This window comes from Numenius arquata, chromosome 24 (assembly GCF_964106895.1).
Source record: "Numenius arquata chromosome 24, bNumArq3.hap1.1, whole genome shotgun sequence".
NCBI classification, from domain to species: domain Eukaryota; kingdom Metazoa; phylum Chordata; class Aves; order Charadriiformes; family Scolopacidae; genus Numenius; species Numenius arquata.
This window is the reverse complement of record NC_133599.1, coordinates 3,425,404-3,486,351: the sequence shown is the minus strand read 5'-3', so window position 1 is coordinate 3,486,351 and position 60,948 is coordinate 3,425,404. Positions and strand designations below refer to the sequence as shown.

The 60,948-nt window shown below is 53.9% G+C and overlaps 3 protein-coding genes across 4 annotated transcripts; 1 reads left to right on the top strand and 2 right to left on the bottom strand.

The window, feature by feature from the left end:
* Window positions 1-1,228: 1,228 nt before the first annotated feature.
* Window positions 1,229-4,551, bottom strand: LOC141475261 (acidic mammalian chitinase-like). The gene is made up of 11 exons (XM_074163528.1): window positions 4,527-4,551; window positions 4,354-4,383; window positions 3,675-3,876; window positions 3,316-3,372; window positions 3,045-3,210; window positions 2,790-2,914; window positions 2,202-2,310; window positions 1,925-2,110; window positions 1,649-1,768; window positions 1,406-1,547; window positions 1,229-1,245 (listed from the first exon to the last, which is right to left on the bottom strand). The coding sequence occupies exons 1-11, from the start codon at window positions 4,549-4,551 to the stop codon at window positions 1,229-1,231; spliced, it is 1,179 nt and encodes a 392-aa protein (XP_074019629.1).
* Window positions 4,552-19,508: 14,957 nt separating this feature from the next.
* BTG2 (BTG anti-proliferation factor 2) lies at window positions 19,509-33,825 on the top strand. 2 transcript variants are annotated; one of them, XM_074163329.1, is made up of 3 exons: window positions 19,509-19,527; window positions 29,457-29,585; window positions 30,545-33,819. In XM_074163329.1, the coding sequence occupies exons 1-3, from the start codon at window positions 19,509-19,511 to the stop codon at window positions 30,883-30,885; spliced, it is 489 nt and encodes a 162-aa protein (XP_074019430.1). In that variant the 3' UTR covers window positions 30,886-33,819. The 2 variants fall into 2 exon arrangements, with proteins under 2 accessions (XP_074019430.1, XP_074019429.1); XM_074163328.1 differs by lacking the exon at window positions 19,509-19,527 and having other exon boundaries at window positions 29,368-29,585; window positions 30,545-33,825.
* An 11,190-nt stretch (window positions 33,826-45,015) lies between these two features.
* On the bottom strand, window positions 45,016-49,299 carry FMOD (fibromodulin). The gene is made up of 2 exons (XM_074163423.1): window positions 48,295-49,299; window positions 45,016-46,025 (listed from the first exon to the last, which is right to left on the bottom strand). The coding sequence occupies exons 1-2, from the start codon at window positions 49,283-49,285 to the stop codon at window positions 45,874-45,876; spliced, it is 1,143 nt and encodes a 380-aa protein (XP_074019524.1). The 5' UTR covers window positions 49,286-49,299; the 3' UTR covers window positions 45,016-45,873.
* Between the last annotated feature and the right edge of the window lie 11,649 nt (window positions 49,300-60,948).

Below are 60,948 nucleotides of genomic sequence, written 5' to 3'. Positions count from 1 at the left end.
TATGAAAAAATGATTCATGACCAATGAAGCTGAGAAAAAATTCTCTCTAGAAATTCTTGCAAAACTGTGGCTCTGCTTCCTTGAAACTGGCTTTTCTTACCTGGGAATCCAGTGAGAAACACTGAGCTGCTGTTGCTGCTGTCGCAAAGCCTTTCTTGCCCTGTGATTTCTTTTGCAGGGAGTAGCTGCTTCCCCGTTGCTTGAAAGCAGAAGCTTCTTCCTGACTGTTTAAGACACCCTTTACATCAGGGGAAGGGCAGAAGTGCCTGAGCAGCAGCAGAGGTCACTCCCACTCATTTCTCTTCTCTAAGCAGATGCTTTTTAAAGGAACCTGTGTTGGAAGAGGAGGAAGAACAATTTTGTGATTCCACCCTTAGGCTGCCACAATGGGGCATGAGTGTTCCTGGTGCTCAGACCGTGGAGAAGACTTTTGAGGCTCTAGGACACATCAGGAGTCTGCCTGTGAATTGGGATGTTCCCAGCAGAACCATTCCCGCAGGAGGGAGTAATTGATGCCTCATGGCCAGAGCACCAGGGCTGTGGGTGCTTTGCAGACTGGTCCCTTTGGAAGGTGCCTTTTCCAGGAGGCGAGTGCTTTTCCCTGGACAAATGCACAGGCCTTGCATGAGGGCTCTGTGGGGAGGGGGTGTCCTGGTTGTGCCCCTGTGACCCTTCTCCGTGTGCTCTTTCATGACACAGCCAGATCTACTCTGTCTCCTCCTTCTGCCCTTTTCCCCTCTCACTGTCTGCCCCGCTGGTACATCAGGAAAGCTCTGGAAATGCCAGTTGATGGCTGTTTAAAATGCAACTTGTGGATTCAGGCTCTTCCCTGAGCATAAGAGTGACTATCACAGGAGACTCGTGGAGCATCAAAATATTAAGAGTGAGATGAATCGAAACAACAAGGATTGTTGCTTTTGCAGAACACTTTATTTAATCATTATTATTAGATGCCATAAGATCAGAGGGGTCTCTTTGCTGTAAAAGGATTGGTATCTTCATGGCCAGTTGTAGCATGAGTGCTGGTATTACAGATAAGATGGTCACGGCAATTCTGGAACAGGTTTTGATGTTCAAACATTGGTAAAAGCGGCTCTGGTTGGCTGAGTCTGGATGGCTTACCAGCACAGAAACCACTCCCACCGCAGTGACTTCATTTGTCACTCCAGCTCGTGCTCATACTCCCACTTCCATGTTTAGGAGCTACAGGGACTTGGGGACTGGATGATTACTTGGCCTTGCAGCCTGAAATGAAAGTGGAAAGAGGTTATCTTTTGGGAAGGGATTATATTAATAATGGACTCTTGTCCTTACCCTCCATGCCTGGTTCCACAGCATCACAAGCACACCGGCTTTTTATAACTGATGCTAGAAGCACAACCGCCATGTTACTCAAGCTACTCACCGCTGCTTTGCAGACCAAGACCGTTCTTCAGGGTGGAGATCAGGGGATATTTTCCCTGCTTGCAGAAAGTGCCAGTGAAGTCATCCAGATCGATGGTCCAAACCATGGCACCTCCAAAATTGTTCTTCTTCAGCCAGTCAACCTGTTCAGTGCCAGGGGAGAGATCCCAATTAGTCCAGGGAACTGCTGCTGCAGAAGGCCTCCTGCCTTGTTACTGGCACAGCCACACATGCCCCCCCATACCTTGATGTTGAAGCTCTTGATGTTGTCATAGCCAACCCATTCGCTGCCTTTGTAGGCGTAGGGCACGTCCTGGGCAGCATCCCAAGCCTGGGTGGCTCCAGAGTCCAGGAAGGTGCAGATCTAGGAAGAAACGGGGAGCGAGGGAGAAGTTATCAAGTGTCCTACGGAAGAGGGCAGTTGGCACGTTCCACGGGTGTATGGGTTAAAAATGCCCTGCTGGGTAGTTTGAAGGGTGTTTGTGTTCTTGGCGGCCTAGATGTGTAGGAGCACACATACCTCGTAGTAAGCCAACAGTCCGGCTTCCTTTGTGTAAGGTCCAGCTGGCCCAGGTCCAGTTGTTGGTGCCCCAATAGCAGTGTTAGATGGGTTTTGGAGGTTGAAGTTACGTCCGTAGGTTGGGAATCCAACAAGGAGCTTCTTAGCTGGAGCACCATTGTTCTTCCAATAGTTCATAGCATACTCCTGTAAAAAAAACCAGCACAGTGCAAGCGTATGCAAGGATTTGTAGGCAGGAATATGACTTCTCCGGCAGAGGCTCCCAAAATATACTTACAACACTGAGTTGGCTGTGACTGCCATCGTACAGAGGGCTGTTCTCCCCGGTGTGGCCATCCCAAGCGGTGTGGAAGTCGTAAGTCATCACGTGGATGTAGTCCAGGTACCTGTAGAGAACATTGCACACATCTATCTCCTGGCCTGCTCAGTCATCTAGACGCGAAGGTTCCTGTAGTGCTGGCCGTTTACCCCACCACATCGCTGGCCATGTCCCCACTTTCTGCAAATCTGGGTTCTTCAAGACCATTTTTGAGCTGGCCTTGAAGTGCTGGAGCCAGTTCTCTCCTCCGCTAAAGGGAGGCAGAGGTCAAGGCAGAGCAGGAATTGCGCTGGACTTCTGGGAACCCAAAGATGATCCCTGATGGCATTAAGTGGCTGGAGCCAGCCTGTTGTTACACTTCCCTTCCCCAAGTGTCCCTTTTCCCCTCAAACAAGTACCACCCCTGTAACGTTCTTGCCTATGCAAGGAGTAGGGAGCCACGTGCAATGAGGTTGGTTTCTGACAGATAGTGGCAGAGTTTCCCTCAACCATTTGAAGGAAGACCATAGAAGTCACAGAAAGGAGACCTGGGGGTTTGCTACTCACTTTCCAAGCTCGGGAATCTCATAGCCAGCCTGAATGGTGGAAATGCCTGCAGCAACAGCAGCGGTGACCAGGAGACGGGGCTTGTTGACCTGTCTGGCTTCCTGCTCAAAGGCTGCCACCATTTCCTGAGGGATGCCAAGAAACGGGTCTCACCGTGGACTCTCTGGCCTGGCCTGAGGTTTTTCATCTGTCCAGGGCTCTGGCCAGAGCTGTGCAGGGCAGAGGGCTTGATGAAAGCCTTTTGTTTCAACCTACCTTAACGAGGACGGCAAAGAGAGCCTTGTCCTGGGCTGGGCTGCCCCTGGAGCCAGGGTATTCCCAGTCAAGGTCCAGCCCATCAAATTGATGCTGGCGCAGGAATTTGATGACGGAATTGATGAAGGTCTGGCGGTTTGCGGGCGTGGAAACCATTGTGGTGAACCTATGGAAGCAGAGTATGACAGAGTTGGGGTTTGGCCGGTGCCTCTTCCCGATTCTCCCTTCCTTTCCAGGGTGCCATGATGGGAAGGAGATGGTTTGAACTCACTTGGCTGTCCCGAAATTCCATCCTCCAATCGCCAGGAGGGTCTTCAGATTTCCGTTCCTGCAAAAAGAGGGACAGGAACATGTTGTATGGCAAGTAAGTATCTGGTGTAGCTGCCGTTGTAGGCTGTGATCTCTTGCTGTGACACCCAAAGACCAAGTCTGGAGCGCAATCAGCCAATGTCACCATCCTCCAAGGACGGTGCTGGCAGCTTGTCCTCCCCTGCCCTGCCCTCCCCATCGCTCTCTGCCTCTTCTCCTCGGGATCCCTCAGCTGTGGATGGTGCTGCCGTTGTGCAGAGAAGAGATGCTGGGAGGACCTGAGAGGGAGAACCAGTGATGCCCTTTGCTCTCGGTACGTACCGGTTCTTCAAGCCGTTGAAGGATTTGTAAAGGGTCTCGTCGTTCCATTCGTAAGTGGTGATCTCGTTGTTGTTCATCCCAGCAAAGGCGTAGATCAGGTGGTCGCACAGGCAGGGGTCGATGTCATCTGGCATGAATTTTCCCAGGCCAGGCCTATACTGGGCCCAGTTGGTGAAGTAACATGACAGCACGTAGGCAGTGCCTGCAGAGAAAGAGAGGGAGTGGGGTAGATTTGGACTGCGTTTCAGAGGTGTTTCTAACGTGGGGCAGAGTATGCTACTAGATCTGCTGAGAAGGGATTGGGCAGCGTTTCCCCGCAGGGCAAGGAGTTTGGAGACAGTGAAGTAGGGTTGGTTATCATTGTGGGCAGTGGCTCTCCAAGGATCATAATGGATTTCTGTCCTTCCTGCTGTGTTTCAGTAGAGGAGTGTGTCTAGGAGGCTCCTGCACCCTCAAACTGATGAATGAGGGTGGTTCCGAGTGCTGGGTCTCTTCCCCAAGGGGAATCTTTCTCCTTTGCTGCCACGTAAGGAAGAAGAGAGGCAGAGGGATCTCTGGTGAGGTGCCTGGAAGGTGGAAGGCTCTTTGCGTGTTTGCTGTGCTGCCTGTTGGAGCTGCCTGTGGATGCTGACTCTGAAAAGGGCTTGACAGGGTTGTTGTTGGGGTAGAAAGCACATACCTATCTGGGCGTTCAGCAGCAGGACCAGACCTATAAAGAGAAAAGTCAAAGAACAAAGGTCTAAGTGTTTGTACTGAGAAAGAACCGGACTGAACCCAATAGAACTTTAAAGAGTGAAAGAGCACAAATACTTGTCGTGAAGGCAGAGAAGTAAGTTTTGAAGCAGGACTTACCGGTAAGCAGGGTGAGCTTGGCCATCTTGGACCAGAACTGCTCTGGTGCAGACCGTCTCCCACTTTTATATGCTCCTCTCACTTCCTGCCAGTCTTGCATCAACAAAGTTGGACAAACATTATGGAAGTTGGTAAAGATCAGTATCACGGAAAAGTGATACCAGTACAATGGGCCTTAATGCTCCAGCTGGAGACATCACCGTTATCAGGCTGTGCCGTGTTGTGGTGCTGCAAGAGCAGTGGAAGAACAAGATTAGATGGATTTCCATCTTACAAATGTTATTTACAGCGACGGGCTTTGTGTCAACAGCGGTGATTACGCAGGGAGAGGTGGGAGAAGTGTTCACCTTGCGCTGTCATTGTCTCTGCCCGGAGGTGGCAGGCGCTGCCAGACCCAAGGTGGGTACAAGGGTTCTGTCTCCTTGGCTGGGGCAGTCAGCGCGGCAGGGCTGAGGAGGGCTTGGGCTCACAGCACATCCTGGTGTCCCATCAGTAAAGGAAACCAAGTCAGCTTCTGCCTTGTCGTTGTCCCACTTGGCAAGGTCATTTTCTTCAGGCAGAAGCTTTATTGCTCGGAGGCGAAGCTCTACGAGAGAGAGCCCAGGGACAGTGCATCATGCAGGTGTCATTTCCTCTCGCGCTTCTTCCCTCCTCTTTTTGCTCAGCTTTTTCCCAAAGTGAGAGCCCTTGATGTTACCCAGCGATCCTGCCTTGCCTTGGCTTTCGGCGAAGCACCCCAGGGAGAAATGACATGAATGTCTTGTTCTATATGGGCTTGTCAGGGGCTGTTGTTTGGAAAAGCTTTTTTTTAAAAATCCATGTGTCTGTTTTAGCTTAAATGTCTCGCTTTAATGCTTACAGGTTGCTATATCTTTATTCTAAGCGTATCTGAATGGGATTTTTTAAAAGGCAGTAAAAGATGTTTTTATCTCAAAATATTCTCTCTCCATCTTTGTGTCACCTTCAGTCCGGGTGGAAGCTCCAACCAATGTTGGCTTTCTGTGTTGGCCGAGATCTGTGGTTTCTTTGCTTTTGCACACCAGGCACTGCCAGGGCTGGTGCAAATGGTGGAGTAAGAGCCTACAGGGACACGGCCAGTTGCTTAATTCCTGCTAAGATGATGTCAAGGTGAATTTCCAGTCGGTCACCCAGACTTGGTTGAAAGGGTGCCTGGAAAAGGAGCCTCAAAGTTGCCCATATCAGGTGCTGGCACTGAATTCGTTGACCTGCAGGTTAAAATGCATTTGACCGACCCTTCATGTTTTGTGCACACACTGGATGAGATACGGCAGATAATGAAAGGGACAGCCATCCTCAAGGAGTATTTTTCCACTGTGTTTCTTGGTCGATAAAGTAACCCAGTACAAACTCAATGGGACTAGATGTGGAAAATCCCACCCTGAGCGAGCTCTGGAGCCTGGCCAGTCTGTTATCTGTAGAGGTATGTTTGGGTGTGAAAAGGAAAGCATTTGGGGAAGGGGCAAGGACGCTTATTTGTCTGCGTGTGGTGGTAACCAATGTCAATTGGTCAAATCCTGAGTTTTGGTAAAGTGTAAAGGTCAACGCAATGGTGGCGCGTGTATTGGAGAGCCCTGTGCTCACCCGTATCTGGATGCAGAGGTCCGGGTATCGCTCTCCTGGTACCGTGAGATTGGAGCTGGCGGCCGCTACGGGCATTTGTGCTGGTGGCAGCGTCACGACAGGCAAGGTTCCTGTTAGCGATGCAGAGACATGTATTGGGTAGATGGGCCCTTGGCTGAGTAGAAGTGTATGAAAGGTCTGGGTCTGGGTTTCCAGTGAAGGGAGGCTGCTTTCTATCCCTTTGCAATGCAAGGATGCTGTTGAGCTCACAGAAATGCCTTTGTGGTGGGAGCTATGTGTGTTTTGGGCTGCTGATCTGATGTTCCTCACTGCAGGCAGACCATGTCCTACCACCACAGAGACAATCTGTTACCAGTATGTTTTTTCTTGATGTGGAGTGGTGTTCTTGGAGATTCCTTGGGAATTTTCCTATGGGGATTTACCCCAGATACGTCCTCGTATACGTCTATATGTAGATCCTGTGTTGCCAGAGCTCATATAATCAATCAATCATGGTCATTACTTTTCTAGCTCTGGAGGGGAGCTTTTTCTAGCTCCTTGTTTTATCATATATTTTCACAAATTGTTAGTATGAACAATAGAAAGGTATTCAGAATTGTGGAATGTCCGTTGAAGCTACTTTGCTGGAAGTTTCTTAGGAGGAAAAGTGTAATGTTTGGAGGGAAGACAGAGGTAAGCTCCTTCTACCAGCTTGCTAAATTTTTTCTTAATTTCTTGGGACAGTTCATGTCATCCTATCTTTAAGTCCTCTTTAGTGGGCTGGAAAAAAACAGCTTGCATGAAGGAAATCACAGTGATCAACTTTTTAGTGTGAAGCACTTTAAGGTGACACTTTAAGGTGTTAAGTATGATCTGGCACTATGGTAAAATGTGACAAACTCTTTCTTTCAGGCCTCTGCTCTGCTCTTGGCTGGGTAGTGCTTTCTGATATGCTCCAAGAGATCTCTATATGAACCTCATTTCCTTTTGCGCTAGAAGGGTTTAATCTCTGAGAAATTAGCATGCTCTCTCTCACTGAGTTTATAGTACAGCCTTGTCTGATACTAGCACCATTAGTTTTCAGCTTTTTCATTTTTATCAACTAGCCTCATAAAAAATGCTCTCTCCCAAGGAATCATCTAATTCCATTAATTAAATGAAGGAATAAATTAAGTTGAAGGACAAAGTTTCCCTGCACATGGCAGCTTCTTGATTTGCGATTAAGTGCACCTTCAAAGCACTGCAGGTGGCAAAATAAAAGCAAAATAAAAGTATTAGTATGTAGTATTAGTACATACATACATTAGTATTTTCTTAGGAAAGCATCTTCCTCCTGCTTTACAAGAATTTTGTAGTCAGTAGCAATTAAAATATCCAACAGTAGGTGTCAATGTTGCTTGCTCTTCCCAACCGTGTCTCTGGAGTGCTTTTCTAGCAGTCTTCTGGTAACACTTCAGGAAGAAATGTGCTTGCAGGCCAGAAAGTTTAATGTTTAACTCACCTGCTTATATCTCTAACAAAGAATTTAGGCTCACTTTCTCTGTTTTCTGCCTTTCCTTACCAGCATAGTCAGTATTTATTGCAGGGGAAAATGGGCTGGAGTAGTCAGTTTAAAAATAGAAACTTAATTTCCCTGGGTCCATGTTATATGTGTGCAGTCTCTGCAATACGCCTAGTTTTATTCAGGGGGCTTTGGGTGAAATTTGGCCTAAATTGTGGGTGGCCTTGGTATATGTCCCTTATTAATCTGCTAGAAAAGGAGATTTTGAACCATCTCTGATGTATTTATGTTTTCCAAATCTTTCCTTTCTGTTGGGCAATTTTTTGCTGTAGAGCAAACCCTGGTTTTCACACTGGAAAGACATGAGACAAAGCAGTCACTCCAGATTATTCACTCCAGTGATAAATGGTACCTCCTGACAGCAGTTCAGCTGGTTCTCCTAACAACTGCCTGGTTTTGCTCAGAGCTCTATATACTTGATAAGCATTTTATCATGAAGATCAGAGCCATCTTATCTACTCCTTCCTGGCAAACTACATCTAAATGCAGCCATCTCCATCCTGGACGTGGTAAGCAGCTTCAGACTCCTACCCAATGCTTGATCCTTTTGGAGTTCAGCTCATGCTCCAGGGCCTGTAAAAAAGAATGTTCTTCTGATGCCAGCACATGTCAATGGCCTATACCACAGCCCTGCCCAAACTGGGCTGTGTCAAATATCAAACCTCTGGGAGCAGTGAAAAAGCAAGCAGAACAAAATCAACAACCCCTTTGTACATAAATGCCTGCAGCAAAAAGTAACCCTTTATTTGCACTTTGCTAAAAGGGAGCGAGCTTTTGCGCCACTATCAGGACAGCATGACTCAATGGTGGCTTATTTCTTACAAGGTCTGAGCTTTTACCTCGCCGTCTTGGCAAAAGTTTACCTGCTTGACTTGGCTTAAAATCTAAAGGAGGAATCAATGAATCACCAACTGCTACTTTCAGTTGTGTTGCTTCCAATGCCCAGTCTGGGAGGTGTTAGGAGATAACCTGTTCTCCTCCTCTTCCTTTGGTTTCTGCTTTAGATAGAGAATGGTGGAGTTTCTTCCTTTCAAAAGCGGGGTGAGAGGTATCAGGGGTCTGGTCATCCTGGACCTAAGGGAATGACTGGGAACACGTTTATCTTCAGCTTTAATGCTCTGCATATCCTGAGGTTGGAGTTGAGCTGGAGGCAGGGGAAGGAATAGACTCTGCAAGCTGAAACTTGATTAGAGATACATGCGCATGTTTAAGGAGACCTGTCTGGGTCTACTGTCAGGAGCTTTGGTGATATTGCTGTTCTCTCAGTGGCTTAACAGTTTTTAATAGCTGAGCTTTATTTGGGGGCTGCTGACCTTCTTGGAAAACTGTCCCACTCTCTTCAGGAGTCTGACAGAGAATTAAGAAAATACGGCCACAGTGTCAGTGGCCAAACGTGAAAATCTGGGTCCCCGTCCAGCTGGGTATGTATACACTGGCTTAAGTTACTGCCACTATAATCCGATGCCTGTAAATGGAGTCCTGAAAAAGGATCCCTCCTACCTCCAAGTCATGTAACCCATGGACGTGTCCTTCACTGAGCAGCACACAGAGCTGACGGTGGCTGGTGTAACAGTATCTGTGCAAGGAGGAGGTAACTGGAACGCTTATGGGTCTGGCATCTGCTCGGCTGCCTGACTGAGAGCTTTGAGAGTGATTTGGGAGCTTTCCTGTTCCAAATCTCCTTCTGTTCTTCTAAACAGATCATTTGGTAGAGCTGAAAGACTCTTATTGCTGCTGCCATGAGAACCATCCTGTGGGAAGCCCGGGCTGAAGAGCCAGCACCGCTACCTGCAGCGTAACATGGTCTATCCAGGAGCACATGATGTGCAGGAAATGCCCGGCATCTGTTCTCGTTCAGATTCACGGCAAGAAATTAGGAGCTTTAAAGCTCCTCCTCAGATTCCCCCCTCCAAAAGATAACGACACCATGTAGGTCTCAGGCAGGGACTTGGTGCAGACAGGAGTTCAGGGCACTTTGCCTGTCAATGACAGCCAGGAGGGACTCCTATCTCTTTGATTCTTAGGACACTGGTTCATTTGTTTAAAGGTCTCTCTCTTTAAGCCTGCTTTCCCCAGTGCTAACTCCTTGTTACAAGGGCTGTATCTGTTCTGCTTCACGCCATCATCCTCTGGCATTTGATTTCCCTTCTCTCCTCAGCTCATTGAGTGGAACTAAAGAATTGCTGATTTTCAGATACCAACCATTCCCTGCCTCCCGGGGGAAATTCTTGCCTTCTGCATGTACATTCCCAGAAATATCATCTCTGACTCACTCTGATTACGAAATGCTGCAGCCATTTCCCCAGCTACTTCTACAGAGTGTCATCGTTTATTAACCTTTTGTCCCCAGGTATATTTTATAAGGACTTAGAAGAGTTCTTTTCATGAGGAATTTGATGCGGTACTGCAATTGCTGGTTGCATATTCTTTCCTTACAGCGCATCTTTCATCTTTCCTTACTCTCTCTTGGCACTAAACTGCTATAATTAGGTGCTGTAAACAGATCTCAAGCTTCTCTGATGTTGTGAAACACTCAAACTTGATTTCTGACCAGCCTGTTCCTCAAATAAACCTTGACTCTGCACTGCAGGCATCCCACTAACATTCCCTGGTGATCAGGATTGAGGCAACGCGTTCACCAGCTCTCGATGGCGGTGGTGACTCCTGGTGAACAGGGTGCTCACTGTGCCTAGGAACGGGCTGCAGATCCTCCCACCTCTCCTTGTATCCAAGCGTTAGTCCCCAGAATTATTTCCTGGTCTGTCAGCAAGCGAGAACAGGCCTTCGAAAGGGGGCATGTGTGCATAGGATGCAGATTCACAAATTGCTCGCTGTGTGCAGGTGGGCAAAGCGTACTGCAAAAAAGGTTATATATACATGAATGAACATGCACACGGGTGTTATTTTAGCCAAGGAAATACCGCATGAAGAGTGCTTTGTCTCAGCTGCTCTGGATTTATTCTTTCCTTTCTCTATTTTTATGCACCTTATGTCATATGCATTTTTTTTTATAGTCTGATCTTTTAAAAATTGGATTTATTAAAGCATATAAGCTTCCAAAATCCACTTAAGATTGATAATGCATATTAGACCCTAAACTGTTATCATCTATTATTTAATATTGGCACCGAGCATGCAGATCTTGAACTTCTCACAGTCAGGATTCAAAGTGGCAGGTTCAATCAGGCTGCTCCTTGTAACGCGACCTGTTTTCCCCGTCCACCTCACCCGGACAATCCCCATTATCTGCAAGGAAAGAACCAGATGCCCTGGATTGTGAGCTGGGACTAGCTGAGAGTATTGGCTGCTAATCCATCACTGAACGCTGCAGCCATCACCACCAGGGCCCTGATGTACGGCCATCGTCTTGCATTTGCATCCAGCCTTCGTGAGGTCTCGTCGTTACCAGTAATTTACAGCAGGGCTACAGGAACTTCCTTTTGGACTTGTCCTTTTTCCTCTGAACCCTTCAGAGGAGGTTTTGCCCCCACAACAGCATCCCAGCTCATCTAATTACTTACTAAGCTCTTTTTCTGGTTAGCCGACATCTGCCCATTTCCAATTAATCCTTGTTCACAAGCTCAATAACCTGAGCCATCTGTATAGGTAAGAGAGATAAGCTTCCCATTAAACATTTACAGCACATAACAAGAGAGTATTGAAGCAACTGTTGCTGAGACAACCCAGGCGGGTGTCTGACCCTGTGCCTCTAACTGCCACCCTACAATCCAATGAGAAAAATATACGGGTCTAAAAATGTACGTATGTGGCCTGTCACACACCCCCAAAAGGGTACGTGCTCCTCTCGCTTATATCCATGAACGTTCTCCCTACGATAGCATCTCCCTACGTTCTCCCTACGATAGCATCTCCCTACGAAAGCATAAAGGCTTTTAAAATAATTAAGTAGCATTTTGGGCCCAAGAAGTTCTAGCAACTAAATAGCCTTTAAATAAAACATTCACTCCTTAAGCAGCGGCTCTAGATGCCCTTTAACCTCAAATGCTTAAAATAGCCCAGGAGTCAGTCTGACCCCCTGTTCAGCTTTCCTGAACAGGGTGAAACGTGTCCTTAATTCGAGCAGAGACATTATCTTTGTCCTCATGCTTCACCAGTTACTGTCCTTGTTTTAAAAGAACTGTTCTGTTTCAAAATCTTGCTAGGGTGGGGTTTTATCTCGCAGAACGCCTCCATCCGTTCCTTTTTCCTCTCCAAGGTTTCCATCTCTGGGGCAGCCCAGAGAAAAAGAGCCTTTCCCAGTATATCCCATTCCTTCAACAGCGATTAATGCCAACGGGGGGGCAAAGTCTTGCCTAAGGACCTTTATGAAAACGAAGGAGTCTCAGGAATGAAGCCAGGGCATTGACAACTTCTCAAGTGTATCTCAAGCTCCGGCGTGAGGGTTGGCAGATAATTGCTTTTTAAGGGTGTAAAGAGTTTATGGGGTCACAAAAGGGGAGACGGTGACTCCGCTGCTGCCCCAGGGCCGAGGCAAAGGATGAGGCACCGGAGCAGGAAGCTTCTAGACTGGGAGTGAACTCCTCCAAGGCGCGGGGGGACCAGAGGGACCTCGGGGGACCAGGGAGACCTCGGTGGTACAAGCAGAGTGCTGGCCCCTTGCCGGTAATTCCCCCGCGGAGCCACGGGGGGGCGCCACCGGCCCCGCCACCGGCCCCGCCGCCCCGGGTACCCCCCGCCGTGCGGCCCCGCAATCGGATCCGCGCCTTGCGAACCGATCCGTGCTGCCAGCTGGCCTGGCGCAAAATCGAGGGCAGGCGACATGCAGGGCAGGGACATCCAGGGCACAAACATCGAGGGTGCACATATAGAGGGCATGAACATCCCGGGCACGAACATCGAGGGTGCACACACATCGAGGGCATGAACATCCAGGGCACAAACATCGAGGGTGCACACACATCGAGGGCACGAACATCGAGGGTGTGCACACATCGAGGGCACAAACATCCAGGGCACGAACACTGAGGGTGTGCACATTGAGGGCACACACATCGAGGGCACAAACATGCAGGGCACGAACATCGAGGGTGCACACATCGAGGGCACGAACATCCAGGGCATGAACATCGAGGGTGCACACACATCGAGGGCACAAACATCGAGGGTGTGCACACATCGAGGGTGCACAAACATCCAGGGCACGAACATCGAGGGTGCACACACATCGAGGGCACGAACATCCAGGGCACAAACATCGAGGGTGCACACACATCCAGGGCACAAACATCCAGAGCACGAACATCGAGGGTGCACACACATCGAGGGCACAAACATCGAGGGTGTGCACACATCGAGGGCACGAACATCCAGGGCACAAACATGAAGGTTGTGCACACATCGAGGGCACAAACATCCAGGGCACAAACACTGAGGGTGTGCATACTGAGGGTACACACATCGAGGGCACGAACATCGAGGGCACGAACATCCAGGGCACGAACACAGAGTGTGCACACATCAAGGGTGCACACATCAAGGATGTGAACATCAAGGGTGCACACACATCAAGGGTGTACACACATCAAGGGTGCACACACATCGAGGGTGCACACACATCGAGGGTGCACACACATCGAGGGTACACATGCATTGAGGGTATTCACATTGTGGTCTTCAGCCCCTCCGCACCGGCAGCATGGGTACCTCCATGCTGGCTGGCAAGTTGCTGCTCCTTGCATACTCAGTTTGGAGCTATTTGGGAGGGAGAGATGATCAGGTCTCCACCTCCACATGGGGTCTGAGATGCTGGCAGCCCCCTTGAAAGAGCACTTCATTCTGTTAGCTAGTGGCTACAGCAGGCTCCTGTCCCCAGTGCAGACCAGTCAAGATCTTCTTTCCCTCCGATGGTGTAGGCCATCAGCCTGGTTATCTCACCACTCAGAGCTTCGATTGCAAGGGAATGTGGCTGACCCTTGCTGGGCGATGCTGCCCGCTTTGTGCAGGTGCTCTGCTCTTTGGAGTGTGCTGCTGAGAAGCAGAGACCTGGGGCTGCTGTCAGCAAGTCATGGGAGAATCTCTGTGTGTCCTGGGGACAGGAGACTGGGTGCTTCGTCAGGTTACATTGCTTCCAGCTTCGTAGGCTCTCGACTTTTGTTGACGACGTAGGAGTTGTACTTTAGTCCAGGAACTGCAACACCTAGAGCCTGCTGTCTGCCCGCCCGTATCTAAAGACAGCCTGAATTTCACAAGCCCCAGTCTGCGCCGGCTGGTGTCACTCAGAGCAGATTCAGCAAATAATTCTGAATATTGCAGACATGAGAGAAACCCCAGGTAGACCGAGGACTGTGGCTAACTTGAAAGCGGTAAAAGTGAAATTCATCAAAGAAGCTACCAATTACTGACTTCACTCAGGGACACGCTGCAGGGAAGGAAGCACTGGGTTTCTAGCGTGTGAATGCATTTCTGCTCAGCGCTTGCACGCTGGCTGGCCTGCTCAGTGAGGCGTGGGAGTGGGGAAACTGGAATAAGGGCATTGTATCCGAGATTGATTTTGTGTTCCTATCTTTCGGTGTGGGGACTCTCTTGGGGCTGATCTAGGGCAGAGAGAGCCTTGAAAGGCTGCCAGGTTTGTTTTCAGGGGGTGGAGGAGGAAGTAGAAGTAGAAGCATCTGTGTAATAGTCTCTTGGAACAGCAATCATTGATCAGACACGGCGAAGGGGGGGTGTGAAGGGGCTTCCCTTCAGTTTGCTGACTCTTTATTTTACCCGCAGGGAAATGAACACACCCTTGTCCCATCTGTAACTGGGACACGGCCACCCCTCTGCGCAGAGCCGAGCTGCTTTCCATGCCTCTTTTCCTCTCCTTCCTCCCTCACAGGCTCGACACAGTCATCCTTCCAAACATCCAGGCACCCTCAACGCGCTTCTCACCGGGAGCCCTTTGTTGTCATGCCAATCTCTATAAAAACTTGGAAAATCTGCCGGTGCCCACCACAATACCACAACCCCTGGCACTCCTGGCAGCGACACAGCAGGCTCCGGAGGCTGGTACCGTGCTTTTGTTAGCAGGGGAAGCAGCCTGTGGGCTTTCCTTCTTTGGAAGCGTGGCTCTGCTCCACATCCCCGCTCAGCTCTGCCCTCCGTGCGGAGGTTTTAACCGTGCTGTGTGGCTGTCTCCTACGTCACATGTTTTTAAGAAGCTCTTGCCAGCTTCCTGCTGAGGAGCTGATCCTGCTGACGTCTGCAGAGCGGGGCCACGTCAGACACGGCCGGGAAGGGAAATACAGTCCTTTTTTGGGTGCAGACTAGAGCAAAGTCTATTGGCCCCAGCAGAGAAGAGGGCTGAGATTCAGGAACAGCTGGGCTCTGTCAGTAATTTAGCACTAAGAGCTTAAACAATACCCAGGATAAACACACTCCAGGACTGGCAGACCTCCCTCTTTTTCTCAGCTCGGCACAATATTTTCCTTTCTCTTTTAAAAATTTCACTGCTGATAATTAATTTGAGTGGAATGCTGTTCCAGAGTTATATTTAGAATTTCTTCTTCTCCAACGGCACTCCCCCATTCCAACCTCTCTGATGCAGCTGTATCGCTCTGCTTTTTGAAACGGAAACCATCATTTGCCTTCCACGAAACTTAGCAGTTTCATATCCCAAGGCAGCACCTGAACTGGGGCACTTTTGGAGGTTCAGAAAGGCTGTGTTTGTGAAAAAAGAGAACTAGGGGAGCAAAGTAGAATCACTCCGTACCTCCAGCTTCAGTCCGGGGGCTTTCAAGTGCCTGGAAAAGGGGGGGATAAAACAGCCCTGGATCAGAGCATGCTTGAAGTGGCATGTTATTCAGAGTAGGTTATATATATGCACACATATTTGGAAATTTGGACACTTTACAAGTCTTTAAGATAGGCTTAAGTCAAATCCCCACCTGACTGCTTCTCAGCTCCTGGGAAAACCCCAAGCCAGACGCAGAATCCATGGCAGGGCACTTTTCCCCAGCACACGTCCTACCTGCCTGGCAAGGCTTCGCCTTCTCTGCCTTCCCTGCAGCTCTGCTGTGGCTCTACGCTGCAAAGTTCCTCTTTTCATGTGGGCGGTTGTGAGATAAGATAGCTCTGTTCTATGCCTACGTGGCGTGGTTTTTAAAAAAAAAAATAAATCAGGCTACCAGGGTTACAGAGCTGTGAGGAGGAGCTCATTACTCTGAGAACAGCTTTCTACCCTTGCATAAACTGCCCCAAATGAAGGACAATTCCAGCGCTGCCATTGTGGGATGCGCTGCTCAGCTGGAAAGTCCCTGTCCCCCCCCTTCCCCAGCCCGGCCTGACCCCCAGGGCCTCCCAGGGCTCTGGTTTAAGGAGTGTTTTGGCCATAAGTGAGGGTCACACCCAGGGCTCTAATCTTATCGAGCAGCGGTGGAAACCTGCTCAGCAGGGTCATAGAGCAAGAGAGATGCAAAGTGGGTCCATGGGGAACACTGCTGGTTTTCTCACGTTGGTCAAGACGTGGTCAGAAGCTCTTCTATCTCATGTGTGATGCCTTTCTTTGCATAGTTAAAGCTGCATAAAGTGTAATTAGGCAGCCCCATATAATTAAGACAATTATGTAAGGTAAGCACCCCACAGAGTAATTGTGGCCAATTTTTAGCATACCCAGGGGCACTTACAGGGCCCAAGGTGGCCCTTCAAATGATTTACCTGCTCACATGTCTCTAAAGCACTCATCTTAGGTGTGTCTCAGGTGACATCTTTGAAGTGGACATTATTGTTCTGCTTCTGTTGAGAAAGAGCTGCCTGAAGATGATGTACTCTTTTTTATTTTTTCCTGCTGAAAAAAAAAAAAAAAAAGGAGTTTCATATCTTGTTTCTGTTCTGAAGCAGATTGAAACTGAGACGCTGGATGTGAGCGACCCAGATTCAGATGTGACCCACCAGAAGAAGGGCTTGACTTCCAGAGCTGTCACCCCACAGGGGGAGCGTGGGTTGCTCTAGGCAGAGGCTTGCTTGCTGGCTCGCTTCCTCTCTTGCTTTTTGATGAGAAATTCCAGCCTGGTTCTGAGAATCCTTCCCAACAAAATGGTGCTGACGTGAAAAAAAAAAAAACTTCCTTGAAGGGTTTTGCTTGTAGTGGAAGGATATGTCAGTTCTCCTGCAAACACCATGAGATTCCTCCGTTAGATCCTGTTCTTTTGAGACAAAAGGCAGCTCTCTGCTTTCTTCTACCTTTTTACTGGGATCCTGAAAGCCATTCTGTCCCTCCCCTGCCTGAAGATTGACCTCTGCTTAAGCAGCAAAATGCCTGAGGCAAGCCATATCCTAATCTGTCTCAGCTCTAAATCTGGAGTCACTCCGTCCTCTTCCAGAGAAATACAAGCCAGTATCTGGCTATGATAACCGAACGTCAGCACTGATCCTGATACAGAAGGCAGAGAGTCACCTGAGCGCTGGGAAGGACAGTGTTAAGATCCAGAGGCTGTAGGAAGTGGTAAATTGGAAAAAAATGCCTCATTGCCCACCCCCACTAAGCAGGAAGAGCCCTTCTTGCTGTGTGCTGGCTGTGCTTGGAGGAGGGGGCGCCTTGAGCACAAAGGATCTTGTCTTGGGAGTCAGCAGAGCTGCCCACAGGGCACCAGTTTGCCGGTTGGGTGGACCAGTTCCTCCTCTAGCTTTGCCAGCAGCACCTATGTGTACACCTGGGATGTTTTCTAATGCGTATGGTCCAGTTTTCGCAGAGCTCGGGCCTTCCCTTTCTGAAAATGAAGCTGAGAGAGCTCCGTGAACCAGCCCTGGGACACAGCGGGGTGCGAGGAAAAGCTGAATATCGCCCTGTGGTGCGACAAAAACCCCCTCCCTCTGGCTCACCGGGCCTAGTGTGCTGTTGTGCTCGTGTCCTTCCAAGGGAGCTACAGGAAAATCAGTGAATTTAATGATTTTGGTAGCTTCTAAGACATCTAAAATCCCAGTGGGTCTTCTACCCTCTCCCTGCCCCAAAACACACTCAACGTTCAAAATTGAAATTTGATTTTATTCTTTATTCTTTTTCTTTGCTTCTTTTAGCTGACATAGGTGTTTCAGACTGATGGATCTACAGAGCCAGTTTGTGTTTTCAATTTTCCTCTTAGCAATAACCTTTTCTTAAATTAAAAGCTCACCCCTCGCAGGAGGGAAAGAAAAGCTTCAAACATGAGAAAACTTGTGATGAGATCTCGAGCGCTGGCAACTTTGAGCTGGAATTTCTAATGGTGGAACAGAACAGTTTTGAGCACAATGCGGCCTTGCTAGAAAGAGGGAAAACAACCATTTATGGCACACAAATGTGTACAATTGCCACGCAAGGGCCCTCCTGGGCTCTGGAGCAGGCAGGGTGAAGGGTGCACGAGTTATTATTAGCTGCTTTGTGTGGTAAAGAGGCCCTTCAGTTGCCCGGTCTCTGCAAAAGCTGCTTCACTCAGGAGTACTCTTGAGAATGAGGGAGTGGAAGGCAGGAATTTGAGACCCTTTTAAGGTCTGTTTACTCTTCCAGCCTCCGCAGATTTCAAGGGCATGTATGTGAGGCAAATCTGAAATGGTTATCATGGTGAGAGCTGCAGGCACAGGAGGGAGCGGAGATCCCTGGAGCCCTGTCAGCCAGTAGAGTAATGGCTCACATGGGAATATTTTCTTGCTCCACTGGGCCATTTCCATCCCGAGTGTCCGTGATCTGGGTTGAGAATGGCCCCTCCACGGGGACAATAAGAAAACAGTCCTGGACCTTGTGTTTTCATATGGCTTGTTGCTACAGGGAAACTGGCAGGTGATTTTCCCCTTGCTTCCCCTTCCCTCCCTTTCCTTCCCCTCTTGCGCAGTGTTTTCTGTGGGGAGACCTTCACGCATTCATACTCTTTCTAGCAGAGGGTTGCCTCACAGCTACGTTCCCAGCTCCTTCCACTCATCAGAAATGCACCTTTTCAGGTTCATAAGTCTCCAGGTGCTTTTATAAAGGGAAGTGAGCCTACGGGTGCATCAGGAAACTGAGAAAAAGTGAGTTGCTTTTGCAAATATAGAACAGGCAGGTGCCAGCAGCGGGATCAACCCCATTGTGTTTGTGCAGCTGCTTTTCAGGCCAGCTGGGAGGAACGCGACCCTAAGCACACGCAGCAGAGCTGGACAGTAAGGGATTCCAGCCTGGTTGTGATGGGTAGCAGGAATGTAGTTGGCTTTTGGACTCTGTGAGCCTCCAAGAGTCTGCATCAGAGTGGAAAACCTTGATAGATATCCCCAGAGTCCCATGCTGGAGGTCGCAGAAGCATGCGAGCTATAACTCTTGTTTTACACTGCCATAACATCTCCGATGCTGAGATCCGGACTTCCCAAATGCTGGTGATCTCAGACAATGTTCCGGGCAGCTCTTTAATGAATATTAACTTTTAAATCTTGGGTTACCCAAGAAGATTTCATATCCAGACCTGAGTGTGGTCTGGGTGAGCAGACAGCTAGGATTCAGGCAGAAGACCCCAGCCTCTGCGTGGCTCTGACACAGCAGAGGGGGCTCATCTGGTACCAGCGCAGCTGGGGATGCTGCCAACAAAAGATGTATGACCTGATGCTTAGGAGTCTGAGTTTTGGGGGGCCATCTCAGTTCAATTCCTGGCTCCATCACAAACCGCTGGCCTTCCCCGGGCCTGCCATTCTGCTTTCCCGTGACACAGTTTACCTTCTGGGGAAATAGGGGAGAAGGGAAGAAGTAGCACCCTACTTTGTGGGCTAATTTTAAGGATAGCTAAATTAAAGACTCTTCAGTCTTGGAGGCCTTGGGGTATCCTGTGGAGGTGGGGATGAGTTGCTGAGTTGAGGGGACCACAGTGCCCAGCAGGATGGTGCTGGCTGTGCAGGGAAGCAGCAGGATGCATCCTGCTCTAACAGAGGGGCTCCAGTCCTTCCCTGGCACCTTTGTCCCCTTCCCTGGCCCGTGCCGATGTTTCGGCTGCTGGCAGATTGATTGTGCTTTCCCAGCTGTGAGGAAGGTTTCCTGACGGAATTCCCGTGTATAGCTCACTCAGCACGGCCCCAGCCAAGGCTCAGTACAGGAAGGGGAAAGTGGGTTATTGTTATTGTTTTTCCAAACCTCCTTTTGTTTTCTAAGGAATGTGGCTGCAAAGCCCTGGCTGCCAAAGCCTCTCTTGAGAGTCCTTCTCAGAGGGTAGGTCTTCCTCAGGGCTGCTGTGCCCAACGGGGGAATTACAGCAGCAAGTGAGCTGCACGTTGTTTGTTTTACGACCAAGTAGGTATTCCCCTTGTGACACAGCTCACCCCCCTCTCCATCCTCCCACACACTGTGGCTGTCAACGATCTTCAGTCTTTCCTTTTCCTCTGTCACCTCGTGGGGAACGGTGTCCGTGTGCTGGATTTCCAGTCGTCGTTCTTGGCATGTCTCAACCACTCTCTTTGTTTTTTGGTGCCTGCTGAAATTCCAGAGGTGCTGAGAGGTCCCAGACGGCTTCACTGACCTTCCCATGGGAGGCAGGGACATAGCTGTCTGGGGTGGGAGTGGGACCATCCCTACCATTACTGGTGGGTGGGGTGGGGCAGGGCTGGGCTGGGGTATAAATGGGCTCCCAAAAGCATTAATTATAGTGTGAGCTGATGATGAGGACAATCACTCCGAGGAGCTCTGGGGAACACTGGTCAGCAGGGGTGGACTGAACCAGCCTGGTGGCTGGTCTCTCAAGATGATCTACACTCTAGCAGAGTCCTTGGGGTCAGGTCTTTGGCCATCACATCCCTGGCACACCTCAGGGCAGCCTCTTGGAGACCGTTTCCAGGATACTGAAGTTATGTTTAGCTTAAGCAGGTTTAAATGTGCTGGTTTCATTCCAAACCTTGGAATGAAGCTACATGAAGCGCCTGGGTTTTCGTAAAGCGAGACCAAAGTCCCAAGCAGAAATTGAGCAATAGATCAAGGCCTTGGACAGGCACCAAGATCTGACCTGAAAATGGCTCAGGAATCCAGCCCCCACCTCCTCTCCTCAAATGTGCACAGATAAAATCATGACTCTCTTAATTCTTCTAAATACGAGTGGAAAAATGCCCCCAGAGACTCTGCTGAAGCTGCTAAAATGCAGAAATACGAAGAGAGAGCTTTTGTGCTGCTTCTGTTCTGCTCTAACCTGAAATTTGGGATCCAAACCCAGATGAACTCTGTGTGCAATCCAAAGCCATGCCCAAACCCAGATTTTTGAGTAAATGACCCCTACTTTAATAACTAACCAACTCCCTCCCTCCTTCCCTCCCTGGTTGCACACACCCCAGCCGTGCAGGGTGAGTTCCAGCTCTGAAGCCAGATACCTCTTCAGCTCCAGCCCCCCTGACTTTCTTGACTAACAGAACTTTCTGTGGGACTTCTGCAAGAGGCAGAGCGCAGAAAACCACATCTGCTTCCTCTGCTGGAGTCTGCCAGACAGCAAGCGCAGGCGTGAATGCCGATACGGAGTCTGTCTTTGCTCTGATGCTCAAGGGGCCTTTGGTGTCAGCTCCGGAGGAACTGTGTTCTGGTTCAGGAGAGGGTGCTGGGCGCATGTGAAACTGCGGAGAGCGAGGAGGTTTGCAAAGCACCGGAGGGTGAATGAGTGTGATACACCCTGTGCCTGCCTCCCCCTGCCCAGGTGCAGCACCCCACCGAAAAACAATTAGCCGACTTTGCCAGGGAGGGCCAGGAATCCTTGGGAACAGCCTAGAGCAGTCCTGCAGAGTCCACCTGAGACCCAGGAGGTATCTCTCCAAGCAGAGATCAGCATGCCTCTTGGGAAAGGGCACCACCCAGATCTAAGCTCTCATAGGGTGTTGCCCTGCTTTATCTGGCCCGTCTTTGTGCACTAATTGATGTTTGCAGGGGTTGGGAGGTTTGCTGGGCTCTGGGAAGCAATGGCTTCTTTCATATTTGTGGGTGTAGCCTGAGAAGAACCCCAAGGACCTTCTCCCAGTGTCCCTTCTCTCCCACACTGGAGCCTGGACCATCCACACGCTGCAGCTCTCGCTGGCTCCAAGACTAAAGTCCCCCCATGGATTTGCAGTCTGGGCATATAGAGGGCACAGGGAGAGGGATGGATTGGGCAGAGCTTTGTCCGTAGAGCAACTATGGATTATGCCTGACATAATCCGTGCTGGGGAGTTGAGCCGGGGACCAAGAAGAGGACTGGTAGGGAGGGAGAGAAGGGCAAGCCGGGTCCATATGGCCAGGTCCATAGTCTACGATGGAAATGAGATTCTGGAGTTAGCTTTAACCAAGTCAGCTTGCCATAAACAAGACTGACTGTTCTGTAAGCGTTTTGGCCTACTCCAAATCTGGAAGTCCTAGAGCTCCTTGTCTTCTCTTTTGTTAAGCAGCACCTGCCACACTAAGGCTTTGAAGTCTCTATGGGACTTGAGCTCTTCAGCCTTGTGGGAAAACAGAATTTCCCCAAAAGATGCAATTTTCTGTTTGACCCTACGTCCTATAAAACACCCAAGCGAAGGATGCTGTGGGGGTAGTTCAGGTCTCTGGTGCTGTAATAGAAAATTGCTTTAATCTGTAACCGTCTCCTGCTCTTCTCCTCTAAAGTGTGGTCAAATCAACTGCTCTTCACAGGCCCTCAAAAAACCACATTTAAGCCCAGCAGAGATCCCCAGTCAGCACCGAGATATCAGGTGGCTCTGAACAGGGTCAGGAAATTCACTTACCAGCTGCTACAGCAACAGTGCCTTTGGTGCTCTTGCCCTTATTTTTGTGCCGATGATTGGGGTTGCTATGGCGCCGCAACACACGTTACCCTGCATTAATGCTTTATAAGCAATAAACTCAGATTTCGGCAATGTGCTGCTTTGGCAGCTCGTCACAGCGTTGCTCCCTGCCTGAGCTGGAGTTTGGCAGACAAGTCACATTCTCACCACCTAAAAAATCCTGTCTGGTGGTTTCAGCCAGAGGGTTGTTTTGTTTTTTTTTTAACTTCTCATTTCTAAGAAAAGAAGAATCCCTTTTTCGTAGCATGGCTGCATGTCAGCGAAGTGTGAAATCCCTATATATAACCCTCCAGCCTCCCTTAGAAGGAAAGGTGTGAGATGGACCCAAGGAGGGAGGTTTGCCTGAAAAGCACTGGCTGAGGGGGAAGGAATTCTGGCCACCTACCCTGCCAGGCTGCAGCACCAGCGCAGCTCATGGGAAGGGCCCAGTTTCTTGCCTCTGCTTCGTCGCTTGGAACAAGACACGGCACCTCTTGGGCTCAGTTTCCTGCTGTGCTGGATGTCTGTCTCTCCCACGTTAGACCAGAACCACTCAGCTCATGTGGTTGTTCATGTGTGTCGTTGTGGTGCTGAGGAGGATTTGGCCCCCGGTGTCCTGTGTTATCAGTGGGTTCGTCACCAGGGTTAGTGGTGAGTTTACCTGTTCCCAGTTGTGGGGAGGGAAATCATGTTTTGACCGGAGCCATGATTTATTTGGGGACTTTCTAGAGGGGGAAAGAGCAGAGCTTAGGTAGGCAGACACACCCCAGGGTGCTGCGATAGGGCAGAATTGCCAAGGGGCAATTAACCTCTGTGCCCATCTGTGTCTCACACGTGCTGTTGGCATTGTGCTGGAGGCGAGGACTGGGAGAAGTTGTCATCTCCAAGGGCTGGTGAAGGGCAGAAGGGCTGGAGCGGGACAAGGGGCTTGTCCAGGGGCACATCTTACTGCAGTGCCTTGCTCCTGGAGTCCTACTGCTCCTTGCTCCATTTCTGAGACAGAGAGAGGGCTCTGGACTCTTTTTATCTCCTAAACTAAACAAGCCTGTTCCAGGCTTTACAGCTGACAATTTTCTCTGGACCCGCCTGTGCAAACACCTCCATCCCCACACTGCTCTGGGTCTGCTGCCTTGGGGAGTGCTCCTCTGGACTTTTTCTATTGTCCCCTTTCTACCCTCTCAAGCTCTGTTCGACAGGAACAGAGATAGGCATCCTGCAGAGAGGATGTGGAAAAAAAACAACAATAACCAAATACAGAGAACAGGAAACCATCTCTGAAATCAGCGTGAGGTCATCTACAGACCTTCCCCAACAGCTTCATGAGGAACTGTAGTCTGAGGCTTCGTCTCTGGCCGATAAAATATTGAGCCTTGAACAAATACCTTCTCCCAAAAGACGCTGTCAACATGGGTTCAGCAAGAAGCTACCAAGGCCAAGGAGAAAACCCCAGAGTGCACTCAAGGCAGCTGGAGCCAGCGAGTGCTCAGCACCATTGGAAAACTAGGTCCAAAGTCCTAAGGAGTTTGAAGAAAAAGCAGTTCTCTCTGCTTGCGGCTCCCTTGAGTACAGCAATGTTTGCTTCCTAAAATACTTCTGAACAGATGTGACATTCGCAGTGGGTCAGGCAGGTTGTTTTCCATGAGGAAACATGGCATGCAGGAAGGAAAGTGGAGCAGAGGGAGGCTGTTCTGCGAAAGACATCTCCTAGGAACTACGTGATCCCTCGCTGAAGTCCTGGGCTTGGGCTACAAAAGCCACCGTGTACAAATGCTGCAGGGAAGAGCATCCAGCTCTCGGTCCATGTACAAATCCATCCAGAAGCAGAGGGGAATATTTAAAGGTTCCTGATAATCTACAAATGAAACTGCCCGGACATGCCCAATATGTGTCCTGACATGTCCTGTCCACAAATCCCAAGGCACTGGAGCTGTCGTGGGGGGTCAGGTTGCTGGTGACACAGATGGAACAAAGGAACGAGCTGACAAAAGAGAGTCAGGCACCAAAAATAGGTGGTGAGATGCTTAGCAAAGCCCAGCGCCATGGAGTCATGCGGGATGATGAGCTTCTAGGAGCTTGGCCTGCCTAAGAAGATGCTACATGCTTGTCCTGACTGTGGTCCAGTCTGCCAGGAATCGCTACGTGCTGTAAAACATGGCCTGATCTAGCAGCTAACAGGTTAAAAAGGCTTTGTTTTCTGTCCATGGTCTCCCTCTCCTCCCCCCCCCAGTCGCATTTCACACGGTTCAGTCACAGTCTTATTTCACAACTTGTGTGTTTTGAAAGGACTTATTAGCTCTAAGTGTAGGCTGGGCTTAAGGCTCTTGCTTTATTGTTTATCCTGCCTGCTAGGCCTGTTTCTGGGGTCAGACCCGGGTTACCAATTACAGCTGTGATTAAACATACTGGCCCAACTTACCCCTGGGCTTTTTTCCCCTTAAATTCCCAGTGATTGTGCTTAACTGGTGTTAGCAACCAGGTGGCTTCTGGCACTGCCGGTCACAAATGTCTGTGCCTTCTCCGGCAGAGCCAGACAATGAGATTTGAACCGGGCCAATACATCTATTATTTTTACAGTTCAGAACTGTTCCCGGAGACTTTTTTTTTAATTTTTTTTTTTTTTTCTTGAGGTAACAAAGGCTTCCCAATCTACAGAGATAACCTTCAAAATCCTTCTCAAATGCTAGGGTAATTGGGAGGGACCCACCCGGGAGAAGTGACAGCCAATTTAGCAATCCGTGGGACACGTCTAATGGGGAGGATTTGAATGTTAATTCCGTGTAACTATTTTACTGCTGATAACAGGGGGTGCGGATTCACACTGGGGCTGGTTGACTGGCGGCTGGCTCTAATGGTATTCGAGGACAGCCTGAGATTGGTTTTTGTGTCTCACGCCTTACGAACTTCAGCCCAGCAGACTAAAAAAAGGTGTCCTCACCCCCCCAAAAAACCCAGCATAGCGTGGGAACAGTTGCCTTTTAGGTGTACATAAAACACCCCGAGTTGCTGACTCTTGAAAAGCGTAACTCTGTGTGAGCAGCTGGGTCTGTCCATGCCGAGTTTTAACCCTTGATTGAAAGCCAAATGTTCCCCTTTTATTGTAAAAACTTCCAGCTCAACTGGTTTTCAACCTCATTTGGATAAACAGGGCCACAGTGTTTGAAAGCCTATCTGAACTTCAAATTCCTGTCAAACCAGTTACAAATCTAGTCTGGCCAATTGCTATGGAGAGGTTTATTGTTTTTTGTTCTTTTTTTTTTTTTTTTTAATTGAAATCTAAATGCTCTCAGCCATTTCCAGCTAAACACAGGGCGGAAACTAATCTAGCCAGAACGGCATTAAAAACAGCTCTAACTTCTCTTTTTAAAATGAATTTTATTTTCTAATTGTTTGTTTACTCTGTAACTCCTCAAAGCAATTTGAAAGCATGTATTAAGTCTTATGCCCTGTCTTTAAGACTGCAGCCGTCTTGTAACAGGGCCAGAAATTATGGGCACATAACCCGCTTAGAGGTCCTTGAGCTCCACAGGAAATCTCTTATTGGAAGGGCTTAACGAAGACAATCTGATTTGGGAGCCCAGGGCCTGTGTCAGACTATCTGAACAACCCTAAGCTGAGCGAAGGGAGCCTTTAGAGTCGCGATGATTAAGAATAAATGGAGGATCTGAATTTGGAGAATGGTGCCACCACTTACTTCATCCACTTGCGGAGCAGGGGGGACCAGGGGAACCTGCTTGCCAAGGTTAGATCATCAGCAGCACTTACCGAACACTGTTAGCCCTAATGGCAAATAAACCCCAGCTTGCTATTAGTGCTATTCTTGGCAGCCTGGAGGACAGAGAACCTCTTGCTACAATGATTGTCCAGTGACTCAGGACTGGATGATACCTTTTTAATGTGATCCTTTTTGTTGGATGGGGGAAACAAGCCCTTTTCCCTCCTCTCGGCTTGTCCGGTTCGATGGCAAACTCTGCTCTGGCCTCCTGTGCCTTACTACAGTAGAAAAATGAGGGTTTATTTTTGCTTTGCCTTTTACTGATATATTTGTAACAAAGGTGTATCTCCTACCAGGATGCTTCCCTAATTTTCTGCTGACGATGACTGTACCCACGCGTGGTGAGCGTGTCTGCGGGCTGACAATACAGGTGTGTTTAAAGTAATGGAGCCGTGCGTGGACAGGCTCGCGCCGGGTGTTTATGCAGCCTCTTCCAGGGGCCTCTGGCTGCTGCTACAGTATAAATAACACCCCCCCACACACCGTTGGGCTGCGTTGGGGGTTTCACAGGCACCCGTGTGCTCTTTCATGTGTGTTGCTGTCTTAAAAAAAAAAAAATAAAAAAAAAGGCCTTAGACTTTAATCCTTGGGTTTATTTCGAAGCTTACAAAGGCAAATCTGGTTTATAGCAAGAGATTTGCTTGATTCCTTGTGCTCTGCGGATATGAATGGAGGAGCAGATGGAGCGGGGAGGGGAGGACTCGGGGACCCCTTGGCTCTATCTTCTTGCTTGCTTGACCCTATTTCTGTGCCTGCTGCCCAAAGCGCTTTCTTTTAAGCTGTGCGGAATACGAAACAGGGTCAGTGCAGACCTCTGCTCGGGCAGGATGTTACGTCCACCCCTTCCTATGACTTTCAAAGCTATTTTCTTCCTCTTTGCTCTGGCTTTTTGGTTACACGTTGCTACGTAGCCGTTGCCTCCAGCTTCAGAAGGTGTGAAATCCCATGCGCAGCGTGTGTGCGTAGGAATGACAGAGGGGCAAATTAAGCGAGCTGCAGGCTCTGGAAGCAAAAGGCCTCCAAAAATCCCATTACACCCTTGAGTCATGGGGAACAATTGGACTTTTGAGCCCTGTTGAATAAAGAGGGGCTGGTAACCCTCCCCCCGACCTCCCGCACGAAATCCCCTCTGTTGAAGGGGACAGGCGGGATGGTGCTCTCGCTACCCCTTGCCAAGAGCAGCACCCAAGTGGGCCAAGACCCTGAGCGGTTTGATAAAGAGCGGTGAGAAGGCGGATCGGGGCTGGCAGGCTGCGTGCCGGCAGACGCACGCTCCTCCTTATCGGGGAGCGCCGCGGCGAAAGCGCTGTGCCAGCATGGGGAGCGGCTCTGTGGGAACCGACGGTGGCTCAGCCTCTGCGGGGCTGCTCCCGGGGCAGAGGCAAACCCAGATGATCTAATTCCCTGCCTCGGTTTTCTCCAGCTGCACCCACTGCTTGTGGAGATGCCAAATGAGGCCCCGGCCATAAGAGGAGAACGCCTTTTCGCTGGGGATCGCATCAGAGCTGTGGCTTCTGATCCTCCCCCGGTGCACGCCGAGGGAGGCATCTGGGGCCGCGAGACAATGGCTCGAAACAATCCCGCTTCTCTGCCAGGGAATATTCATTCAGAAATCCCATCCTGTTTTGATACTAACTCTCTCATGGTTGATCAAAGCGAAGGCAAGAAAAGAGCTTGGCCTCCTACTGTTGCTTTCGCTTCGGGCCAGTTTCAGCAGAAGCTGGGCGAGTGCCTTTATCCTGGCCAGTGTGGCTGCCAGCTGGGCCAGCTGGTGCAGCTCCCCGTTTTGTAGTGGCTTTAAGGTGCCGTCTGCGTCTCACTAAGCATCAGGGCCCTGCACCGCTTCCTCCGGTTCTCCTCTCCCCTCCTGCTGGGCCGGACGGAGGCAACCGAGGACGCTTGGTTCTGCTCCATGCTTGCCTTGGCTTGTTCTCCCTGCTCCGTGATCCGACACGTCCCCTGCACTGAGGCCACCTCCTCCTGCATCCCGCTTTTCCTCCAGCCTGGCTTTTGGCTGGAGGGAGGCACCGGGTCCTGGGGTGTCTGCCCTCGCTCCTCACCTCAAACCCTCCTCAGGCAGTGACACGAAAGTGGTTATTGTCACGTCCCCCCTCATCTCCCTCACTTGTCTATGACAGTGCAGGTGATGGCAAGTTCTCCCTGCATGCCCTAGGGATCTCTGGAAAGGATCTGGCCTTCTCCAGGGAACACGGAGTCTTGGGGAAGGCTATCTGGTGATGGAAACCTGCCGGGGAGGGGAGACCCCGTGTGCAGGGGGCCAGAGCCCATCTAGTTGTGAAGCCGAGAGGGAAGGAAGGGCCAGACGCCGGGGATGGGTCACTGCTGCAGTCAGCGCTGGGTGACTGGTCGGTGTCATTCCAGGTCAGCAGAAACGCTGCTCCGACGATGCCCATCCAGCAACCGGAGCCCGTGCAGAAGCGCAGAGGACCCCAGGGCCCGACGGCTGTCGGGGACACCCTTCCCCTCGCACCAGCTCCCGTCGGTGGCACCGCTCCTTCAGTCCCTGGCGTTTCAGTAAGTGACTTGCATCACGTTCGTTAGTGGAAGTGGCCCGTGGACTCACCCGCTGGTGGGGAGGGTTGGGAACCTGATCTCGGGGTTCTCTGCAGCGGCCGGGGAGGCTGGGTTGGGGGGGACAGGGGGACCGGGCCACCCTCCCGCACGCCACCAGCATCCTGGTGACCCGGGATCAGCCGGGGGGCCCCCGATATCGGCTTCCCCGGGGCGGCAAAGGAACCGATCCAGGATCTGGGAAGGGAGTTTCCACCGCTCAGGACGGCCCGGGGAGCCCTTACCCTGCCCCCCCCGCCCCCCGACCGCCACCTTCCGTGGGTCACCTCGAGCTGCCAGGGTCCCCCGACACCCGGAGCCCACGGGTGCCGCAGCCCCGGGGGGGTCTGCCGTGGAGCGGAGGGGTGCGGAGAGATGGGGTGAGCCGACCCCGACCCCCGACCCCCGCCTCCGCCTCCGCCGCCTCCTCCTCCTCCTCCTCCTCCTCCTCCTCCGCCTCCCGGGTCAGCCCCAAAAATAGCCCTCCGGTAACTGCCCCCCCCCGCCGCCATTGTCATCACGGCGGCGACGTCACTCCTTCCACTGCGCTGAGGTCAGGCGCTATTAGCATACCGCGCCCTCTCGACCAATGGGAACCGCCGCACCGATGACGCCTCCCCGGGCTGCCCTATTTAAGGGCGGCGCGGGGCCGGCGGCGCAGACCCAGCCGTTGCCGTAGCCCAGCGCGGACCATCCGCCGCCGCCGCCCGGGAGCCCACTATGAGCCAGCGCCAGAGCCAGCGCCGCGGCGGCCCGCGGGCAGACATGGTGCCCGAGATCGCCGCCGCCGTGGGCTTCGTCTCCAGCTTGTTGCGGACGCGGGGCTGCGTCAGCGAGCAGCAGCTGCAGGTCTTCAGCGGGGCGCTGCGGGAGGCGCTCGCAGGTGAGGCGCGGATCCTCCGGGCCGGGGAAGAGATTGGCTTTGCCGGGAGGAAGGTCCGCACTGGTGTCCGTGCTCTTCCTCTCCCACTCAGGGCCGGGCGCCCGCTGGTGTCCCTTCCTGGTGCCCCCCTGTGTTGATTCCGGGACCGGGGTCCCTCCTTGGGTGCCCATCTGTGTCCTTCCCTGACACCCAGCTGTGTCCTCCCTGATGCCGGATACCTATTTGTGCCCACCCCTGTTCCTGTGGGGTCCTGGACAAACGGTAGCCTCAGCCCTGAAGGCGAGCACGTCCCCTGTCCAGTTTGCTGAGGGTTTTGTACAGCTTCCCCCTGCATTCTCCCGGCAGCGGCCCATCTGCTTAAAGCCCTCCTTGCTGGGGCTTGATAGGAAGAATCCGCAGCTGCTCTGTGTGCCCTGTCCCCTGGCAAGCAGGGCTCAGCCCTGACTCAGTGGGGCTGGGCACTCCCCTCCCCACAAGTATGACTGGGGCTGCACTGACTGGGTGGTTCAAGGGTCTCCTCCCAGCCGAACACAGCCTTGTGTTATCAGCCCTAAGAAGGGGTGGTTTGTTTGCCGCTGTGCTGAGATAAGGGGTGGCGACATGCCCCTGAACTTAGAGAACGACCTGGATGTTACTCCCTGGCTGTGGTGCTTTGTTGTTGGTGATACGGTATCTACCCTGGCCACCCCAGCGGTTGGGGTGAGAAGGTGTTGGGGTCCTGTCACTGCAGCCCCCGTGGCACCATCCCGCCTGGTGTTTCTAGGACCTGAAGAGCTGTGCTCCTGCGCCTTGGAGCAAGCAGCGGTTGAATAATTGAGCGCTCGGCTCTGGAGCCTCCATCTGATGGAGGCAGCCTAAGGAGGACTGGGTTTCCTCCGCTTGCAGCGAGGTCTGGGACCCCCCTCGGGACTGCAGCAGGACGCCTGCTCACCGCTCTTCCCTTTTCGCTTCCCTTGCAGAGCACTACAAACATCACTGGTTTCCCGAGAAACCGTTCAAAGGCTCTGGGTATCGCTGCATCCGGATCAATCACAAAATGGACCCCATTATCAGCAAGGCAGCTAGCCAGATCGGACTCAGCCTACCCCAGCTCTACCAGCTCCTGCCCAGCGAGCTCACGCTCTGGGTGGACCCCTATGAGGTCTCGTACCGCATCGGTGAGGATGGCTCCATCTGTGTCTTATACGAAGCGACTGCAACGAAACCCGTGAGCTCCTATGGGATGCTTACCTGTAAGAACCAGATGATGTTAGGTCGCACCAGTCCTTCCAAAAACTACATCATGACTGTCTCCAGCTAAATACTCCTCTTATCCTTACACTGCCAAGACACAGGCTACTGTATACCTCACCTGAGGATCTATTTTTAAGATGAAGAGCTATTTATATTTTTTAAAAAAATCCAAGAAAATCCAAAATTAAAATACTGAGCGCTGCTTTGAACAGAAGCAGTGTTCTAGGTGCCTTTTTTAAAGCTGTTGCAAGCTTATGAGTTTTTATTATGAAGCCGATATCTACCTAATTAACGTTGGATGGCAATTTTGGGCTGGCTTGCTCACTTGGAATGGAGGAAGGGGAGGAGGTGGGGGGGGAAAAAGCCAGGCTGGGAAGTGTGGCTTGGTGGTGGGAGATGTCTGTGTCACCTTATTGCTGTCCTGGTACCCAGCAGTATTGCTGTATTGTAATATTGTTGGAGAAGGGACAGAGTTGGTATCTTTCCTCCACTAACTTCTGCACTCCCCAGCTGGTCTGATCTCTCTGGGGCCTGGATATAGTGTTTGGGGGAACCTTGCCTCAGGGCTGGGTGATGCTGGGGACCCTGGGATGCCTCTCTTTTGCTCTCACACATCTCCTCTGGACCCACTTAACTCCGTGAGTGTTGCAGCTCTGCTCTGCTCCACTCCCAGCACAAAGTGAGGGGGAGCAGGACCTGTTTCCAGCTCCTCCATCTTTCCTGCCTGAAAAAGGGCCACGTGGATATTGGTGTCCTGTGAAGTGGAGCAAGGCAGAGCTGCACTGGGGGGTCAGGCCGTGCAGAGAAGGTCTCCAAGATGGATATTGCAGCTACTGTGGTGGCACTGGAGTACTGGTTGTTCCTGGTGCTCCCCAGTACCTGGCTATCACCCACCACTTCCTGCATGCTGAGGAGGGTACTCCAGACCCCGAAACCAGCACTGAACAGCTGTGAATTACAAAGCCTTTCTGCTATGTGTGACTTAAGACATCAGCCCATGACCTGCTCGTGTGCGGCCTCTCTGTGCTCTCAAGAGTGGAGTCTGGCCTCTTATTGCTTGTAAAAGTTGCCTAATCCGATGCTGACGACTTGCCGTGTCACTTCTCCGGAAGAGCTGAAGCAACTCGCCTTACGCCCTAGAGGTTGGTGTGAGAACCCTGTTTGCCCTGTCTTTTAATCAGAGAAGTATTGGGGGGCTCTTCCCCCCCCGCCCCCATGTGTGGGATGCTCAGATACTTCAGTGTCCTTACACAGCTTTTAAAGTCACAGCACTTCTCCCCTTTCTTCCTCTGGGGGCTCAGCACATGGCTGTCCCTGGCAGCTGTCTCCACTGATACCTTGGTGAGGGGCATCGTTTGGTTTTCATCTCTTGGTACAACTCTTTTGCACAATGAATGCCTGCTCCTCTGCTCTGTCTGTTCAAGCAAAACTCCTCTTGCAGTCCCACTGGTACTTGTGTTCAGGGAGACTTTGCCCGAGTGTTGTTCAGGATTTGGCCCTTAAACTGCTCTGGGGATCTACAGATGGGGTGGGAGTTCAGAGTGCTGCCCCAGGAGCTTTACCTACCTGTTGGGAATGAGCAGGATTCAGGATGTTGTATGTTCATTGCCTTTTTACTAACCAGCTGGTGCTCCTTCAGTGATCCTGGGAGAAGTGATTGAAAAAGCAGGGCATTGGCATAGTTGTTGGTAATGAAACTTTCCCAGATTTGTCTCTCAGCACATTTTTTTTTTTTTTTTTACCTTCCTGTTTTCTGACCTGGCAGCTGACTGGTGTAACCAGAGTTGTTCTTGCCCAGCCTTTGAATCAAGTTCTCAGACATTTGTGCAATATATTTCCAAATCTTGGGTGCCCTGGGAGAGGAAGGAAGCCTCCCAGTTGCCACAGTTCTTAGCTTGTTTTTTTTAATATATTAAAAAAAAAAATTAAATTGCGGCTCCCCAACTCTTACTTCTGATGCAGAAAAGTAAGTTTGGATTTTTGTAAACTTCAAATCATGAATTTCAGAACTGGGAAAGCAGCCTCAATTCTCAGATACTTTTAAAAATGTCGAGGGGTGAGTTATTTGTCCTTGAACGGTAATAGCAGACTGGCTCTGGGGTTGCATCACTTCCCTCTGTATCACTTGGATTTCTCGTGTCAGCAAAACAGAAGCTGAAATGAAGCACTGGGGCTTTTCCCTTGGTGAACTTGTGCAATAGGTGACCTCACCAAGAGGGGAGTGCTTGGGAACTTCCAAAAAGCAAATTCCCTTTTCCAGGAAAAGGGATCTTGGTGGTTTTTTTTTTTTTTGAAGTCCTCACTTAACCTGCTTATGTGGAACTGCATCCAGCAAAGCAAACGCTGCTCCTCCTGGACTCCTTGGCTGGATGTGGAGTTTCCTGAAGGCTGGTACTTCCTTGGGTTGTAATTTGTCATGATCAAAGCAGTCTTAAGATTTAACCCCCTCCTTTTACTCTCGTCCCTCCCTCTTACCAGAAAAGTTTTTCAGGAACAACAGCCCACACCAAAGGAATACACTAGAATTGCTCTTAACATGCCCCCACTTCCAGAACCAAAATAGCCAAGTCTCATTCTTTTTGTCCCTGGTGTGGAGGAGTCTGATGTTAAAGGTGTCTGTGTTTTGTTTTGTTTTTTTAGCTTCAAAACCAACCGAGCTTGGGTATAATCCATTTCTCTCTTGTAGCTGGTTTCATGTAAAAGCTGTGAATTAGTGTGATCTGTTGCCTTCTGCCTACAAGCCTGATACTCGACTGCAGAGCTGGATGGTGTGTATTTTAAGACAGTGTATTTGAGGGGTTTCCTGTCATTTATTTTTTTTTAACGAGCTGGACTGTTGAACGGGACCTGCTTTTTGTATTTGGTGAAAATGGTAGAAAGTTTGCAAGCTACACTTGGAGGAGGGAGTGGATGGTTACTAATTGTATAGTAGTGTTTTTATATACAGAATGTACAGATCCTTTGACAGACGTACGCTTTTGTTACTTTAATAAAAATGTAGCAGTATAAATGAGCCTTGTTTTCTTGCTGGGAACTTTTGTGTGCTCACAAAGAGGGTGAGGGTTGGGATTGCAGCCGAAATCCCACACTGGGAATGCTGTGGGTTTGGTTAAAATGTGAGTGACTGTTAATATCCAGCTGTGTCAAGGAGGAGGGTTAGAAAAAAAGCTGCTTAGTCAACATGCTGACTCCAAACCTGACCCTCTAAACCTGAGGAATTAAGGCTGGGAATTGCTCTGGTGAGTAATGCTGGGCTGTGGGTGTTCCTGCCCTCTCCTTCCCTGTGCTGGGCTCTGGCCAGGGCAGTGGGGATTTATTCAAGTGCAGGGTTGTAGAAACCCTGTGTCCTGCCAGGGCATGAAGGTGTTACGTAGTTGGCTGCTGGATCTTTAACCCAGCCCTAGGAAGGGCATAAATGAAGTCTTGGGAAAAAGTGAGCTCTGATCCCAGCCGGGCACAGGGGCAGTTCCCGGCTCAGCCTCTCTGCCTCCACTGCCCTCCTGGGGGTGACGGAGCCAGTGGAGGAGGAAAGGTGAGAGATCATGGGATCGAAATGTTGAGGATGCTCTGGGCCTGTCACGATACAGGCAGCTGGGGCTGATTCACTGGAGATCCTGTTGTGGCCATCAAGAGGCTGGGGGCTGCAGTGGAGAGCTGGAGCCCTGTTCCCTGGCATGAGGGTGTCCAGCTCATGTTGAACCCCCACCTGTGCTCACCTTCCAGCTGACCCGATTTAAGGAGCTTCGCTAAATCGGCTGGTTTCAGTCCAAGACTCCATTTTTATGGAGTTCAGGAGGGCTTGAGTTGCAACCAGGGTCCTTGTGACCCACCCTGACCTGCTCCCTGGCCCGGTGCCCTCCTGGAGGGGTGATGCCAAGGAAGGGGGGAACACAGCCCTGGTCCCAGGGATGAAGCTCCTTCCTCCCATCCTGCTTTTATCATAACATGCCACCTTGGAAAGGAAAACAATTTGTGGGCTGATTTTGGGGCCATGTCAAAGCCGCTCCCTTTTGAACTCATCCCTTCATTAGTTTAAACACACCCAAATTGCTGCTGGTGGTGAAACAGGGCTGTTGGGGAGGAATGGGTGTCCCATTCCCAACTGGATGTTGCTGATTAGCTCCAGAGTCATCCGTGTTCAAAGGCTGGGTGAAGTCAGATGATGGTGGCCTTCCTCCCTCTGGCTTGTCTGGACCAGTGTGCCCTGGTCCGTGGCCCATTTTCAGGCTGGTGTAGTCCATGCCATGGCCAGTTTGGTGTAGTCCTGCGTGCCGTGGCCTGTGACTGGCATTTGGGCCAGCAGACAGAGCCAAGATCATCTGAAATTGTGCCTGCCCCATCCCTGGAGGGGTTCAAGGCCAGGTTGGATGGGACTTTGAGCAACCTGGTCTGGTGGGAGGTGTCCCTGCCCAGGGCAGGGGGTGGGACTGGTTGGGCTTTAAGGTCCCTTCCAACCCAAACTGTTCCATGGTTATCAGATGTTGCCCAGGAAAGCTGGGGAGGGACTCTGGATCAGGGAGGGGAGCTGTAGGATGAGGGGGAAGGGTTTGACACTGAAAGAGGGGAGATTGAGCTGAGATGTGGGGAAGAACTTCTTTGCTGTGAGGGTGGTGAGAGCCTGGCCCAGGTTGCCCAGAGAAGCTGTGGCTGCCCCATCCCTGGAGGGGTTCAAGGCCAGGTTGGAGGGGGCTTGGAGCAACCTGGTCTGGTGGGAGGTGTCCCTGCCCAGGGCAGGGGGTGGAACTGGTTGGGCTTTAAGGTCCCTTCCAACCCAAACCATTCTGTGACTCTAAAATTTGAGCTGTTCGCAGCCCAGATAAAAATACAGCTCTTGCGCCACGGGGTGTTTAGTGAGGAGTCAACGCCCCCCGCGCCGCAACCAGATCCCCCCCCGGCCTCTTCGCAGGTGACTCACGTTCTATTTTTATTTTGCTTGTCATTTTTCCTTCTGGTAGGATCGTGATACCTGCTGTACCAGCTGGGTTAGCTGGAGGCTGCGCCTTTATCTGTCCCCCCTTCAAAGCCCAGCCTCAGCTCTCGGTGCGTTTTCTCACCGCAGGCTTTGGAGCAGCTCTGAAAAAGACTGAAAGGAACCAAAACCGCACTCATCCGCTGCTGCCCCTTGACATGGGGACTCCTCTTTCCGCCCAGCCTTTTGCTGGGTTTCTGTTGGGGTGTTTTATTTGGGTTTTGGGGTGGTTTATTATTGGGAGGGGGATGGGGAAGTGCCCAATTCACGGGGCCTGGGTCAAACGCCCTCCCCTGTAATCAGAAGTCTTTGCCTTTGACGTGTCCTCAGCCCTTTTTTCCCCGTCAGACCCGCCTGCTCCTGGCATACCGCAGGAGAGAGGAGCTCCGCCAGCGCAGTGGGGCCAGGACAAACCCAGAGAGTGTCCCTCTATGTGTGTGACACCCACCGGGAAATTAATTACCCCCTGTAAAACCCCTGCAGTGGGGAGGAAGGGCAGCGTGGGTGATGCTGGCTCTCGGGAAAACGCTCCCCTCCTGTCCCAGCAGTCTGGAAGGGCTTTTAATACCTATTTAGAGTAAAAAAAGTGGATGGGCTTAAATGCCCTGTCCCCTGCATGTGGTCACAGCGCTGTCAGTCCTTCCTCGCGGGAGATGGGGCAGTTTTGGGGCTGATCTGTTGGGGAAACACAGATTGTGCAAAACCCAAATCAGCCGCGAGGAGCGTCCTGACCCAGGACAAGGTCCCCTGGGTCCCTGAGGATGTTTTCCTTGATTCACGGCAAAAATATTTGCTTGATTTTTATTTTATTTTTTTTTTATTTTTTTTTTGGTGTATGTGTTGGTGTGCTCCTCTTTCCTGGGGGTCCCTTTAGCAGAAATTGGGCGTTTTCTCAAAGTTACCAGCAAAGCAACGTGAGTGTTCGGGATGCGAAACTGCTGCTGGTGGGGGTTATTTCAGCCCTTCCCACACAAGCCAGATCTCACATCCCACCTCCCACCCCGTCCTGGTATTCCCATCCCTGCCTCAAAGCGCTTTTACCCCTGCCCACCCCGAAGCTGGGGAGAGAGCTGGGCCCCTCCGAAAGGCGGCAAACGGGGCAGGTTGCTCAGGAGGGGGAGAAAGGTGGCCGGGGACGGTAGCGATGTGGCAGCCGAGCCTCTGGGCTCTCCCTTGTTTTGTCTCTGCAGCTGGAGGAGGGACAGAAGCGAAACCGGGCGCCGCTGAGCCTCCTCCCTGCACCAGCGCGGCCTCTGCCAGGTGCTTCCTGCCCTCTTTAGTTGCCGACGGGGCCATGGGAAGCCAACTGGCTATTTCGGCTCGGCCGAGGCCAATCAGGCACCCGCCTGGGTGCAGCCGCGCTGGTCTGTATCTGGGGAGACGCAGCCGGCAGCGCCCAGCCCCAGCCCTGGGAAAAAGGGGAGGCGCGGGCCCCAGGGCGCTCCGTCGCCTGCGGTTCTCCGGAGCCCGGGATGATCTTTCCCAGGATCCGCCGGAGCGGTAGAAGCTCCGCCATCACGTGGCCCGGCAACAGGGAGATGGTTTGGATGGGTTGGTGCCTTGCCAAGCCCGTGGCGCTTCGGGGTGCAGCCCTCCCGGCAGGCTCCGGCATCGCCGCTGCCGGCACCGGCAATCTCTGGCATCGCCCCAGTTTGCACCAGCGAACTCCAGCTTTGCCAGTGTTTGCTGCCGTGGTGGAATCATGGAATTGCCTAGGTCGGAAGGGTCCTTTCAAATCATTGAGTCCAATCATCAACCTAATGCTGACAAAAGCCGTCACCCCACCGTATCGCTGAGCACAACATCTACCCGTCTTTTAAATAGCTCCAGGGGTGGTGACTCCACCACTTCCCTGGGCAGCCTGTGGAGCCCCCCCAAAAGCTCTGCCTCCGGCTCCGCACCCCCAGGGCTGATCCCAGCCCTTCCCTGAGCCCCCCATGGCATGGGCAGGCATTGGGTCCGGGGTCTGGGTCGACACAGGGGCTCCTGCTGGTTTCTATCCCTTGATTCCTGGCTGCGGACCGTGCTCCCCGCCTGCCCTTCCTCCTGGTAGACCTTCCTCTCCCTCCTCTTCCCTCCTCCGTCTCTCTGGTCCCGCTTTGCATCTGAACAGCGGCCACAGCCGGACCTTGAGCTCTCCAAACCCATGGACCCATCTCGGGTCAGCACATCCATCCACCCCCGAGCACCCCAATAGCCTCGGGCGGCCCCCCGCCCTGCCCCAAACCGGCGGGGAGGGGAAGGCACCGCTCTGCCTTTCCAATCCTTGCTAAAAACTGAACCGCCCGGTGGAAAAAAAAAAAACAACCCAAAACCAACAACCAAACAACTCTTCCTTCCTCCAAAAAGGTCACGGGCAGATGCGAGCGCGTGTGCTGCAGCCGCCGCACGCCCACTCGCCGCCCCCCCGCCGTGGGGCGCAGCAACCGTCTGGGCTTGCTGTGCTTGGAGGGGCTCCAGCAGCAGATGGGGCAGGCTGCGGCGCTGCTTAATGCTAACTTGAAATGGAAAAAAATGACACACACACACACACACACACACACAACCCCCCCCTTCCCCAAAGAACCGCAAAACCTGCCGGCAGGCTCAGCCCCAGCCCCGGCTCCGCTCCCTGCCCGCTCGCGTCCTCCCCTGCCAGCCTTCGGGCAGGAGGGCACAGGGAGTGGGTCCTGCGCACACCTCTGGTTTATTAAAAATTATAGGGAAATTAGAAATTCCAGGGAATTAGAAATCACAGGGAATTAGAGGGGAAGGGGGTCCCCAAAGGGGAGCGGGGTTCTCCTCCCAGTGCCCCGAAAGTGGGCACGTCCCGTGGTCCTGGGACAGGTCATCCCCCCATCGAGGTGAGCAGGGACAAAAGTGGGGTCCGGAGAGAGACAGGCAACCCTACAGTGGGTCCCCACGTCTCCCCGCTCCTGGGTTGTCCCCAAGGGGCTCAGGGGTCCTGGGGGGCTGACTCACCCCAGCCACCCCCCCTGCTGCCCTGCCTGGGTGAGGGGCTACGAGGCTGGGACAGATGGGGAGGGGGAGAGGAGCTGCTTTTAGCTGCTTTTTTGTTTTCCACCGAGTATCCCATGGGGAGACCCATCCCCATCCTCATCCCAATCCCTGTCCCCGTCCCCATCCCGGCCCCCTCCCCAGCGGCTGCTCCCCTGTGCGGGGGCCAGCTCCAACGCTCCCATTTACAACCTATTTGGGGGATAAAAGGGGCTTGTTGGCGGCAGCAGCAACTGGTGTGCGGGGGACAACTGTTGCCATCTGTCTGGTGGGGCGGTGGGGGGGCCACGGCGGGGCCAGGGCCGAGCCGGGGCCGGGGTTTTGTTTCTCCTTTCATGCACCACTAAACTTTGCACCTTTTGTTTTCCCAGAGAAGGGCTGGGAGCCGGGGAGAAAAGAGGCCTCTGCGCCTCACGGGTCAGGGCAGAGCCCGCTCAGCTCGCCGGGGGGGGTGGTGGTTTGCATACGATTCTTATTAAATATTATAATAGTAATTATTGTTATTTGAGGAGTGTGTTGGGCAACCCGGTGCTGAACCCCCACCGTCCTCCCCCCCCCCCCCCGCCGTGCTGCCCCCGCGCCGCACCCTGCGAGCTCGCCGGGCAGAGCGAGGTGCCCCGACATGTCCCATCCTGCAGCCAGGAGTCACGGCTGCTGATGCCAGTGGGGAGCGTCCCTGGGGCACCCGAGGCTGTGTAGCGCCCTGCCGTCCCCAAGGGACGCTGTGTCTCTGCCACTAAGGGATGGTCTGTCCCCCCTGTCCCCAAGGGATGCTGTGCCCTCATCTCCAAGGGATGCCGTGCTCCCATCTCCAAGGGATGCCATGCCGTTGTCCCAAAGGGATGCCGTGCTCCCATCTCCAAGGGATGCCGTGCTCCCATCTCTAAGGGATGCTGTGCCCCCGTCCCCAAGGGATGCTGTGCCCCTGTTCCCCAAGGAATGCTGTGCCCCTGTTCCCCAAGGGATGCCATGCCCCCATCTCCAAGGGATGCCATACCCTTGTCCCAAAGGGATGCTGTGTTCCCATTTCCAAGGGATGCCGTGGCCCCATCCCCAAGGGACACCATGCCCCTTGTCCCCAGGTGATGCTGTGCCCCCCATTGCTGACAGACCCCATGCCCTGGCAGTGGGAGCGAGGGGAGGGCAGGGCGCAGGCAGCCGGGATGGTGGGAGCAGCCAGAGGCTGCATTCGCTGCCCTGGGGCGGTTTGTGCTTCCTCGTGGAGCGGTGTCTGTGTCTGGGATGGGAGCACGGAGCCCGGGCAGGTTCCAGCCGGGCGTGTGAGTCTCACCAGCTGCCTGAGTTGGTTCAGGGCTTTGAGCCACTCGCTTTGCTCATCATCCGCTTTCCACCGAGGCACATCTCTGGGCCCAGCCTGGAGCTGGGACGAGCTCTGCGTGACTGGGGGAGTGTGTTTCCCAGCTCTGGGGAGTGCTGGAGCAGGGTTTGTGGGGTTCCCCCTTCTGCCATGTCTCCATACCGGTGGCACTGCCCCAGGGGCGTCTTGTAGGCCACGTCTGAGCTTTGCCCATGGCTGTTACTGCTACAGAGCAGCCCTGGCCAGCCTCACGTCCCAGCCGGCAGTAACAAGGCAGAAGGAGAAGGATTTAAGGGTGATGCTGGGGTCTGCGCCCCAGGACCCGCCAGCTTTTGTTGGGATGTGTTAGGGTATCCTTTGGGGGGCTGGTACTTGCCCCATGCCCTCTGCAAGGTCCACTCGTGGGGAAGGAGCAGCTCTCGGTGTCGCTGCTGGGGGGATGCAACACCCGTGTGAACGCAACACCCGTGTGAATGCAACACCCGCTCCTTTGGGGAACCGCTGGGAAATGTGTTACTGGGAACCGGCTGGAGGCAACAATATCCCTAAGCCCTGCGCGTCATGGCGTTCCCAGCTGCCAGACGAAGGGCGAGACCCATTTTCCCTCTGACAATGCCCTTTTACCAGGGAGTTTATTTCTATTATAGCACCGGATAAAACAGCAAAGGGGAAGGACGGGGCTGGAGCGGAGCAGCTGCCCTTGCTGACTGGTTCTCTGCTTTGTTGTGAGTTAAAAGGCTGGATTCGGGGCTGAGACACCGGCCGTGGTGCTCCCTTAAAGCGCGAGGGCTCGTCGTCCCCCCCCTTCCTGCCCCCCATGGCGGGGGGACCCTGCAGAGGCACCGCCTGGGATCTGCCCCAGCAAATTCCCCTCGGGGCGCTCAGCGAAGATTGTGGCACTGTTTTGGGGTGCAGCCCTGCTTAGCCTAGGGGCGCAAAGCCGGGGGGGGGGGGACGGACTCTGCCAAGCTCCGCCAGCGTGCAGGGGGCTGAGCTTTCCTTTTTCTTCCTTTTCCCATTTACTTTGGTGATGGGGTTCAGCTCCAGCCCCAAGGTCGTGCTCCTGCATCCTGGTTGTGGTGTCAGAGCAATGCACCCCCTCTTAGCACTGACCCCCCAGCACTGACCTGCTGGGGCAGGAGGGGGGAGAAAAGTGATGCTGAGCCTGTGGTCCCCCAAACCCAGACCCCCTGACAGCGAGCCAGCCGACCCAGAAAGCCCCCATGGCCGTGCCAGCCCCCCAGCAGCTTTAGGGCTGGCAGCAGCCGCTGCTGGGGAGGGCTGGGGGCCGTGGTGGGGCAGGGGTGCGGGGGCCACGCTGCCTTTTGAAGCAGAGACAAAGCCTGTCTTGATATTTACAGCACGTGCAGGGGGAGCGCGGGGCGTGCGGGGCTGCGGGACAGATGGCGAGTGAAACAAAAGGGGAGGCAAGAATGGGAGCTGAACAGATTGGGAATTCCTGCCTGTCCCTCTCCCCGGTGCCCAAACGCTGCTGGGGAGCGGGACCGCCTTTCCCCAGTGGTCCCCCCAGAGTGGTCAGTCCCTTTGGGGGAGTAGGGGACCAGAGCCCCACCAGCTGCTCTAGCTCCTGAGCCCCAAAATCCCGAGCCCCAAAATCCCAGCTCTATTTTACTCCTGATGTGGAGCTGCACGAGTAGGACACCTCCCCAGTCCTGTTCCTCCAAGCCTCAGTCTTCTCCTCTGCAAAATGGGACCCCAGCTCGTCCCCGATGGATGCCAGGGAGGCCGGGGGTCCTGGCCATCTCCACCGACGATGTGCCGGGCTCCTCCCCGGCGTCTTTTCCTGCTGCCTCCGCAGTTTTCTTATCTCTTCCCAGCAACGTGGCAGCTGCCACGGGCCGGATCCAAGCAGCTTATTAATAATCAACTTTTATTGCTCGTCACATCGTCAGCACGTCTGCAGATGGCCAGGCGTGGCGGTGGCAGCCCTGACTCGGTCACCGATCCTTTTGTCCTCGCTACTCCTCCTCCTCCACTCAGCAAAGGTTTTAGGTTAAGTCTGGGAAGAATTGAGCAAAGGGAAGCGCCGATGGACGTGACGCCGGGTTACACTTCCCCGGACCGTGACTCACGCCGGCTCTGCCGACGCTCACACGCCGAATTCGAAGCGCAGGGACGGTGCCGTGCCCCAGAGATCACGTCCCTCGACTCAGGGAGGTGGCTCTGACCCCCCCCTAATGGAGGGGTCAAACCCATCACCCGCTGCCTCACTGCTTTCTTGTGTACTTCTCCACAGGAAAATATTTTGAGGGACTGTTTTTAAAGGCAAATCCTGCACTTCCTGAGGAAATATGCTCCAAAAGGGATGTTTGCAAACGGCCTGCGAAGTGTTTGAGCTGATGGAAGCTGCCAAGGGGGGGAAAAAAAAACATGGAGGGGAAGAGGCTGGAAAGAAGCAGAGATGGAATTTGGAGGTTTTCAGGGGTGCTCTGGAGAAATCCTGCCTGTCCCCATGGGGCACCCCATGGGAGCTGCTGGATTTTAGGCTCTCGTGCAGGGACAGCCCCGAGGTGGGCACCCATGTCCAGCGCCGGTGGCCTGAGCCCCCCTGCGGACATGAGGGGGTGATGGGGGACAGTGGGAGACTGGCAGGAGCAGCAGGGTGTCTGTGGCATCCAAGGAGAGTCCTTGGGAGGAGCCCACAGTCCAAACGTCGCTTTGGGGGGGCTGCAGCTGCCGGTAACTCCTGCAGCAGCCCCACAAAGCCTCTGGGCACCCCTCCAAGGGGGCTGGGGAGCTATTTTTCGGTTGGTTTGGTGGTTTCCCCCTCCTTTACGCTTCTCTGTGGATCCAGACAAAGCCCTGCACTCCCCCCTCCTCCTCCTCCTTCCCGGTGGGATACAGGCTGCTGGGGCCCCCCGGACCCCACACCTCCTCCCAGCAACAGGAGAAGGAGGAGGAAAGGGATGAGGAGGGGGGCCAAGCCCCCATCCCTGCTATCCCCACCACAACAACAAGGCGGTGATTGGGTGCCTGTGGGCTCATCCAGGACCAATGGGGGCTCCCCCCTTTTTTGGGGGAGGGGGAGAAGCAGGGCAGGGGGTTGCCCTGACCCTCCGCCCCCTTACCTCCACCGCTTTGGGATGCAGGGCCAGTGCCCCAGCTGGTGTAAATCAGCAATCCCAACCACCCTGCCTGGATAAAGCAGCTGCTGGAAGAAGAATTGGGTGGCTGTTTCTCCTGGGGTTTGCCCTGCTGCCACCAGACCTTGCTGGCAGGTCCCCCCCTGCCCTGAGGTGGTGGGCTTAGGGGGGTGTTGTTTGTAGGGAGACCCCAGCCCCTTTGGCTCCTGCAGGCTGGTGTTGATTTGGGAAGGGGTGTGGATGCTCTGAGGCAAAAACCTGACCTGGGAGCGAGGAGCAGCACGTGCTGGTGCTGTGGCAGCTCCCAAGGATGGGGAGGATGGTGGTGCTCAGCTGGTTTGTAGACAGATCCTGCAAACATCCTCCCCTGCTGCTTTGGAAGAGCATGGAGACATGGCATGGCCCCTCTGCCAGCCTTGGGGTGACACTGGCACGAGCATCACTTGCGTCTTGCTATCTCCAAGGCAGGGTCAGGTTTACCTCCTTCTGAGCCCCTTTTTTCCCCAGATGGAGCTGGGTTTCAACCCGTGTCTCAGCCCAGCCTTGCCCAAGCGGGTACGGGCTGCAGTAGGCACCCCGGGGTGCAGGGCAGCTCCCGAACCTGGGTGCTGCTCTCTGGGGACGCATAAACTTGGGGAGGGAAAGCCAGGGCCAGCCTGGCCAGGACCACAAGTGACAGGCAACGCCGACCTCTAGTGACAGCCCTGGGGTCCTCAGCCATCTGGGTCCCCTTGGGTCCGGGTCCTTGCTCCGGGAGGATTTGCGCCTCCACAGGGAGCGGGGTTTGGCTGTGGGAGGTCAGGATGAGAATGTGCATGTCCCTTTGCTGCCCTGGGATGGAGGAGAGGATGGGGAAAGGGATGGAGCGGGCTCATCTTGCCTCTCCTCCTGCCTGGCTGGATTTGGGGGGGGCTGCCCCTGGCCAGGACCAGGGACCAGGGCTGTTTGGGGAAGGCCATCGGGGAAACCCACCTCCTGCCTCCCTGGCTGGCACCAGCCCCGAGCCCAGTGAGTCCCCGCTGTGCAGAGGAGAAGCTCCAGGCTGGGAAGTGGCACTTTCTGTGCAACTCCAGATCTGTAAAAAGCCTGCCTGTGTGAATTATATATATATTTTTTTTTCCAGCATCCTCCAGCTTAGCTGTTAAAAATGAGCAGGGCTGAAGACTGGAGAACATGAAAGCATCTGGAAAATGAGGACCAGAAGTACTGCGCCAGCAGCACCGCCGGCCCTTCCCTCTCTCAACTGACACTTTTCCCTGTGTATTTTTTGCCTTCTATAAACGTCCTCGCGTGGAGCCCAGCTGGGATGTGCTGGAGCAGCAGCTCCTCGGCGCGGGGAAGGCGGCGTAGGCACATGCCGTGTCTGGTACAGCCACTAGACGGCAAATCCAGTCTGGATTATGTCTGCGGAAAAATCTGGTCTGCAAGAGGGGAGGTTACAGCTCTCGGAGCAGCCCAGATGCTCAGCCCCTGCTCTCTGCGTTTGGGATTCCTCAGACACTCTTCGTGCAGTTACAGAAAGGGCTTTATTCATCAGTATGATATCTACAGTTCATGCGTCAGTGATAGTACAGGTTTTTTTGGGTTTTTGTTTCTATAGTGTTAGCATGCAGTTTAAATGCGGAGGGTCTGGATGACCTCTGCAGCCTTTGCAGGTCATCTCCAAAGCTCAGCTGCCCCTTTGGTTCTCAAACTAAACCATCCAAGGAACCAAGTTGGGTGGTTTCGGCTTTTGGCGAATTCAAACATGCTGCAGGTGCATGTGTCACTGTGATTATTACTATTCTCTTTTTTTTTTTTTTTTCAATTGGGAGACCCCGGTTGCTGCGCAGGGAGGGAGCTCGGAGCCAAGCCGGTGGGTGGGATGGAGCTGGTGGGCTCCCCAGGGAGCTGGGGGTGATGGCACCAGGATTGCTCCATTGCTCACCCCCAGTCCTGCCCTGGACCAGCGGCCTGGGAGGAAGATGTGACACCCCCCCCCCAAACTACAACCCGCAAACAGGCTGTTTCACGGTGTGTCTCTCTCTAACCTCAGAAGCTGGGAGCTGCTTGGCAGCAGCAGGAAAGGTTTCTCTCCTTTATCCCTGGAGGAGGAGGCTGATGGAAGGGGGGAAAAATAGAGGGGAAAGTAGATTTGCTCTTTCCCATCCTAGACTGAGGGATGCTGGCAGCCAGGGAGTCTTTAACCCTTTACTCATGTAGCTCCCAACCTGCCGGATGCTCCTCCCAGTGACCACTGGCACCTGGCCCAGGGTGAGTCACTTTAAATCTGATGGTTCTTCAGGATCCACACCTGAACCCAACCCCTCCTCGCTGGGGTCAGATGCTCAGTGCCATGGCTGGGAGGTGGGATGAGCTCTCTCCCATCGCTGCTGCATCCCACGTGGACCAGAGGAGAAGGTGAATGGGGATGGCGGCGGTGGGGTTAGAGGGGGAACGTTTCTGGGACCTGTCACACCCTGTGTGGCCAGAGAGCCAGGAATGGGGAGCGTTTGGGGATGAATGGCTCTTTCCCAGCCGTGTGGGTTGGTGTTGGAGTACCCTTATTGCACTATCGCGAAGCCAAGTCAAACTGTCAAGCTGCATTAAAACGGGAGTGAGTGTCTCCCCAGGAACAGGGGAGCCAAGTCCTGAGGATGGGGAGGGGTCCAAGTGGGGGGGAGCGAGCTAGATCTCGATGATGGTGGCACGTCGCAGGCACAGCGGGGCGTCGGGGGGCACTGCGTTTCTCTTGATCTCGTTCCCGTCGAGCCGCAGGACCTGGAGCCTGGAGTAGTTCATGACGTCCACCACGGTGCAGAAGCTGCTGATGGAGAACTCTGCGAGGAGGGGGGTTGGGGGGGGGAGAGGAGACAGAGCTGAGCATTGGCTTTGGCCCTGGCTCTATTTCACCTTCGTGATGTGACTGATCTTTGGGGAGCGATGTGAGAAACGCCACGGGGGGCTGCTCTGGAGATGGGTCTGAGAGTGCTGACCTCTGAGAGCCGGTTTATGTTAAGGTGGGTAGGAAAAAAAAAAAAAAAAAGAAAGCACCCCCAAATCACCAATTATTCCTGCAAATTTGGACTCTCCAGCCTCCCCTGTTAGGCTGAAAGGGTAACTGGTGCCTCCCCAGCTGCAGTCAGCAGGAGCCTGTGAGTTTGTGCCTATTCCAGGGTTTGGAAGCGGTGGCAGCGCCCTCGGCTGCCGTTGCCCAGCCTGGCTGGAGCGCTCACAGGGAAAAAGCCGGGTGGAGTCAGATGGAAAACATTGCTTTTTATCAGGAATTGCCTTTGCAACTGCTTTCATGAGGCCTCATCAGCTGCAGGCTCCAGCCCCTGACTCCTCCCAGCCGCCATGGGACAACCCAGGCAGTGTGTCCAGGAGAAGGGGACATCCCTGTCCCCATCCCATGCCCACAGACATCCCCTTTCCGTTCATCTGCCACTCGCCGCCGCTGGCACCAGGCGGGGAAACTCTGGCTGCGTTTGGAGGGAGAAGATGGAACAAACTTCTCCTCCTTCTTTGTTTGTTCCCTGAAGGGAACAAACTGCTCCTTCTTCTTTGAGCAACCTGCTCTAGTGGAGGTGTCCCTGCCCATGTCAGGGGGGTTGGAACTCCATGATCTTTAAGGTCCCTTCCAACTCTAACCATTCTATGATTCTAAACTCCAAAATATTCTCTGCAGGGTTTGGGAGAGAAGTGACCGACTAGATGGCAGCAAAGCTCCAGGCCGGGATGCTGCTGGGGAAGGCAGTGGGGTGCTGGGGGACCCCTGCGCCCAAAGGCCGGGGGTTTGGGGGCCTACGAACCCCACGGTGTGCAGGGAGGCAATAAAGGACCTCGCAGGGTGGCTGGAGGGGCACGACCCCAGCCCTGATACCCCATGGGGTGGGATGCATCCCCCCCAAACAGGTCGGTGCTGCACGCCTGGACCCGCAGCCCCTCGCTCCTGGGGATGCTTTAAAGGTCAGCGGCAAAACCTGCAGCTGGAGGAAAAACCGCGGTTAAAGCCTGAACGGCTCCACGGTGGTTTCGTGGCATTTGTGGGCAGACGTTAACAGCTACAAATTTTGAAAGCAAACATTTGGGAATCTGTTCCTGTTTTTGTGTTTCCATCGGCTCCTTGCCTCGGTGTGGGGTTGTGTGTTTCCTCTCCCACAGCCGACGGCTGCGCTGACACGTCCCCGTCCCCATCCCAGGCTCACTCAGGAGCTCCAGCACCGCTCTGGGAGGGTCCTGCCCTCGGGGGCTGGCAGGTGAGAGGAGCAAACCTGGATTTTTCCAGGAGACTGCTTGGGTTTGTGGTGGTTGTTGGTTTTTTTTTTTTCTTTTCCCTAGCTTATTTTTATAAATAGCAGCCCCAGAACAATCTGTTCCTTTTATTTATTTGTGTATTAAGTGGAATGGATTTTAGACGTGGCAGAAGAAGATGCGTTGATGGCTCTAATCTAAGAGCTCCTGTCTGTCCCAGCCCCAGCAAGGATGTGCCCCTCGGCTGCAGATTGTGACCATGGCTTTAGGACCATGGGCTGTGCTGGTGCCCTGCGAGGTTGGGGGAAGCTGGGGAGAAGATGCTGGAGAAAGGGGCTGCGCTGGTCCTGAGCCCTGCAGACCACCGGGCACCGCAGGGTATGTCCCTGTCCCCTGCATTAGCGCTGGCCGGGGCCATGTGTGCTCCCACACGTGACCACGACAGTGGGGACCCCCCCACCTCTGTCCACTCTGGTGACCCCTCAGTCTGTCTGCAATGATAGACTAAAGCCATAATCCCCTGCCCAGCTTCTACCTGCAGCTGGTTTCTGGCATCTCCCACCAGAAGATGCTCAGGCTTCTGCTAAATGCTTAGTAAAACCAGTGCAATGGCTTCGTGGATCACATGGGAGCATTCAGAGCCAGGACCCTCTTGGCTTCTGGTGTGTTGGGAATCAACGGGCCCCATTCCTGCCTTGCTGAGGGCCACCTACAAGTCTCCTGAATTCCATCTTCCTGCTCAAACCATTACCCCAGGTAATGTCCCACAGCGAGGCACAGCTTCTGCATCCCCATCCCTCTATTGAACCACCATCCCCTGCACCACCGCGCTTCAGTTGACACGTTTCCACTCACCGTTGATTTGGTTCCCTTGAAGGTAGAGGTTCTCGAGGTTGGTGCTGACCCGGGGGATCTTCTGGAGCCTGTTGTAAGAGAGGTCCAGTTCGAGGATGCTGCTGCTGTTGAAAGTGTTGGTAGAGAGACCTTGGTTTGTCAGACTGTTGTGGGACATCCGTACATAGAGCAGCTTGGGAGAGACCTTGAAATAGTCATCAGGGATGGTGTTGATGTAGTTGTACTCTAGGTAGAGCTGTTCCAAAGCCATTGGGAGCCCATCAGGGACTTTCCTGAGGTGGTTGTAGCTCAGATCAGCAAGGATCAAAGAGTTGAGCCCTTTGAGGGATGCTCCCATCTCAAAAATGAAGTTGTGGCTGAGGTACAGGGCTGTGAGGTTCTCCAGACCCTCCAGAGCATTGGAGGGGACCTTGGAGATCTGGTTGTAAGACAAGTGGAGCTCTCTCAGGGACCGGGGCAAAGGGCTGGGCATCTTGGTTAGATTGTTGTTGTTCATGTACAACCTCTCCAGGTTTTTGAGCTTGGCAAAGACCCTCTTGCCCATCTTCTCGCTGGTGATCTGGTTGTTGTGCAGTGCCAGCCACTCCAGCTCCGTGGCGTTGTCAAAAGCCCCTTCTTGGATGGCGGTGATCTGGTTGTTCTGGAAATAGACGTATTTCATCCGGGAAGGCACGAAAGGCAGGTACCTCAGGTTGCGGGTGTCACAGTACATGGCTGATGAGAAGTTAGGGGGGCAATCACACTCTTGGGGACATTGCCAGGAAGGGGCTTGCTGAGGTTCAGGGCCGGGCTCTGCCTCTGTGTCCGGAGCTGGGAGGTAAGAGTACACGTAAGGGGTGTTCTCGTCCTCGTAGTAGGGCATGTAGTTATAGGAGGACATACGGGACTGTCGCATGTAGTACTGTAACCAAGCCATGTCTTCTTCTTCATTGTACTGGCCCAGGGAGGCTCCGCAGAGCCCAGCGATGACCAGGATGGTGGCCCAGTGCATGGTGCTGATGCTGGAGGGACCTGGGTGGGGGAGAAATGAGGGGGGGAAACCATCAGCAGTGTCAGGTCTGATGTAAGGGCTGGAGGCAAGCCAGCTGCACCCCATGGCCTGGGGGTCCAGCGGGGTTGGATGTGGTCACAGCCCTGCGTGGGGTTGGTGGCACTTGGCAGCAGAGCTGGAGAACCAGGGGGGCCTGAGTGAATCCTACCCCAAAAAAACGTGGCTGCAGGCATGTCCCCTGTTTGAAGTTACCTGATCTCCTCCTTCTCACCTCACGCTTGTTGGAAACCTCTGTCCTAGTGGGTATCCACTTGCAAAATCTTTACTTATGGGTATTTCTGTTATAACTGAGTAGAGGATGGCGATATGGGCACATGGTCCTAATGTGTCCTGAGTTGCCCGGGACTCCCCTGCACTGGCCCTGCATGGGAGGGAGAAGAAAGGACTCGGCCACTCTCTGGCCAAGAGGAGGAGAGCGGTAGCTGCGAGAACAGGTTGATGGAGCTCAAGGCATGTTTGGATGGAGCTATATTTATGCTACACTCGCTGGCGACATGATTCGCTGTGGGTTTCATCCAGCTCTCCCTTCCCCCACAACAACGCAGGATGCTCGGGACTGATGTAAATCCTGGTAAACAAGTTCTGGCTTATTTTTGAAATGAAACCACTTTCAAGCGTAGATTTCCCGAGCTCAGCCCCGACAGGAAAAGGGGGAGCATCTTCCGGCCCCTGGTGACCAGGGAGAGAGGGAGCCATCACCAGACGTGATGCTTGGACCCTGAAATTCAGCCTGCCAAGGGCTGATGTCCAGAATAGAGGAGGGCTGAGGGCTCAGAGCAAGGGGAACCTGTCCCTGAGCCCCTTGGCTTGGGCTTCACAGCCACCCAGGTGGTGCGTGTCACATCGTGCTGCTGATGGCAGGAGGACTCCAGCCACGGCCGTTCATCCCGACTCCTCGTTTCAGTGCTAAAGGCAGAGCGAGGCGGCTTGAAATGCCTCCAGGAAATACTCGGGGCCACGCTGCTGGGAGAGGGAGAGCAGCCGCTCCTGCCTGCTGGCTCCTATATACGTGGCTGGGAACGTGGAGCTGTGGGGCTGTCGGTCCATCGCTGCCAGCGCCGCTCCGGCAGCCGCCGTGTGAGGAAGGTGCGAGAACGGGCCGGTTTCCCACCTCGGGAGGTGGCCGTAGGGTTTCCCCATGAAACCTCGCTGCATCCCCCCCACCTCCTCCCTGCAGCGAGGAGGGGATGTCTCGGCCGGCACACAAAGAGGGCACAGTTTGCTGGGAGGCAGCGGCTGCCCTGCCACCGAGGCACCCTGGCAGGCTGCTTGGGCTGGAAGAAAAGAGGGATTGAAGCGGTGGCGGCAGGCAGGCATGGATCCCTTGCTCTCTCCTTCTCTCCCTCCTTCTCTTTCCACCGGCTCGTGCAGCCGAGGGGCAGATGAGATGTGGTCCTCCGGGATGCTGCGTGCAACAGGGGAGGTTGGCAGAGGAGTTTCTTCTCCTCCTCCCTCCTGTGCCGGGGCACTCTGCCTGCTGAAATACCAGAGCTGCTCCATGCAGGGGCTTCTCTGCCCATGCAGAGCTGCTTGGCACCCCCTTCCCAGGGGACCCCTCTGCGGGGCAGGACCCATCCATGGGGTCTCTTCACCTTTCCTAGTGCCCCCCTTCAACATACCAGTAGCCCCAGAGCCTGTCCTCAGCAGGCACTGCTGCTCCCCCACCTCATTTGAAGGTTGGTTCTCCCCTCCCCAGTGGGCTTCAGCCCTGGTTTTGGAGTGGGATCTGAGCTGAGCGTGTCGGTGTCATCTCCTGGTCCCCACACTCCTCTGCCAGAAACTGCTGGGCTTATGGGGTCAGCTCCTCACCTGAAGAGGGAGCAGGTTTTGGAGCAAGGGGCTTCGTGGTCTGTGGCCATCCATGGACTTGGCCCATTGCTGCTGTGCCAGGCATGAAACCAGCTCCCCCTTTCCCTGCACCCTGGCAGATGGGACGGGCAGAGCTGTGCTGGGCAGGGGGGCAACGAGCAGGGCACTGCCTGCACCCGGGTGTCAATGACTGTTGGTGTCCAGCTCCTGGCCAAGTGGGCAATGAGCTGCCAGAGGGGCAAGAGACGTGGCTAGCAGGAGAGGGCTTCCCCGCCACGGCGGCTCGGGAGCGCTGGCGTTCAAGCTGTGCCACCCGTGTCGCTGGCATGTGCTTCGCGTGGCAGCCGCCCGCCCGCCGAGGCGAGGGTATGGAAATCAGGCTTAAAAAAAAAAAAAAAATTAAAAAAAAAATCATAATAAATATAGAGAAGGACTTACCAGGCTAAGAGCCTCCTTTCCAAAGCCTCGCTGCTCTTCGCTGGGATCTCCCGTGTGTCAAGCAGCATGTGAGTGCGTCTCCCGATTTGCAAAGGCTGGTGCCCGCCCCAGATCCCAGATCAAATATTGTGCTTGCAGGTCACGGGCTCGGCAGGTTTTTTTTTTTGGGAGTGACCTCCCAGCAGCAGCCAGTTTGCAGGAGAGACTGAAGAGACCCTAATGCTGCCTGGCGTTATAAATAACCTGCTTTTTCTTTCCTCTCTCTCTCTCTCCCTCCCTCCCTCTCTCTCCCTCTCCCGTCTTTTCTCATAGGAGTGTTGGCACTTTTCAGGCTCTCTCTGTTTAACGAGTTAGTGGAATCGGGGATGTTGTTTTTAAAAGGGCTGTTGTTAGGTCTCCTGTGTTTCTCATCAGGAAGCGATGAGGAGGCCTCTGGCCAGATTAAAAAATATCTGATTTTGAGGCGCTGAGGATGTGATTCTTGGGGAGAAGTGACAAAAGTATCTTTAACTTTTGCAGTACCAGGGGAAGAGGCGTTAGTGTCTGCTCTGGCTGCAGCCTGGGTTTCTTCCCCAGGAAGCCTCAGTTTATGCAGTCCTAGTATTAAATATTTAGGATAAACATTTCCATGAACGATAAGGCTGCAGCATCCAAGGTAAATAAATTGCCTACCAAAGGGCCACTGTGACAGCAGGAATTTGTCTTCAGCTTGGCAGCAGAGAGATGCCAAGCTGGCATTTCTGCAGGCTGTGCCCATCTGCCCGGGATGGGGCTGTCCGTTCCCCCCCCACTCCTGGAGACTGACCAAGGGGTGGGTGTGGGGGGGATGGGGCAGGGGACCATGTGCCAAGGGTGCAAGGGTGACCCAGAGTAGGGCAGAGACAGGAGACATCGCAGCTCTCCCTGCCACAAGGCTCATCGCCTCCTAGTGCCAGCCTTGCCCTCGGGGGTTCCTGCAAAGCGGGGGAGCAGTGAGTGCTGTCACAGCCCCCCCCAGTCTCCATCCTGGCTCTCTGTGCACTTCGACTTTGGAGACGGCTCTTCCAGGGCTGTCGAAGCATTTCCTCCACAAGGAACGGGAAGGAGGAGCCCCGACCGCCCATCTCCATCCCATGCCTGGCTCCAGCAGCACGCCCAGGTTCCTCCCAGGAGCCTGGAATTACTTAGTGAAGCTCAGCAGGTGCCAGACTCCCTCCGGGCTTGCTTTCTCCTTGCTTTCCATTGAAATTTCCCAGCCAAAACATCCCCTTCCCCCCAGGGAGCCTTGCAAAGATCTTTATCTCTCCGAGATCCTTGTTGTAAGGAGGAGGAATGCGCAGGGCGGTTGGCGGCCGGGGTTGCGAGGGACACGCTGTACAGTGGGGGCTTTGCCAAAAAGCTGGTCTATTTGGGAAGGAAGAGTGTGCCTGGAAAGCACAGCTCACTGCACCGCAGCACGGGGCCGGGATCTGCAGGGAGAGAGGATTCAGAGAAAGCCTTGCCTTCGAGTGGGAAAAGTAGAGAAGGGGGTTTGTGCTGTCTAAAAGGAGGTAAAACCCTTGTAAATCATGGTGGGGGCTTTCATTTGGCTGGTAGCATCCCTTCTTCCCCATCAAGCAATGCCATGGCAGCTCACAGAGGCGTGGGGTGGCTGGAGAAGGGCTCTCACCATGGGTAGGGAGGTGGGTTGAGGCTCCGGGCTGCTGCGGAGAATGACCCCGCTTGGAGGGGTTTGTTCCTGCTGCCAGGGAGCTCGGTTCCAGGGACAATGGTAGGGAGGGCAGTGGCAGCCAGTAACATCTGCTGCTCGGCACTCGGATGGTGTCAACCAACGTCACATCTCTGGCAGCTTGAGGTGTCCTGGTGGCCAACAGCTCGGAGGCTTTTGCAGGGCTTGGATGTTTTTCTGGAAAAGCAAATTGTCCCCGGCTAGGTTAGATAAGGAGTGTGGTCTCTCTGCCTTCTGGAAGTTAAAAATACTCATGACCCAGGACAAATATCCTTTGGGGGAGGCTGTCCCGCAGCCCCCACTGGGGTCAGGCACCTGCTGTGGGTGCCCAGGGCTAGGGATCCCCTGGGAGATGTTGAGGGGCCCTCCCCACATGAGCTGGCTTTGAATAATGCCATTCCCCATGGTCACATCCCCCTTTCCCAGCCTAAACCAGAAAATAATGACATGTTTAAGCTCAGTTTGTATGTTCCCCGCTGCCCCCAGGACTTTCTGTTGGGTCTCATCCTGACCAGTCTAGGACTGTTGCAGACAAGTGAAAATTTACTGTCTAAAGAATTATGTATGTCTTTTTTTCTCCATCCAACCTCGAAATCTCATGCTCCAGGTGCCCAGCATCTCCCCAGCTGCTACCAGGGCTCTCTTGCTTGCTCCGTTTGCCTGGTGTGAAGTGGGAGTTGATAAGACCTCAGTGCTACTGCTCGTTTCAGGCCAGTACAAAGCAGCTCCTCTGGGTTCCCAAGTGACTTCCGTGAAACTTTTTCAACATCTCCCTCTATAAACCCCTCTTCCCTCTTGCTGGCAGTTCAAAGGAAGCCCTGAACTGGTGACAGGAGCTGGGAACACGCTGTCCTCCTTGATCGGAGCCAATGGTCCCTATCGCTGCATAATCTCATCCGGAGCGAGTTACTCCAACGATCGCAGTCTGCATCTCATCAGGGTCAGACAGATGCCTCTATTGGTTTGCTTTGGTTTTCTAAACCAAACTGATGTGAACAGTGTCTATTTTGGTTGGGTTTATTCCCGTTGTTTTGATCAAATGCTCTTGAGCTTTGTGTTTGCAACCACCGAATCTGGCCCGAATCGGAGTTTGCTTTTAATTTGCAAATCCTGCGCTCGGCGCAAGGAGCGCTGTCTCCTCCGCGGATGGACGTGGGTTTGTCAGGATGCTTTTGGCACCGGGGGCCGAATGCTTCACACCAAAACAACGAGACACAACTGTCTGATGCTCCTGCTAAGGCTAAAGCTCATTCTGCCTGGATGAAGGGAGAGCTATTAAACCCACCGCGGGCATCCAAAGCCAGCGACTGTCAGAAGCGCGGCTACTTCTGAGCGGCTTCCCTTTTTACTCATGGAAATGTTATTTCTGCCTCTTCCACGTTTCCAAGAAGTTTCAGCTCTGCTGGAGCTGTTGCCTGCTCTGTCCTCCCACTCATCCTATTTTCTTTAATTTCCATGGCCCTCCCCATCCTGGGAGGGGGTTACCAGTCCCGCTGGGTGCCGGGTGCTTGGAAACAGGGCTGCTTGTGGGGTGAACTCACCGTGCCCTGCCCTGGCTGCCTGGCAGGTCCTCCGGGTCCTTTCCTAGACCTTTTCTTTAAAGGCTAATCCCTGAAGGGTGAAGGTCCCAACTGCTCTTTTAAGGGGCTCCAGTGACAGAAGTCCAAGCAGGAGCCAAGGAGACCTTGTCCCTTGGCATTTCCAGCCTTGCTCAGGTGGGGTGGGTGGAAATATGTGGGGCAGAGCCTGCCTGGTGGAGGGACCAACGAAGCCACGATCTGGAGCCCCTTCTTTGCGTCAGGCTTCCTGACAAGGCTCATGCTAGGAACACCTGAGCATGAAGGCTCTGGAGGTCTGTGGCTCCCAGGTTTGCGTGGTCTTTCTGGGTGTTTGCAACCTCAAACTCCTCTTCCTCACTAGTCCCAGCACTTTCCAGCCTTTCTAAAACGTGGAGAGACTTCTTGTGCGGGCACTGACGATGAGTGCCCTTCTCTGGGTACCTCTGCATTGCTCCATCCCGCTGTGCCGGGCGGGGAAACCTCTCCTTCCTCTCGCCCTGGAGCCAGAGCTGGTGTCTATGGGGTGGCTTGGGCTCCCCTGTGCTGGGGAAGCAGCCCCGTGGCTTTCAGAGCAGTTATCAACTCGGATGCCCCCCTCCCTCCAGGGCTGTGCTGCTCCTTTTCAAAGAGCTCTGCCAAAACCAAACTCACCTGTAAGCCCGCGCTTGATTTCTGAGGCTGGCCACAAATACGAGGAGGCAGTGGAGAGGCAGCAGGGAAACAGAGTCCTGAGGCTCAGGGGTGCAGGCAGCGGGTGGGGGGGGGATCATCGTGTCCCTCCGGGCTCAGTCTTGGCTGAGCTGGGTGGAAGGAACGTGCTCACCATCTGGCAAACATCTGCCCCAGGCGGCTGCAGCCTCCTCTCCCGAAATGCAAAGGTCAGTGTGGAAGAGCAGAGCGAACCCTCCCTTGACCTCCCTTCTCACCCCGGCCTCCCTTTTCCCTTTTTTTTTTTTTGTTTTCTTTTTTTTTTTTTTTTTCTTTTTTTCTTTTTGAGCGATACATTCTTCAGCCCAAACAACATTCTTGAATCGAGATTTGAGGCAATCTGGAGGGAGTCGGTCACTGGGAGACAGCGCGGCGGCCGAGCGAGCCCCGGGCTCTGCTGGAAACTCTGACTCGGGCGCGGGCTGTCGGGGCGATGCTCTCACCACGGCTCCCGTGTGTCAGCACGGACCGATGCTCCCGGGGCTCCCGAAGTCACCCCCTTTCCATGGGAGGTGCTTCAAAGCTTCTCCTGTGTGCAGCAAGGGCTCAGGCCAGGCTTTCCCTGGCTAGAAACGGGATGAGAGGCAGCCCTGGGCTGGGGATCTTCGCCTGCTCCCCTCCCGTGGGACACCCGGGGTTGTGAAACGGGTGTCCGGCTGCAGCCCCGCTCGCTCCCTCGCGTCCCACACCCCAACCCTGGCTGCTCCTTGCCACAGGGCTCCAAAAAAAGAGCCTGCGCTAATCTGAGGTGTCTGGGCATCAAAAATAAGGGGGTTGCCAGCTCCAGGCTCCCACCCGTGTCCCCTCACCGCTGCTCTGTCCCCTGCCCTGGAATGCTATATAGCAACCTGGTGCCACTGCCGTGTGATGCCCGCCTGTGCAGAGCAGCCCCTGTCCCCCTGTCCTCGCTCATCCATCCCATCGTGGTCCAGCAATGAGGGGGGGGCGGGTGGTGCAGTAGCCACAGGAGGCTCCTATTTGCCTCCAGATCTCTTGGCGGGGGGGGGGGGGGGGGGGGAAGGGAGGGCAAACCCCAAATTGCCCCTTCCCCTCCCCAGCTTGGGAGGGCTGCCAGTGCTGGGAAATGCCGGTTTGGCTGGGGAAGGCTTTGCCCCATCCCACCGTAATTATAGGCTGCCTTTGGGGCTCTGGAGCCTCCTGTAATAACCCTCTGGTCTCTTGGGGCCTGCGGGTTATTATGGGGTGGACTCAACCCTCCCAGCACCCAGACACAGGAATGTCCCTGCAGCTCGTCCCGCAGCTCCCAGCCCCAGGGACGTGGCTCTGGGTACCCAATGGTCGCAGCGTGTGTGTTCTCATCCCCCTCCCTGCAAACCCAAGATGCTGGATTTCTTAAATCTCCATCTACGGGCCCCTGTGCCTCTCCCCTTGCAGCGTGGCTGGTGCCCTGGGCTGTGCTGGGAGAGGATGTTTCGGCACAAAGAGGGTCAGAGCTTATTACAACTGCTGTAAAATGTGTTTGAAAAGGTTAAGTGCTTAATTTGGAACAGAGCTGGAAACTATGAAGCGTTTCCTCATCCAGTCGCTCCCTCGCCTGTCCCTGGACGTATGCTCTACGCTGCTAACATCTCCATGGCGAACGGAGGCTGGTTACGAGCAGGCACTGAAATACCTTTGAGAGTCTCGGGGTTTTGCAGAGGAGCCAGAGGAGCAGTTTGCGTGGGATTAGCCAAGTGCAAATCCACTCGGGAGGGCAGCTGCAAAGAGCACAAAGTCCCATCAGGTGTCACAGGCTCTGCTGCCGCCCCGATTTATTGCCCGGGCTTGTGATGCAAATGTTTGCCCACAGCTGGTTGGGCATCGCTGGGTTCTGCTTATGTGTATCACGAGGTGTTAGGACTGGACCTGGCAGGATGCTGGCATCCTCCTGGCCCCGTTTGTGGGACTGCTCTACCCCGATTTGCTGTAGCCTGGCCCAGGACCTGCCCTTGCTCCACAGGGTGATGGGTGTCCAAGCCCAGAGCCCCCGTGCTCAACCATCACAGGGCAGAGCAGCTCTGCTGGGACGTGGCAGCAGCTCCCTGCCCCTTGCTGGACCTTAGGAGGCGACAGGGGCATGGGAAGCCCCAGGACATTTGTTGGCAGAGATTGCTCTGTGCTTTGAGGCTGAGCAAGGTGTCCCGCCGGGACCCGGCTGCCTCTCCCCTTCTCTCCCCATCATCAAGGTAGCTCTGAAGGCTGCCAGGAGCTGGCTGCAGCTGTCCAAGGAGCAGAAGGAAAAAACGCAGCGTTTCCTTGCTCAGAGCCTTCAATTCATGTTTTCAAAGGCCCTTTGAATGCTTGGCTCCTCTCTGAAGCCTCCCAGCTCTCCTGAACAAACAGCAGGAGGGAACAGGTTCATTCCAGCCCATTGACTGAGGCTCCTGGATGGGGAAAATCTCACGTCATGTTTCCTACAAGCAGGGAGCCTCGGAGCCCTCTTGCAAAGCACTGAGCCCAGGAGACACATCTTTGCTTGTCCCCAAACCTGTCCCCAGACCTGTCCCCCAGCCCCAGGTGTTTCCTCTCCAGCTTTGAGGGCTCGGTGCAGACCTCCTCCTCCTCCTCTTCCAAGGCGAGCTTGGTACCCAAATCTCTCTACAAACAGGGTTGCAGACACACGGGGAGCCAAATATAAACCCATGTAGAGATTAATAAATTATAACCAGGAGTCTGAGCTGCATCAGGCAGCAAACAGGGAGGGGATCTGGGGGCACAGAGCTGCGCTGCTGGGGGTCCCTCCCGGCTCAGCAGGAACAGCCGGAGAGGAGCAGGGCGAACATCCTCCATACTGGGGTGCTTTTAAAACCACACGTCTATCATGGCTGCTGAACGATGCTAAGGCTCTCAAAACGCACAGCCTCCCAAATCTACCCCCCTGTTAGTGAAATGCAGCCAGCTCTGGGGTTGGTAGAGCTGGTGGTCCTGGCGGGGGGAAGCAGGGCCCGATCCTGTCCCACAGCAGCCGGGTGCATCCCCGCAGCCCCGGGAAGAGCACCTGAGCTCTGCTTGTCCCGTGGGTGCTCAGCCCTTCCCCAGTGCCTCCCGATTCCCTCCCAGCTTCCCAGATGCCCCCGACTCTGGGAAGGTCACGGCACTGAACTCCCCTCCCAAATGGTGCGCGGGCTGTTTTTCTCTCTAAAGCATCTGAAATATGAAAAAAAGGAAAAAAAAAAAAAAGCGAAACATCAGCTGCCTGGGAAACCCATTAGCGTTCCTGCCGGCTCCTGCCACCTGGCTTCCCGCACGAGCAAACAAATCAAAATGTCCCTCTGCCTGCAGCCTCTTCACCCTGGCATCGTTTTGCCCGGAGCAGAGCTAAGCCCTGCCAGGGGCCACTGCAGAGAACCTCTGCCCTCCTCTGCCCTGGCTCCCGGCGCCGCACTCGGGCCTTCTTCCGAGCTGCAAACACTCCGCCAGATTAAAGGCAGGCATGGTTTTCTTTTTTCTTTTTTTTTATTAAGAAAAAAAAAATAAAAAAAAAAGCTTTGGAGATAAACAGGAGCAAGAAGTAGGGTGTGGGCGTTTGCTGCTTTCGCTGCTGTTCAGCTGAATTGAGCTGTTTGGGGGAAACTTGGGGTCCTGGCAGCGCCTTCGCAATTTAGGGAGATAAAAAGAGCATCTAGAAGGAGGTGGCGTTGGAGGGACAAGACCGTCCCCTGGGGTTTGGGGTGGTGATGCTCCTCTCTGCCATGCCCTGGGCTCTGGGGTGCATCCCTTGTGTCCTGTCCGCCTTTTTCCCCCTGGATGGTGGGTGCCAGGATGGGGATAATCCCCTGGGCAGGGTGCTGCAGCCCCGGGGAGCGGGGACAGGCGAGGGGCTGCCGGGGGGTCCGTGGGCAGACGCAGCAGAGCTGGGGGTGGGCTGGGTGCTGCAGAGCTCACGCGGGTGCTGTCAGCCCCTGAGCAATAATTAGCAATGATCAAAGCGGCTTCTTCCCGACAGCCCTGAATACGGATGCCTGGAAATCTCAGCGAGCGCTGGGAGAAAACAACACCCGCTCCTGCCTGCGGGCAAGTCCCTGGTGAGGGCAGACATCTGCTGGGGCTGCTGCCGGGACCCCCAGCACCAGTGGGGTGATTTTTGGGGGGGCAGGAGGTGAGTGTCCCCATGGGCAGAGCTGTGCGTGGGTCGCTGGTGTGCAGGGCAGGAGGAAGCTCCACTCCAGCCCGGCAGAACTGGCGCCGCTGCATCTCTGCCAGTCGAGAAGAGAGAGTTAAGGAGAATAAGGAGAGTCTTGCAGCTCCTCGGGGACTGGAGCAGGCTGAGGAGTGCGATGGTGCAGCTGCTGAGCCACCCCACCCTGCGATTTGGCCCCGAGGGGCTGTCCCCCCCAACTCATATCCCTGCCCCGGGCTCTCTCCTGGGTTGTCCCAGTGTGTCACTGCCCGGAGCTGGCGCCGACCCCCTGCACTGGAGTCAGAGGCTGGCAGACCTCTGCTCCCGCACCCCTGCCTGCGTTTCGTTCCTCGGCAGTGCCCGCAGCGGGAGGGCTTGGAGGAGACGTGCCCCGGCCGCGCTACATGTGGTTTGATAAATTCTTGCTTTGTTTTCCTTCGATTTCCGCTGGCCCTCTCCGAGGACAGTGTGTGCGGGCTGATCGGAGCGGGGACGGCTGCCAGCTGCCTCCACTCCACCAGTGGCTTCTCCTGCCCTCGGGGTGCCTGTTCCCGCTGGGAGATGCTGTTTCCAGGACTCAGCTCCTCTCCCCTGCTGGCTGCAGCGGCTCCGTGGGTGTGCGAGATGCCCCCACGCCCCGTTTCGCAGAAACAAGCAGGAATCCATGGCAAACTCCTGCCCAGCGCTCCTGGCCTCCTCCCATCCTCAGTCCACCAAGCAGAGGCATCCAGAAAAGTCTCATTCTCCCCCAAACCAGTTCCACCAATTTCCCTGCTTGCCCCTGACCCCCTCAGGGCTTGCACCTCGGCTGCGTCCCCACCTGTGTGGCCTCCAGAGCCCCCCGGGTGATTTTCTCCCCCCTTTTCCTCTCCCTCCTTTTCCCTTTGCGATTGTGCAATGGAGCACATTGTGGCTGGGAGCCCCGGGACCTCTCCCTGGCTCTGGGGCTCGGTTTTGTCTCTGCCTTCAAAGAGAGAGTGGAACCGCTGCCGAGAGGAGCCGGACGGCCAGGGGAAAAAGGGAGCGGAGAAAAAGGGATGGCCGGTGCCTTGGGCTCGGAGGGGAAGGGCTGAGCCCAAGCCACGGGTCCGGTTTTGGGGGTGATCTCTGTGCTCCCACCGTGCGCCCCCTTTGCTGTCTGCAGGCAACCGTCCTCCCGGCCACCGTATGCACGCTGTGTGGCCATCTCACCCTGTCAGGGATACGGGACAGCCCTGGGGGTGTGAAAATGCTGGGAACGTGCCCGTATTTCCCCAGGATG

What these genes read in the sequence shown, in the direction of transcription:
- LOC141475261 (XM_074163528.1), bottom strand. Translation starts at nt 4,551, where the DNA reads ATGGCCAAGCTCACCCTGCTTACCG. An exon ending in TTCAACGGCTTGAAGAACCG is followed by an intron (nt 3,373 to 3,674) that starts GTACGTACCGAG and finishes CTCTTTTTGCAG; the next exon opens with GAACGGAAATCTGAAGACCC. An exon ending in GACTGTTGGCTTACTACGAG is followed by an intron (nt 1,769 to 1,924) that starts GTATGTGTGCTC and finishes GTTTCTTCCTAG; the next exon opens with ATCTGCACCTTCCTGGACTC.
- BTG2 (XM_074163328.1), top strand. Translation starts at nt 29,423, where the DNA reads ATGAGCCAGCGCCAGAGCCAGCGCCGCGGCGGCCCGCGGGCAGACATG. An exon ending in GCTGCGGGAGGCGCTCGCAG is followed by an intron (nt 29,586 to 30,544) that starts GTGAGGCGCGGA and finishes CTTCCCTTGCAG; the next exon opens with AGCACTACAAACATCACTGG.
- FMOD (XM_074163423.1), bottom strand. Translation starts at nt 49,285, where the DNA reads ATGCACTGGGCCACCATCCTGGTCATCGCTGGGCTCTGCGGAGCCTCC. An exon ending in TCAAGGGAACCAAATCAACG is followed by an intron (nt 46,026 to 48,294) that starts GTGAGTGGAAAC and finishes CCCTCCTCGCAG; the next exon opens with AGTTCTCCATCAGCAGCTTC.